Below are 60,948 nucleotides of genomic sequence, written 5' to 3'. Positions count from 1 at the left end.
TCTCTGGAGAAAAAGGTCAGGAACTAAGATTGAAAAAGTCTGAAGAAGGGACTTGAACCGAAACATTATCTATTAATTTTCTCCAGAGATGCTGCTGTTTTTTGTGACTATCCTCGGTTTAAAGCACTACCCTGATACTGATCCAACTGATTGCACGATTTTGCATGAATATTGCCCGAACACCCAAGAGCAGCTTCCCACCGTTGAAAACTGCTTGCAATGAGTATCAATGCACCCCTACCCACTTCACAAGAAGAGAAATGGTGTTTACAAACTCCCTCTTCTGGATCCCACTGTGAATGCAGCAGCTGGGAACTGCACAGAACACACTGAGAATACCTGAAGATTTAGAATAAGGTTGATAAAGCCTGTATCTGCTGTTTCTGCTTTGGCTACAGAGATATTGAGCATCAGTGAAAGCGGTGAAGGGACTGAAGGCGCATGGAACAGGGGGAAATGGATACGTTTATTTCAATATAGAAATGTAACAACTTATCATGACCGACACTCCTTTAGTATGGTTTGGGAAATTAGTAATTAATGAAAAGCTTTAACTCATCACAGCAAGAAACTCAAATTCTTTGGGAATAAAAGAAAATATCAATATAAGAGGCATTAAATAACAAGAAAATAACTTAGAGGTGGCACAGTGGCGTAGCGGTAAAGTTGCTGCCATACAGCCCCAAAGATGGGGTTTGTTCCTGACTATGGGTGCTGTCTGTATGGAGTTTGTAGATTCTTGACATGACCACATGGGTTTTCACCAGGTGCTTCAGTTTCCTCCCACACTCCAAAGATGTACTGGTTTGAAGGTTAATTGGCTTTGATTAAAATTGTAAATTGTCCCCAGTGTGTAGAATAGAGCTTGTGTAAGCGGATCTCTGGTCGGCACGGACCTGGTGGCTTGAGGGGCTTGTTTCCGCGCTGTTTGTCTAAACTAAAAATTACTAAATTTCCTGCTTATACAACAGATGTCTTGAGGATAACCTATCACCATGTGTGAATAATTAGTCTTATTAAATTGAATTTCCCTTCCTAACCCAATCAGTCAGTAACTGGCCAACTACAACTTACATGTCAAATCTGTAGCAAAGAATACATTGTAACCATATAACCATATAATATTTACAGCACGGAAACAGGGCATCACGGCCCTTCTAGTCCGTGCCGAACACTTACTCTCACCTAGTCCCATCTACCTGCACTCAGACCATAACCCTCCATTCCTTGCCCGTCCATTTACCTATCCCAATTTATTTTTAAATGATAAAATCGAACCTGCCTCCTCCACCACTTCCACTGGAAGCTCATTCCACACCCCTACCACTCTCCGAATAAAGAAGTTCCTCCTCATGTTACCCTTTTGTCCCTTAATTCTCAAGTCATGTCCTCTTGTTTGAATCTTCCCTACTCTCAGTGGGAAAAGCTTATCCACGTCAACTCTGTATATCCCTCTCATAATTTTAAAGACCTCTATCAAGTCCCCACTTAACCTTCTGAGCTCCAAAGAATAAAGACCTATCCCTGATTCAACCTTACTCTGTAACTTAGGTGCTGAAACCCAGGCAACATTCTAGTAACTCTCCTCTGCACTCTTTCTATTTTGTTGACATCCTTCCTATAATTTGGCGACCAACATTGTACACCATACTCCAGAATTGGCCTCACCAATGCCTTGTACAATTTTAACATTACATCCCAACTTCTATACTCAATGTTCTGATTTATAAAGGCCAGCACACCAAAAGCTTTCTTTACCATCACGGCTGGAAGCTCCGCAGACCACAGCTCCACGGTGTTAAAGTTGGCAGTCCCAGCACTCCGGAGCTCCAACACGGCGATCCCGGTAAGGCATCGCCCGCTCCGCGATGGAATCCAGTGCTGCGTCGCTGCTGAACCTGAAGTCCAGGCCGGTCTCCGGCAGGAAAGGCCGTACCAAACCAGATGGTAGGCCGCAAGGAGAGGGGCGAAGATGCGGCTCGGAGGAATGACGCATCCTCAACCAGGTAATGACTGAGAAAAACAGTTTCCCCCATCCCCTCCACCCCCCACCCATCCCCCACATAAAAAAAGACTAAAAGACCTCCAAAACAAAACTTTAGACAGACTAAAAATGTTAAAAAAGGATGAAAGGCCGAACAGCTGCTGGTGGGGCTGCCACACTCGACGGCGCCACCACCCAAAACCACCATTTTCTTGATCTCAATATTCGTGTCCCCTACACTGATTTCACTATCGGCCATGTCCTATTCCATGGTGAATACAGAATACCTTGCCAACATCGATTTACCAATGACATTTCATTGCCCCTTTCATTGCTCCTTGCCTGATTCTTTCCTGCTTGCTTTATATTCATCAAAAGCCCTGACTGATTTAATTGTCCTAAACCTTAGATATACTTCCTTTATCTTTTTGACCAAATGTACAACCTCTCTGGTCATCCAAGATTCCTTTACCTTGCCATCTTTATCCCACCTCCTCACTAAAACATGCCAGTCCAGAACTCTAATCAGCTGGACTTTTAAACTATTCCCATATGTTTGATGTGGACTTACGCAATAACAGCTGCTACCAATTTACTCTCCCTAGGTCCCTACCTCACAATCTCCCTAGACCAATAACGTTGCAAAACCCAAAGTGCTGGAGGAACTTGTTCAAGAAGGAACTGCAGATGCTGGAAGATCGAAGGTACACAAAATTGCTGGAGAAACTCAGCGGGTGCAGCAGCATCTATGGACGAAGGAAATAGGCGACGTTTCGGACCCAAAGTGCTGGAGGAACTTCATGGATTAGGCAGCATCGCAGAAAGGAATGGACAAACAATGTTTTGGCTCAGAACCTTTGTGCAGACTCCAATAATAATGTTACAATCTTCCTTTACTCCAATTTAGTGCTTTCCTCGTATCCAGACCTCTATCCTTATTCATACTGTAACTATCTTAAAACTCATGGAGTTTAGTTTAGTTTCGAGATACAGCATGGAAACAGGCCCTTTGGCCCACCAAGTCCATGCCGACCAACAATCGCCTATGCACTAGTTCTATGTTATCAGAGTTTTGCATCCTGCCTGCATACTAGGGGAAATTTACAGACACAAATTACAGTATAAACCTGTCTGTCTATGGAGTGTAGGTAAGAAAAAGGAACACCTAGACAAAACCCACACAGTCACAAGGAGAATGTACAAACTCCTTACAGTAAACACCTGTAGTCAGGATCGAACCCATGCCTCTGCTGCTATAAGGCAGCAACCGTGGCGAGCTGTGATCACTTAATTCAACATGTTCTTCCACTGAAAGACCAGTCACGTGTAGGGCTGGTTTCCCAATATGAGGTCCAGTATAGTCTATAGTCACAGAAAAAAAAGTACACTTTGATTCCATTGTACAGTGAATAGTATCTCACACACTTTCGAAAGATTTATCAGCAATGCTACCCTCCTCAATATGCAGCCTGCCTTTGATTGCACTCACATTTCCAGAAGAGTTAAATGAAGAAAATGAAGATGAAAGGGTTTCATTTCAATTTACATTTCCTTGTGAAACAGAAGGAAGCCATTTTGGCCAATTGAGTTCTAGACAGGCTCTTTGATCAAACCTATTCCTCACTAATATTCTGTGTAATCCCATCTCCCTCACATTCGCATTAAATCTCCCTAGATTCTGCCACTCACCCACACACCTGGGGCAATTGCCATTGGCCAATTGACACAATATCTGTGTCTTTGGGATGTGGGAGAAAACCTGAGCACCCTGGGAAACCCCACATGATCCAGGGGGAACATAGAAATTCTATACAGATAGAAGCAGAGGTCAAGATTAGCGCAGGGGTCCAGATGTAGCAATTATGTTTCTTTACAATGTAAAAGGGGAACTTTGAACCCATCGACAATGCCGGCTCTAAGAGCAATCCCATCAATTCCATCCTTACCTCCACTTATTTCATGAAACCTATTGTCCTTCCAACTACTTCTCCCTAATTTCCTTACTCTAGAATTGTGAAGCAACAGTTCACCAGCTGTACCACCAAGCATCCCCTTCTGTTCCACTCCTACTATGAACAGAAAACAGTCAGAACTTGCAAAACATCCATAGGAAATCGGAAATATTAGTGTCAACCAAGAAAGCTGCCAGCACAATTTTGGCACGGAATACTACGGATCACATCTTGCCCTGCCATGCACTTGTTTTAATTATTATTGCACGAATGTCTTGTTTTTACACTGTATTTCTCTTTCCACTATCTTGTATAATTAATGTTTAATATATGTGCCCTAACGTACATGCGTTTGACAATAAACTTGACTTGACTTGACTCCAGATGGTTCTTTCTCCTGATGTATCATTCGGGTGACTCATGGCACCGTCTCAATGCTGCAAAAATTGATGCGGAACATGTAAGACAAAATCTGCTTGTCTTAAAGCCCTGTCCCACGGTGCAAGTTCATTTAAGTGCTCTCCCGAGTTTAAAAAAAATCAAACTTGTGGTAAGCACGGAAAATGAACGTAGCGGGTTTGAACGGGGAAAATGAACGGCGGGTACTCGGGAAGATTCGCAAATGGCAGGTAAGCACGGGAACCTTCGTGAAGATTTTTCAAAACGTTGAAAAATGTCCACAAGTGCCTCAAGTACCGATGAGTGGTCATTACCATAAATCTCTGAGTTCGAATCGGGGCAAATTTGGGAGAACTCTTGGAATGAACTTGCACCGTGGGACAGGGCTATTAGGAGGTTAAAGACTCAGGGACTAAAGTTAAGAAAAGAAGCACCCTCTTTGCCTTCAGTGCCCCCTCCACCCTATAAAATAAAATTAAAGGATTATAATTTATTAACATATTAATCATTAACAAAAAGTAACAGAATTATGAATCATGAATCTAACACTATATCACACACACAAACTGTTCCCCCGCAACGCTGATTACACTGCGAGAGGGATATACAAAGTCGGGTCGGGTCGGATTTACTGAAATGGCAGACGAAAAGGCTGACGTTCCGCTCCATTGCGTACTACACGTCAGCCCATTGGTTTAAGCAGGAGTGCATTATCTTGCTTGCTATAGGATCTTTGATCAAAATAGACGGTCAGCGAAGGAGATGGTCTGCGGCTGGCCTCGACTGCCTGTAAGTAAATAGCGACCCCACTCCACTGCACTCCGAGTGAAAAAGATCCATGCCGACCAAATTTTACTCGCGAAAAACTTTTCAAAATGCTGAAAATGTTTCCGCGAGCGAGCTGAGGCCACAAGTAGGCGGGAACCTCCCTCAAGCATGAATGAGAGTTCCAGCCACCTCATACGATCTCCTAGGACCTCCTGTCGACCATGCTGCGAGTTTGAGTCAAGGGCAAACTCATCTAACCTCGCAGCTTAGGTCGCGCAAGTGGGACAGCCCCTTAAAGGGCCTGTCCCACTATACGCGTTTATCCAAGAGCTCTCCCGAGTTTAAAAAAAAATCAAACTCATGGTAAGTACGTAGAATGTACATAGCGGGTACCTCGGAGCTCAGGACCTCTCTTACCGGCTCGTAACGCTAACGACAGGTACTCGGGAAACGCGGTAAACTCGTGACGATTTTTCAACGTTGAAAAATGTCCACGAGAGCCCCGAGTACCTACAAGCGGCTATTACCGTAATTCTCAGAGTTCGAATCGGGGGAAACTCGGGAGAACTCTTGAATTACCTCGTACAGTGGGACAGGCCCTTTAGGAACACATTTTCACCAAAGAGCTGTCGAAGTGGAGCAACTATCCTTACAGCAGTATTTTGAGTTCAATTAATCTCCTATAAAACTGGGATCAAATGATTTTCAGCCATTGATGGCATCAAACATTACAGAACCACATCAAGTTGATGGAGTTAAGATAGAGATCATCCATGATTTAATTGATAGAACAGGTTTTGAGTGAATGAGTCTCATCCTGTCAAACAGATTTGGGTTGGTGCCAAATGAAGATTTAGGAGCATTAACATCCTTTTATGCCAGTTGACAGTTGAAGCCTGGAAACCATGACAGAAAATGTGTTAAAGTTCAATGTGTTAAATGTGTTAAAGTTCAATAAATGATTAACCCACACATGTCTGACAATATGTGCGCTACTAACTCAGTGACATCATTTCAAGAGCAAACCTGCATTAAACAGACTACTGATATCTTTAGTCACAGACAGGGAAAGACCACCAAACAGCAACACCAAGTTAATGCTGACCATCAATCACTCATTTACACTCATCCTACATTAAACTCCCCATATCCTCATAAACTACCTCCAGATTCCATATTTGGGGTAATTTACAATGGTCTATTAATTTACCAACTTGCAAGTCTTTGGTATATAGGAGGAAACTGGAGCAAACGGAGGAAGCCTAAAGGGAAAAATGTGCAAACTCCTCACAGACAGCACTGAAGGTCAGGATCGAACCCGGGTCTCTGGTGCTGTGAGGCAGTAACTCTACTAGCTGTGCCACTACATCTCATTCCCTACGGTCCAACTCAGTGAGTTCAATCTTCAATTACATCCTTTTCCAGGCCCCCACTCCCTCATCTCTACCATGGATGTTCAGTCACTCTACACCTCCAACCACCATCAGGAAGGTCATAAAGCCTTCCGTTTCTTCCTTGACCGCAGAACCCGCCAATTTCTGCCTATGAGTACTCTCCTCTGCCTAGCAGAGCTGGTCTTTACCCTCAACAACTTCTCCTTCTTATCCAAAGCATAGCTATAGGCACTCGCATGGGCCCCAGCCATGCTTGCCTCTTTGTCGGGTAGGTCGAACAATCACTGTTCCAGGCGTACACTGGCCCTATCCCCGAACTACACCTCCGCTACATTGACGACTGCATCAGTGCTGCCTCCTGCACCCATGCAGAACTCACTGACTTCATCAACTTCAAAACTAATTTTTATCCTGCATTCAAATTCACTTGGACCATCTCCGACATCTCTCTACCATTTCTGCATCTCACTGTCCCCATCGCAGGAGACCGACTATTGACCGACATCTACTGCAAACCTACTGACTCCCATAGCTAAATACACTTCTTCCCACCCTGCTTCCTGTAAAGACTCTATCCCCTACTCCCAATTCCTCCATCTACGCCGCATCTGTGCCCAGGATGAGGTTTTACATACTAGATCATCTGAGATAGGAACATTTGAGTATAGGAGCAGGGAGGTTCTACTGCAGTTGTACATGGTCTTGGTGAGACTACACCTGGAGTATTGCATACAGTTTTGGTCTCCTAATCTGAGGAAAGACATTCTTGCCATAGAGGGAGTACAGAGAAGGTTCATCAGACTGATTCCTGGGATGTCGGGACTTTCATATGAAGAAAGACTGGATAGACTCGGCTTGTACTCGCTAGAATTTAGAAGATTGAAGGGGGATCTTATAGAAACTTACAAAATTCTTAAGCGGTTGGACAGGCTAGATGCAGGAAGATTGTTCCCGATGTTGGGGAAGTCCAGAACAAGGGGTCACAGTTTAAGGATAAGGGGGAAATCTTTTAGGACCGAGATGAGGAAAACATATTTTACACAGAGTGGTGAATCTCTGGAATTCTCTGCCACAGAAGGTAGTTGAGGCCAGTTCATTGGCTATATTTAAGATGGAGGTAGATGTGGCCCTTGTGGCTAAAGGGATCAGGGGGTATGGAGAGAAGGCAGGTACAGGATACTGAGTTGGATGATCAGCCATGATCATATTGAATGGCGGTGCAGGCTTGAAGGGCCGAATGGCCTACTCCTGCACCTATTTTCTATGTTTCTATGTTTCTAAGGGGAGAGAAAGGGAGAGAGGGGGAGAAAAGGGGGGAGAAGGAGTGGAGACACTTTTATGAAGCCAGACAACTTATAATACAGTTTAGCGGGCATTTTACATTACCGGTCGGTTTTCCTTGGTCCTGAAAACTACAATGAGCCAATTGAAATGCCCGGTCAGTGAAGGAGATTGCCTACGGCTGCCCTCGACTGCCTATAACTAAATAGCGACGCTACTTCACTGCACTACGAGTTCAAAAGAACCATGCCGACCAATTTTTACTTGACATGCCGAAAAATGGTTCTTGACCAAACTGAAGCCGTGAGTATGCAGGAACTTCCCTCAAGCATGAAGGAGAGTTCCAGTGACCTCATAGGACCTCATAGGACCACGTGTCGACCATGCTGCGAGTTTGAGTGGAGGGCAAACTCTTCTAACCTCACAGATTAGGTCACCGCAGTGGGACAGCCCCTTTAGATGTCAGGGTGATAGGGACGTGGCTGCCACACTAAAAAACTGCTGGTGTTTCCTGATTTTGAGTCAAATTGTGCTGTAGAGAGAATTGGTTAAGTGGTGGAGATGAGGAGGTCCTTAGATGGCGAGGATCCATGTGAAGTTTAACAGCTATGTAGAACTGCAAAAGGTCAATGATCTTTCACCAATACACCATCACCTTCACTGTTGACTTAGGCCTTCACAGGTCGTCCTACTCCAGAGAATTGAACATAAAAGCCTTAGGGAGGTCTAAATGGGGGTCCAGTGGAGCGCTGAGCAGGTGTTAACATAAACTGAGCCCTGTGGGAATATTTTGAAGCAGACAGGAGGCGTGGTCCCTGGCATGCTCATCTACTCTCTCAACAATCCCCAAAGTCAGATTATCCCATTTCTGTCTGAACTCACTGTGCACAAATGCCATATTTCCTTCATTGCAGCAATGACCAAATGCCAAGAAGGTTTTGTTGAATGGAAAGTGGTCCGGATCATCTTGATAAATATGTGAAAGGTGTTATAAAAGTATTTTTCTTTGCTACAATACATATTCAATACATGTCAATCCCATCTGTCATTCGCTGGCTGATATCTATCTGTCAGATCCTAGTCCCAACAATCAGCCATTCCCATCGGATGCCCACCATTTATTTACCACTTAATCTGGGGATTAGAGTCACACAGCACAGAAACAGTTCTTTTGTTTTCACCGACCAAGATGCCCATCAAAACTAGTTTGATTTGCTTGTGTTTGACCCACATCCTTTTCCCATCCATGCACCTGTCCAAACGTCTTTTGAATGGTGTGACAGTACCTGCCTCAAGCATTTCCTCTGGCAGCTAATTCCATAAATATACCCACCATTCTCTGTGTGAAGAAGTTGCCCTTCAGGTTCCTATTAAATGTATTTCTTCTCCCCTTAAACCTATGCCATCCTGATCTTGATTCCTCAATCCTAAAAAAAAATCTCTGTATTCACCCTATCATGATTTTGTACATCTATATAATATGATCACCCTTCAGTCTCCTACACTCCAGGGATTATAGTCTTAGCCAGCCCAACCTCGTGCTATAACTCAGTCCCTCAAGTCCTAGCAACATCCTCGTAAATCTTGTCTTCCACCTCTACAGATTAATGTAGGATTAGTATAAATGGGTGCTAGATTGGCTTGAATTCAGTTGGCCAAAGTACTTGCTTTCAACTGTGTGACCATAAACTCTTGGATATTCCGAGGTCACGACCATATATCACAGCTGTCACCTACCCCTTGGCTATGAAACCATGACAGGAGCATTAAGCGGTCCCTTGCAGGTCAAGATGGCCCATAGTTGGGAAGCCACAAGAAAATGAACACGGCAGTCACATCTCAACCACCAAGTATCGTCTTGGCTAATCATCTTATATCCCACTCCTCTCTGGTGCCACAATTTCTTCTGATTTTGCCTGCTTTTGTTCCCCTCACTTTCCTCCTGCCTCATCAGAACATGATTCTTTCCTAGAGCTGCACCTGTGTCATGTGCCATAGGTACATGTAAATAGGTGCATGTAAATAGGCACAGGTGCATGTAAATAGGTAAATTCCTTCAACTTGAGACAAAATTGAAAGGCTTTCAAGAGGGTGCAAAAAAAAACTGAAGAACAAATTCTCAAAATAAACTGATTTATAATAATGTTTTTTTTTTTAAATAGAGTTGACCTAGAAAATATCAGTAAGAAGGTGGGAGATGCTGAGGTTTGGATGAGAATAGTAGGAGCTCAGATACTGCTACCCATTTTAGAGGGCATGGAGGTCTGACTTCAGCAAGGATATGGGGAGAACTTGTGTGTCAGTTTCATACACTGAGTATCATGTCCAAATTATGTTGCAGAGGACACAGATGTAGATTTTGGTGGAGTAGTTTACAGGCAAAGAACGATGGACAATGAAATGGGTATCACAAAATCACATGCAAAACTTAAAGGAACATATGGAAAATTCACAAACTTGCAATACAAGTTATACCGAATGCCACTTACGAGTGTGTAACACAGGGAGATGGTGGCATTTGAAGTTTATGGAGGAAGAGAGTTCTGCCAGGGGAATATTAGAATTATTGTGTCCATGTGAGACAAAGGCAAAGCTGAAGTCTTTAGCAATAATGGAACCAAAGTGGTGCTAAGACACATATTACAAACTATGTGTCTTTTTAATGGAAGGAATAGGAATTAGAAACTCAATTCACAGTTAAATATAGATGGTTTAACCAAGCACCTCTTCATTTTCACTTCCCCTCTGCGGAAACCTCCCATGTTATCTATCTTATACCAAGGTTACAGGCCTGTTTAGCCAAATAGAAATAGCAGGAAGAGTTGAGGAAGAATTGGTGTTCATAGGAAAGCCAGGAAATAGATTTAGACTTTCTGGTGTTTAACTGAAGGAAACATTTAACAGGAAAGGGATGTGTGTGGTGAGAGATTAAAGCAAGTGGTTGCAGATTGCACTTCCTATTGAACATAACACTTGGAGCAGCCGGGAAGGTTAGCGTTCAATAAAAACATAAAATTGCACAACAAACACTTTGCTTCACAAAGGCAACATGTTAAAGAGAGCAGAAAAAATGTGTAGGACGGAACTGCAGATGCTGGTTTAAACTGAAGATAGACACAAAAAGCTGGAGTAACTCAGCGGGACAGGCAGCATCGAGACCCGAAACATCACCCATTCCTTCTCTACAGATATGCTGCCTGTCCCGCTGAGTGACTCCAACTTTGTGTGTGTACCTTCGGTTAAAGAGAGTCCTCTTCAGCCATGGGCTGAGCTTCCATCTTCATTTATAGTTCTCAATTGTACTTCAGCCCATCTTTTGTAAGGAGATTACTATTTATATAAATGCATAATTATAACATCATCAAAATAGAAATAGAGAATTTATTCTGCCAATGGTTGGAAACCTCCTGGGATAGAGTCACATGGTAAAGGATGCATCCCTCTTCCCTTCACACTGTCACATGCGGCACCTGGTCACAATGTATCACTGACACTGAGATTCGAACCAACTTTGTGGGCTGATCACATTAAGACAGATCCAATGTCTTGTCATTTGCACAAGTATAGCGAGGTACAGGTACACTTAAAATGTTTTGCTTGCAGCAACCTCAGACGACACAAAAATACATAAATTATACATGAATCACGCATAACTCTGCAGGACAGTAAAATGAAAAAGACTGCAAAATAAAAACAGGACATTAATGCAAAACACAACTAGAAATTAAATCTGCGGAGTGCAATCCAAATGAGGCTAAAAAAAACAATAAATGATAGCACTGAAAGACCTAACTCATAATTCACCAGCCAGATTAAATAAATATGAAAATTGAAAACTGTTTTAAAAATATCTTGCTAATAAATATATTTTGGAGCGTAATGCTTTTCTATATATTATTGACAGTTATAATCCATACTGCCACACTGTGGTCATAGAAGGATTGACAAGTTTTCAGTGCCAATGGGAGAATCCAACTCAAGAGAATATTGAACAGACATTGACAGGGTGATTGGAGCTGACCTCCTGCCAGGCTCACATGCTCTTTGTCAGTGGAAGTCCCAGAGCCTGGAGGTGGTGGAGGTTTAAGCCAGTGGCAGCATCTTACTCTCAGATATCACCAGTACAACAAGAACCACTGCATAGTCCACAGTCTGGAAAATGCATTTACTTAGTTTATGCCATATCATATACCAAGCCCAAGTCATTTATTTTCAACGGAGTCAAAGGATAGCCAGCGAGCAGTTAAGAGGAACTTCAATTAGCTTAAATGAATCAAATTGTTCTTAGAATAACTCCAACGTTAAAAAAAAATGGAGTAGCTTTGGTTAGCTGTTAATGGCAAGACCCTGAAAAGCATTGCTCCCTGAAAGTGGCAACACAAGTCGACAGTGTGGCAAATATTGTGTATGGTATGCCTGCTTTCATCTGTCAGAGAATTGCAGCTTTATACGATTTTGTTAAGCTGCATTTGTTTTGCGTGCAGTTCAGTTCACCCCATTGCAGTAAAAAAGTGGAGAGTTTGGAGACGTTTACCAGAATTTTGGCTGGATTTGAGGGTTTTAGCTGAAAGGAGAGGTTGGACATGCATGGATCGCTTTTCTGAAATGTCGGAGGCTGAGGGGAGACCTGAGAGTAGTATGTAAAATTATGAGAAGCATAGACAGGCTAGAAAATGAGAACCTTTTTTTCCCAGGGTGGAAATGTCAGGGTGGAAATGCCAAAGATGAGGTGAGGGGAGCAAAGTTTAGAGAAGATGTGCGGAGAAGGTTTTTTACAACCAAAAAGAGTGGTGGGTGCCCAGAACATGCTGCTAGGAGTGGGGGGGGGGGGGGGGGGGGGGGGGGACTTTAGATAGGCAGAGGCCTTTGGATAGACACATGGAGGTGCATTTCATTTCATCTGCATGACCTGCTGAGTGTTTGAGTTGAGTTGACTTTAGTTGCATTTAGCTTAATGACATGTGCACTGAGGTACACTGAAAACTTTCCAGCATTCTCTAGGATTGGTCATATTGCCTTATCACAAAGACAAATGAAAATTCAAATCACGTATGCTTGACATTAATTAACAGTGAGAAGCTTTCTCGGTCAATGAGTAAACAATCTTCAATAAATTAATAAATAATGAGAGAAGAGCTGGTGGTGGTTCTGGCAAATACATGATGATGCTGTAATTAATGTAGGATTTCAGGATCTAAACCAATGCTCCATTGTTAACGGATATTAAACAATCCTAGTCAAGAGAATAGATAATCTATGGCGAATATAAAATATTCACAGCCTCACATGCATGTGTATGGTCAGGATAGATCCACCCTGGGGTGACTAGAAATAAATGAATGGAGAAAGGTTTAGTGAAGATGTCTGGGCTGAGTTTTTTTTACAGGGTTTACAGGTTGATGGGTGCCTGGAACACACTGTCAAGGGTTCGGGTTGAGGCAGATATGATAGTGGCAGAAAGAGGATTTTGGAAAGGCACTTGGATATGAAGGGAATGGCGGGACATTAACTATGTGTCGGCAGATCAGAGTTGCTCTTGGCATCATGTTTGCATTTTGGGCCGAAGGGCCTGTTCTGTGCCGTACTGTTCTATGTTTTATGATAAATAAGAGCATAAAGCCACAGATTCAAAGAGTTATACAGTATAGAACTGACCCCTTGGCCCAAACTGCCCATGCTTTCTAAGTCATTTGTACATATTGGACAAATTAATTTGCCTGCATTTGACCCATATCCTCCTCAACACTTCCTACCCATATATCTGTCCAAATGTTGTTGAAAGTCATAATTATATTTGGTTCTATAGATTCCTCTGGCATATCCTTCCAGATATGAGTCTCCACTGCTCCAAACCAAAAACTACTAGCAAATCTCTTCTGCACCTTTTCCAAATTAATGACATCTTTCCTATAACTGGGCGGCCAAAACTACACATAGTTCTGATTAAAAAAAAGGAGCAGCTCCTGAGACCCAAGTTCAATCCTAACCTGTCTACATGGACATTGTACATTCTCCCTGCAACTGTGTTTCCTCTAGACGTCCCCCAGTTTCCTCCCACATCCCAAATACACGCTGGCAGGTTAATTGGCCACTACAAATTCTTCCTCATTGTAAGTGGCAAAAGAATCCAAGAGTTAATGAGTTTGTGAGAAAGAACAATAGTTGCCCAAGGAGAGGGGCAATGGAATTGCTCGACTCAGAGTCTGCAAAAGACTTGATAGGCAATATTACCTCTTACTGTTTCATTATAAGTAACCAGGAATCCAAAGTAATGAGTTGGTCACTTAGATTAGAGATCAGAACTTCCTTCACCAAGAGAACTGTCATGAATCAGTGGCTGAGCATATTCGAGGAGGCCAAAAGATCTTTATATATTAAATGATATATATATATACTCTATCTATATATATATCTCATCTTATCTTGGTTACTTAGTGCAGAAACTAGACTTCCTGGAGATCACGATAGCCCAACATGAATCAGGATCTCAGCACAAGCACAACAGAATAAATATACAGTACATCTGTAAAACATACAAATTATGTGGTGAAAACAATTTACATTGTAAACGCACAGTCAATGTTATCTTTAATGGATTTAGTTTCTTTAATTCTGTTTGTATATCCAATATTGACTGTCTAAAATGTCAGAGCAACATTTAATATTTTATTCAATTGCATTTTCTAAACAAGATGGAACAACCAACATCAAGACCTTTATGAAAACTACTTGCAAGATTTATGTCAGTCAGCAAATAGAATCAGGAATTCCATCAACTCCACTGACTACAAACAGTGCTCTAGGAGCTGGGACCTAAAAATAATAAATAACAACAGATAAATAATAACGTAAAATCAGAGGTAGTGCTGACTAGGGTCAAGTCCGTAAACATTGTAACCGACTCCTCAGCTTTAGTCCAGTAGTAGTTGGCTTGTCTAGCTCAGTCCTTCACCTAACTTAATTAATCCGGTAAGCAAAGCAACTGAGCAAAACACAAAGTGCTGGGGTAACTCAGCGCGCCAAGAAAGCATTGCTGGAAGACGTGGGTAGGTGACTCTTTTGGTCGAAACACTTCTTCGGACTGAAATTGTATTTTTATTTTTTTCAGTATTCATTTTAAATGGTTTAATTAATAAATACGAAATTCAAGTAACCGTAAAAAGAATACTTTTTGAACTTTTGATCCCAGAGCTAAGATACAGATCAAAGATAATCTAACTAGATAATAGAAAATGCTTTAGCATCTGAATGTCCTATTCGGGGAAGTATCATTTGGAAAATGGCAGATGTGTCGATCAAAGTTGGACTTTGGGAGCCCTTTGGATGCAAAATATCATGAGGTGATGAGGACTCCAAGGTAGTCAGAAGGTTACAAACCTAACCAGTTGTAGAAAATATCAGGGGGTGTTTTTAAGTAAAGGCAGATACTATTTTTTGCAGAAACTTGTGAATTGGATGCAAGGACATGAATCATTTTGATGATTTGTGAGGTGAAGAACCATCTCTTGGATAGTTTTTCTATCTCCCTTCAGGTGTCCCATGGCATCTTATTATGTATAACATTGTCAATGCACATTAGAAGTTGAACTGAGTGCCCAGGCGTTTTCATTGTGGGAATGTTCAGACAAGAAAATACTTGCTCGTGTTAAGTTCAATGTTGCAAAGTTTGTTTGTTGATTACAAGTCAGGTTACTTCACTGACATAGGAACCAAGAAATGCACGAGACCTGATCAAGGTGACTTTGCTTTAGAGTCCTTCAATCACTTCATAGAGTTTTACTGTTTGCTTGTCATGGTATTGGGTCCTATTATACCACAGATGGCCCCATCTTCTTGTATCCTCTGATTGTACAAGGCTGTTGTCTCACTTGCTACCACTGGAGAAAGAAGGGAGCAGAAAATTCAAAAGGAAATTTGGAAGAAACTTCTTAACACAAAGAATGGCGAGATTGTGAAGTCGCTGCCCCAGGGAATGGTTACAGTGAATGGTATCCATGTGTTCAAGGTAAGGTTAGGTAAGTACAAGAGGGAGAAGAAACCAGAGCACAGCACCGCTACATGTAGACAAAAGAAAATTGGAGGAGGCTTGAGCCAAACATTAATACCAAGCTGGATTGGTTGGGGAAATACCATAAACCCAATGCAATCTAACAGAGCTACATTAGGTGAGGGAGACACTGATTGAGCTTGTATTTCCTTCAGTCTGAGGTGATCTAATGCACGTGTGCAAGATGATTGAAGGAATAATAAGTAGAAATTATTACACTAGTTGAGGAACATGGAACAATACATAATGTTAACCTTAAAATAGCCCAATTGCATTGGGGTGATGACAGAAGTGCTTCTTGACAGATAGGCTGTGGAATTGTAGAATGGTTCCCACTCTCCCTGCCCCACCACCGTTTGCTACCCTTTGTTACCCAACAATGAAGAAATCATTCAGGCAAAGCATGGTAAGCTTCAAAATGGACTGATTTGTTACATAAAGTTATTAAGACAGACATACTGTAGATGGAGAAGGTGGGTGTATGGAGATAAGATACAGATCAAACATGATCTAATTAGGTAACATAAGGCTTCAAGCATCTGAATGCCCTGTCCCTGGGAGCATCATTTAAAAAACTGTAGACTCTTTAGATGAGGTAATAACAAGCCATAGAAGCCCAACTATTGCACAAAGGTGGCTCATTGGGCTAAATTTAATTGGATAAGATTCAGATAGTATGTGTGTAGGGTGTTTACTTGCATATCAGGGTACCTATGAAGAGCGAACCACTTCCTGAGATACAAAGTACATAAGGCCCAGCGAATAGCCCCACATATCAAATCTATTTCTTACAGCGTGATTCTTCCAAGTCTCAGTGTTCCCAATATCCCCCAAATGATTTTGATGTCAAGATGTTGTGCGGAAGAATTTCTATCACTTTTTTTACTCTGAAACAAAATCAGTGCACCCCATCCAACATGTAAGTCCAGTAATGACGGACTTACGTAAGCATAAACATCAGGCTCAAGTTGAACGGTGGATGGAGAGAGTCAAGAGAAGATTATTGTGTGCTGTTTTGGTGCCCTAATTTGAAGAAGGACTTTCTTGCTATTGAGGGAATGCAGCGTATGTTTACAAGGTTAATTCCCAGGATGGCGGGACTGTCATATGCTGAGAGAATGGAATGGCTGGGCTTGTATACTTTGGAATTTAGAAGGATGAGAGGGCACCTTATTGAAACATATAAGATTATTAAGGGTTTGGACTTGCTAGAAGCAGGAAACATGTCCCTGAGTCCAGAACCAGGGGCCACAGTTTAAGAATAAGAGGTAATCCATTTAGAACAGAGATGAGAAAAAATATTTTCACACAGAGAGTTGTGAGTCTGTGGAATTCTCTGCCTCAGAGGGCAGTGGAGGCCTGTCCTCTAGATACTTTCAAGAAAGAGCTCGATAGGGCTCTTAAAGATAGTGGAGTCAGGGGATATGAGGAGAAGGCAGGAATGGGGTACTGATTGGGGATGATCAGCAATTATCACATTGAATGGTGGTGCTTGCTCGAAGGGCCAAATGGCCTACTCCTACCCCTATTGTCTATTTTCTGTCAGTGTATCATACCCTGTGGAGATATTTCAATCCGATTAAGGGTCTCGACCCAAAACGTCAACTATTCCTTTTCTCTAGGGAGGCTGCCTGACCCACTCAGTTACTCCAAAACTTTGTATCTATCTTTGGAGATATTTGTATGTCAGGAGTAGAAATCCTTAGCAGCTCGAGATCCAATTTAGCCAGTTGTGCATAGTGATGTCCTGTTGATCATCTTATAAAAGGCCCTGCAAGGCATCTGCAGTGTAATTTCCTCATGGTTTAATCAGTCTGTCCAAAATTCATTTGAGATCGGTATCCTTTCTGATATCTAATCGGCATTGACCTTTGGGATTGACAAACTTCTCCATATGCAACATAGTTCATTGGCCTGCCCTCTTTACTGTTTACCCTTTCCCGTGCAGTCAGTGATTCATGTGCACTGAGCAAAGTCTCCGACTGATGCCAGACCTCGACAGTATCACAACTTTCCTGGCTGTAGTCTTCTTTCAGGACGTCCCCTCGAAGGTTTTCAAAATTCTGCAGGGAGAAGATACAAAAGCATCAACATTATAACGTCCTTTATCTCTTCATAACCTGAATCATTGATCACAGTTCCTTCTACTCCAATGCAATCTCTCCCTGCTGAAACACTGAGCTCCAGCAGTTGCCAAGTCTGTTCGTCTCTGAATTTCTGATCTCATTCCAAATCACGAGCCACCGAGAGGACATGTCTCCATCACTTCTGTTTAATGATTTGTACCCAAGGGTGTGGAGAGGTGGTGAGGTTGAGGTTTTTGGCATTATACTCCTTTACATTAGAATACTTTACAAGGTTGGAGCCCAAGTTACAGCGTTGCTGAAAGGCTAATGTAGGGGGAGATGTTCAGATGTTCATGTATCCATGGCTCTGAACTTGCATCGTCGACTTAAATTAACTGAAAACTGAAATTTGAAGTCCAAGACGGCCACACCACTTCTGTCTGCACTTGGTTTTGCTTGACAGGTGGCTAAATTGAAGGATTGGTCCAGATTATAAAGCACTGGTTAAAAATGACTGCATGTGCAGTTCAGGGCGCTGTGCTAGAGAAATAATGTGATTGCATTGGAGAGAATGCAGAGGAGATTCACCAGGATGTATCAAGATTTCAACATTACAGTTACAACGAGAGACTGGATTGGCAGGGCTTGTTTCCCTAGAGTGGAGGAGGCTGAAGGGGGAACCTGGTAGAGATATCCATCTTTAAGTGGAGGATAGACAGGATAGATTGTCAGAACCCTTGTTCTTTGGGTTGAGTATCTAAAACTAGAGGATAAAGATATAAGGTCAGTGAGAGGTAGAAGGTTTAGAGGGGAACAGAAGGGGATACCTTTCACACAGAGTTGCTGGAATCTGGAATGCACTGCCTGAAGAGGTGGTGGAGGCAGGTACTCTCATAATGTTTAAGAAGCATCAGAAAATGCAATTGAATGGCCAATGCACAAACAAAATGCTGGTAAAGAGCATTAGTATCGTTCAGTACAATGGCTGGCATAGATAAGGTGGGCTGAAAGGCCCATTTATGCATTGCATGAGCCTATGACTTTTCAATCAGGTGTCCCAAGGTCCCCGCCATCAATAGATGTCTGTCTCCATACACTCCGATTTCTCCACGTGGTACAAATAAACAGATGAGAGCACAGGATGCAGCAACATTTATAGGAGCCAGGCTGAAGATGTGCTCTAAAACTTGCTGTGCCTCCCATGAAGCACTTCCTGCACAGTTACAAGACTAAAATCTACACCACCGTTTGGAGCATAGTCTGGGGTATTCTCTGTTCACACAAACAAGGTCATATCCATCCAGCTAATCTCCACTCAATCAGTCCACCATCAGTCTTCAGCAAGATGATTGAAGGTGTTGTTGACTGTTCTATTGCATCTCAAATTCAAAAATAAATTACTCATTAATATCTAGTTCTGGGTTTTGCTGGGATCTTGGCTCGAGGTATCAGAGACTAAAGAGATATATTCTAGAACTGTCTTGAAATCAAGACACTGTTTGATGAGGTCAATGAACCCTGGTAAAACTGGTCAAGGCCATCAAGGAGATACCATTGCATGGAGATATCATAGCATGGAGATGTACCATTCTCAAAAGAATGCAGGTCTGCTAGCTGAAAGTCAATCATTCAAACCCCAGACACTACGGCAGAAGTTGGTCAGGGAAATATCCTTGTCACAATCTTTTAGCAATTAAAAAAAATTCCATCATAACAGAAGGGGAGATGTTTAATAATAATAATAATAATAATAATAATAATAATAATAATAATAATAATAATAATAATAATAATAATAATAATAATAATCTTATTTATATAGCACATTTTTAGTCAACTTGCATTGACCCCAAAGTGCTTCACATAATTACATTACATTTACACACAGGCAAAGGTGGGTGAAGTGTCTTGCCCAAGGACACAACGACAGTATGCACTCCAAGCGGGATTCAAACCAGCTACCTTCCGGTCGCCAGCCGAACACTTAGCCCATTGTGCCATCTGTCGTCAACATGTTTGTTGATGATTGCTCAAGTCTCAATCCCATTTGCAAGATATCAGAAAATGAAGCCACTTGTGTCTGCGTGCAAGAAGACCCAGGGATTAATCGTTGGAATGTGAATTTGTAGTACAAAAGTCAATGTCCTTGTCAAAAGTCAATGTCAAAAGAATCTGGCCGAAGATATACTCAAAGTGCTGGAGTAACTCAGCGGGTCAGGCAGCATCTCTGGAGAAAAAGGATGGGTGACATTTCAGGTCAGGACCCTTCTTCAGATCTAAATGACTTGACCTGAAACATCACACATCCTTTTTCTCTGCAGGTGCTCCCTGACTTGCTGTGCCTATATTTGGTATTATTTGTACCTATATTTGGTATTCGCCAGCATCTGCAGTTTTATTCTACACAAAATAATCTGGTCATCTATCCTGAGAGTTCAATGGCATCTTCCTCATAGTTCTCCAATATCAACACCCTGGCGGTCACCAGTGGTCCAATGATGGACCAGCTGCATAAATATTTTGGTTACTTAATGTGATGGAAACCTCTCCAGTTACAATTCCAATAACTCTAAAGACATTTTGCAAAGTGATCGGTTGATTAGCATGTCAACACACAGTGGTTTCAATGTATACCATCTACAAAATATTAAATGAGTTAACTTCAACTGAACCATCACAACCCATGGCATCTAGCACCAAGTAGGACAATGATAAGTGACACCCAGGAACCCCATTACTTGCAGGATCCCTTGCATGTAATGCTGACTTGGAAATATGTTATCGTTCCTTTATCATCACTAGATATGAACACCCGAACAGCATCTGCATCAGCGCTGTGGGAGCACCTACACCAGAGGTGCAGTGGACGGACATGTTACCTCACCATCGCCATCTCAAATTCAGTTAGGTCAGCCGATGAACATAGCTGCAGCAGTATTACACACATTCTCAAAAAGATTGCAAATATATGATGGTATTTACTAACAGGATGCGGACTCTGGGAGCTCTCATGCGTGTATGCACATGGGTGCTGGTATATCAGGTACTTACTGAAACATAAGGGGCTGAAATTTTGGGAAACCATACAGGCCGAGTCCTACAACAGAATCTCCCTATGCAAAACAGTGAGGCGGCTAGAAAACACACTCCAAGAAGTAACGCTGTGGCGATTATCACCGAGTTGCCTTTGGACGTGGTATCTGCAGATATAAAGATAATATCAGAATTACAACCCTCAGGGAAGGGTTTCAATAGATATGGAGCAAAGCCTGAAAACACAATTGAAATTCAGATCAGTGTGATAAGTTGTAATGTCTAATAATCGTGTTGACATGTGCTCTTACCAATTATTCATTTGATCAATGCCAAGCTGCCTAATCCTGTGCGATGTTGGATTTTAGGTTTAGCTTTAGGGTTAGTACTACTGTGCAACTAATAGATTCGCTGTATCACAGAGCCAGCAGTCCTGACCTCTCCTGCTGTTTGAGTGGATATTTGCACATTCTCCTTGTGACCGCATGAGTTCCCAGTGTCTCCAGTGTCCTACTTTATCCCAAAAGTGTGGAGGTTTGTGGGTTAATTGGCCAGTGTAAATTGCTCCTAATGTGTGCATGAGTGATAGAATCTGGGGGGAGTGATGAGAACAAAGAGGGTCCCAGTGTGGGGGCACTGCCGAGAGAACAAAGTAAGATGACTGTGGACTATATAGAATACTTTTGTAACTTTGTCTGCACCCTGTACGTGGCAACACTTTGCATACTTTGTGTATGGGATGCAAAACAAAGAATTTCACTGTGACATGTCACATAATAAAGTATCAATCTATAATGTGTGGAGAACAAAATGAGGTCAGTGTAGGATTAGTTTAAATTGGAATGTGATGGTCAGTGTGGCTCTGCTGGGCTGATGAACCTGAATCTGTGCTTTATCTCTGTCTATGCCTCTATGTCTAATCTCATTGTCAAATAGGCCATTTGCATGCTACAAATAGCCAACCAGCCCTATGCAGAATGTACCATCAGATATTACCAGACCATATCCATTAGACAACCGTCTAAGATGATCTACAGAAAGTGTCATCTCAAGAAGGCAGCTACTATCCTCTAAGATTCACACCATCCTGGCCACACTCTCGTCTCACTGCAAGCGATTGAATTGATGTATTTATGGAAAGTAGAGACTATTCAGGACAAGGCATCGTGGTTCGGTATGGAGGAAATCCTGATTTCAGTTACCGTTTTTCTTTTTAATTACTTTGCAAAAATTTCTAAACACCTGTTTTCGCTTCTTCATTCTGGGATATAGTGAGTAGATTTAACCAATTTTAAAATAAGGCTGTAATGTAACAAAATGTGGAAGAACTGAAAGGGGCCTGAATACTTTCTGAATGCACTGTAGGAGCAGCTCTGGTCTATATACCATAGGAAGGATGTAATCACACTGGAGAGAATCAGGATGTTGCCAGGACTAGAGAATTTTAGTTAAGGAGACAGATTGGGTAGGCTCAGATTCTTTTCACTGGAGTCACGTGCATTGAAGATGGGTATATAAAATTATGAGAGCATAGATACACATTCACAATCATTTCTTGATGGAGTGGGTGTCAGAACAAGAACATAGGTTTAAGGTGAAAGGAGGGTGTTTGAGGGGAAAGTGTTTTATACATATAGAGTGGTTGATATCTGTAGCTTGCTGTCCAAGAAGTCAGAATCAATCAAGATGTTAAAAAAGGCATGTGAATGGGAAAGACAGGAAGAATACAGACCTAATGTGGGTAAATAGGATTTGTGTAGATAGGCAATCAGCATGGACGTGATAGGCAGAAGGGCCCATTATTTGTGCTGCACGACTCCATGACTCTCTAATCACCAAGAATCAAACTAACACTGCACTAAAAAAACTCTTTTTGAGAAGTCTGTGAAGATAAATTTGAGCTGTTGAGACTAATAATTATACAGACATTTTAAAGAAAGCTCAATAAACTCTTGGGGAAAAAGAAGTGGGAGATTTGGGCTGAGTTAGATGAAGGAGGATGGGGAGGGTGTGGATAGGGGTGTCAGTGCTGGCATGGACAAGTTGAATTGATTGCCTTCTGCATAATATCAAATAATATCTTGGTTCACCAAGACATCTTTGAAGAGAGTGCAGCCTCCACAGTTATCACTGCTATAGCAACTCTACTCACCATCACTGACCGTCTCACACATGATGTTACTGAAGGAGCTGAACTTGTTGTATTCTAAGATGTAGAGTTGTGCTTGAAAACAGTAAGTTACCTCCTTTTCCACAGAGAGGTAGTAAGGTACCTGAGTTTGGTCTAAGGAAACATTCATAACCTGCAATAAAAAATTTTTTTAAATGAAATAGGAGAACTAAAAGTCTTCTATATTTAATATAAAGTTAATGACTAATGGGCAGGAAGCTGGATAGAGGTACATAGATACATGGATTCATAGACAATAGGTGCAGGAGTAGGCCAATTGGCCCCTTGAGCGAGCACCGCCATTCAATGTGATCCATAATCAGCACCCTGTTGCTGCCTTCTCCCCATACCCCTTGATTCGGTTAGCCCCAAGAACTCTATCTAACTCTCTTTTGAAATCATCCAGTGAATCGGCCTCCACTGCCTTCTGAGGCAGAGAATTCCACAAATTCACAACTCTCTGTGTGAAAAAGTTTTTCCTCATCTCAGTTCTAAATGGCTTTCCCCTTATTCTTAAACTGTGGCTCCTGGTTCTGGACTCCCCCAACATCAGGAACATGTTTCCTGCATCTAGCGTGTCCAATCCCTTAATAATTCTACATGGTTCAATAAGATACCCTCTCATCCTTCTAAATTCCAGTGAACACAAACCCAGTCGCTCCATTCTTTCATCATATGACAGTCCCGCCATCCCGGGAATTAACCTCATGAACCTACGCTGCACCCCCTCAATAGCAAGATTGTTCTTCCTCAAATTGTGTGTAGCCCTGGAACCTATTTGCCTTTCTCTTAGTTCAACGATGATTTGTATCTCAACTCCATTTATTGACCTTAGACCCTTATGCCTTCTGGGAAAAGATAACTGACTTGAGACATTAATGCCCCTGTCCCAAGGAGACTTTGCGCCCCACTAAAGGTTTCCGTGCGGTTCCTGGAGATTGCACGTGGTTGCCGGAGGTTGCAGGTAGTGGAAGCAGGTAGGGAGACTGACAAAAACCTCCGGGAACCTCTGGGAACCGCACGGAAACCTTGGGTGGGGCGCAAAGTCTCTTGAGGTTTCCGTTCAGGTTTCCTAAGTGGGACAGGGGCATAACTATCTCACTATCCACAGGAGCTTCCTAACCTGCTGTACATTTCCAAATGTATCTGTTTTTACTCCATATTCCTCGTTAATGCCAAAAGCCTGAGCCATGAATGACAGCAATGGGTTAAACAAAGATTGGTGCTGAGGGGATCAATGGAGATCAACGGGAATGGCTGAGTACAGGAGAACAAGGAGTGGGGCCAGGAGGAGTAGAGGTAGGGCCAGAAGAGCAGGGCACCTGACCATGAAGGACATGAGACGTGTAGTGGCAACACATAACTAAACAGCCATCTTCCTTTATATCATGGCTGGTCTTCAAAATGAAAGGTGCAGATTCAAGTCTAACTGAAGGCACATGTTGAGTGATCTCCTTTCTAAAAAAACTTAACCTGATGTTGAGTGACAATTGTAACAAATGTACATACCTGCTGCTCCACTCCTTCCTTCCAGTAATAAATATTAGCATTGATGTTCTTCTTTATTTCACTGACATTCAGTGTAACCCGACCACCCGTCACTCCAGCAGTCAATGTCGGTGCTGTCAGATTGGCTTTAAACAAAGTCAATTTGTTAATCAACTTCTGTTCCTTTGGGAAGAACCCTAACAAACTGACAATTCTAAATGTGCTTTTTCATTCCAATCCTTATCCCCACAAATATCATACCAATTAGTATTTTCCAAGTTCATGACCCAAATGGTTCCATAGGCAGTGATTAATTAGGGGGCGCAGTGCCATAGTACAGATCCAGAGACAGTGAAACACGATGATGAGGAGCAGTTCCACAGACACTGGCTTATTCTGAGATAAAGAGCTGTGGTGATTCCACAGCCATGACTCTAGGACCGATAACTTAGTTAGGAAGGCTCTCCTGTAAAATGGGCAAACGTCAGCCTGGTATAGTTGCAATCATAGAATAAAATCCTGGAGAATCTTCCATCACACTCCCTGGGTATATCGTCAGGGCCGTCTTAACAGCACTATAGGCCCCTGGGAAAAGCAGTGCACTGGGGCACCTATACTTCCAGTTTCTTTATGCCGAATCAAATATGCCATCATGCACTTGCGATGTTCTTTTCCGTTTTTATGTTCTACACTAACATTCGACAATACATAGAGTAGCATGGGGCCCCTATGCTCGTGGGGCCCCGGGCAACAGCCCAGCGTGCCCATGCGTTAAGATTGCCCTATATGTCGTAAGCCACCAGCAGGACAGACCCACCAGAGGTGATGGCACGGTGGTGTACAATTGGCAGAGAACAGCTCTGGATATCCTCGTCATTGACTCCATGAAGTATTGGGGCATTAGGTGAAACATGGGCAAGGAAACATCCTCATGATTACAACCTAGTGTCCTCTCTCAGCTGAAGAATCAGTGCATCTCCATGCTGAATAACATTTGCAAGAAGCACTGAAAGTAGGAAGAACACAGAATATAGTCGGGGGGGGGGGCTACAATGTATATTGCGAGTGGCTTGGTAAAGAGGCATTTAGGCAGACATTCCAATAAGCAAAGCATATGGTTCTATTGCAGACAAGTGGGATCACAATAAATGGGCAAAATGGGGTGCATGGACATGGTGGGCGGAAGGGTCCTTTTCTGTGCTGTGCAATGCCATGTCTCAATGGCTCTAACATCAGAACCTAGGGACACTAGTTCTAATTTTGCAGAGCACACTCATCATCTTGCATATATACAGCTCCAAGGTTGGCCACAATGATATCAATAAATTAGAGAAATGTTGAAGGAGGGAGATATGATAAAGATTTTCTGTCGCCTGTCCAGGAGTGGGAGTGAATCTCCGCACCAATCTTTTCAGAAGGAGAACAACGTTGACATTTCAGACAGACTTGGACATTTATGTGTAGGAAGGAACTGCAGATGCTGGTTTAAACTGAAGATAGACACAAAAAGCTGGAGTAACTCAGTGGGTCAGGCAGTATCTCTGGAGAGGAATGGGTGACGTTTCAGGTCAAGACCCTTCGGCAGACTAGTTAGGGATAAGGGAAATGAGAGATATTGGTGATGATGTAGAGAGTTAAAGAACAATGAATGAAAGATACGCAAAAAAGTAACGAAGGAAACAGGCCATTGTTGGCTGTCAGTTAAGTGAAAACAAGGTTAGTGTGACTTGGGGAAGGATAGAGAGAGAGGCAATGCCAGGGCCGCCTGAAGTTAGAGAAATCAATATTCATACCACTGGGCTGTAAGTCGCACAAGCAAAATATGAGATGTTTAATGACACAATGAGCCGCTTAACTTCAGTGGAGAAACAGAAGTTTCAATTAATCTTAGAGGAGATGGGGTCATCCATTGCCATCATGAATGTATCCAAAAATAAGTTTATAATCTTCATGCACCCATCAACCAAACTTACCCTATCCAAAACCCAGGAAAGTTTAGATATAAAGAGCAGAACCATCATCTGCCAGTGCAGTATTTTGTAACATTTCTTTTAAATAGCCAAGAAATTTCTGTCACATTAGTCGGAAAATGGTATCCATGTGTTGGTCCACGTTATAATCTACTGGACAGCAGAGGCATAGAGTGTGCCTGCTCTGTAATGATGAAATAATAATGCAAACTGGCGCTCAGTCTGCATTAATAGCACACTGACTCAACACATAAGTGAGCTGTCTTGCAAAATATACAATTACTCTGTAAGCATATGTAGCAAAGACATTTCAGAGAATTAATGGAGGCAACAGAGTGGGCATTCCTTGACCTCTTGGTGGTTGTGGTTTCTAGTCTATTTCCAGATCCAAGCTTGATTCCAAGTGTAATATTTTAGCGGATGAATTATGACAATCGGTAGGTTGGAAAATAATTTATTCACAATCCTCATTCACCGATAACACTGGTCACAAAACACAACCGACCATAACAGTGGTCGTGGAACGACTGGCGATCAGAGCCCAGAAACCGCTCGAAAACCCGACTCCTCCCAGAGTCACGTGCTCGTGGCTTCCGACCGCAGGGTTTGATACCGATGAGCACCAGTAGGTACTGCTACCGTATTGAAAAAGATCTTCACTATCAGCTCTGCTGTCTTGTGGGTGAAACATTAACGTGTCCTTGCATAAGTAGATATGTATGGGCCTGTTCCACTTTGGCGATTTTTCAGGCGACTGCCGCCGACTGTCAAGTCCCACCTACGGCACGTGAATTCTCGCTACTCTCCAAGGCGGCTTCATTCTAGTCGTCGCTAATTTTTCAACATGTTGAAAACTCCTCAAGACCATGAAGGCGACCTCCCGGCAACCACCCGCAAACATGTGGTGACTGCATAGTCTCCTGCAGTTGTCTAAAAAGTCGCCTAAGTGGGACAAGCCCATAATGGTCCTTGGTGCTACAGAAAGAAGGGCAAAGCAGCTTGATACACATTCTTCCCAGTGACTAATGTCACAGGGAACCAATATCACTTCATACCATGTGCAAACCTTGTATTTCTGCCTTAACCCACACAACCATAGCGACAGATATTGCATGAAATAATACTCACTTTACTATAGAAACTCTGGCCCATATATCACTAACTCCAAATAGGCATTGTACTTACTCTCTTTCCGATTGAAGAGTTTACTGAGATTTTGCCACTCGGAAGTGACATTTCCAAGTTCTGTCCGAACCTTCAGATCATAGCCAACATCTGACGATATATCTGCCGTGACGTCACACCATGTTTCCCTGATGCTGGAGCACTCTGTGATTGCCACCCAGGTCTTCCTGTGATTTCGTTCAAACTCTCTGAAGAAAGAGGAGGGCGAAGGCTGTGAATTGCAATGAGTCATCTCCAACATGCTCTCCTCCCCCCCCACCCCCACCCCCACTTCCTTCATACTACAACATGCCTCTGGAGGTGAGATCAGTTTGCAAGAGAGTTGCTGTATTGACCGCTCTGTCCACACGGAGGCAAGGAGTGCTGACAAGGGAGGTTCAGTGAATGTCTGCTGAGCAGGCTGACAAAACGAGGTTCATTCTTCTCCTGATCCGCCTGCCCTTGCACAGGGAATGATCCTCGGTGTCAATCCTCACCCTCAGAGATGGGCGAAATGGCGGGCTCCTCATGTTCCTACATTCCTCTTCATCTAGATGGTGGCTCATCACAAAGCCACAGTAATTGGGGAAGGGAGTTCAATATAGGGAATTGGAGAGATTTCACCAGCACAACCAATGCGCCAAATGGTTCCGTGTCTGGCTGTAAACAATGTGTTATAGTGCACGAGAGAGAGAGAGAGAGAGAGAGATCTGCACACAGTCAGGAGGGTATGAATTGAGGTCAGAGATCCTCTGTGGTGAGAAATACAAATTTGAGATGGTGAGATGGCTTCCACTCAGTATAACCAGCCACAGGTGAGCCAACATCATTATTCCTGTGGTAGAGACAAGATCCTGGAGTTACTCTGTGGGTCAAGGCAGCTTCTCTGGAGAAGATGGATAGGTGGCATTTCAGGTCAGGACCTTTCTTCAGACTCTATTTCAGTCTGCAGAAGGGTCCCAATCCAAAACTGCATCTATCCATGTTCTCTGGAGATGTTGCCCGACCCGCTGAGTAACTCCAGCATTTTGCCACTCTTTGCAGTTCCTTTTTAGTTCATTGTGCATGTCATTGGTGACAATCCCACTCTGTATAATCGTCCCATCTCGAGGTGAAATGGGCAGCACCATGCCCGTTGTTGTTGACAACCCTGCTCTGTAACTCATCCTCTTTCTGGAACTGAGTTAGGCTACTGCTCCTATTTATACTCTGCAGCTCAAATTTGCTGGACTCTGAGAATGAATGGCTGCCACAAAATTGCAAGGCGCATTGCAGCCAAGAAAGCATGAAAGGCCAGATTGTCAGTACTGATGGTGATGGCTTGAGGAATATTATCGCCCATGACACAGAAACCACGTCATGCTCACCTTCTCCCAAACAACCTTGGAATCCTGTCCAATAGAGAGAGAAGACAACGCCTCATTTTGAAGCTTTGTTTTCAAGGCAACTGCTCCAGAACATGGAACAGTACATCACAGGAACAGGCCTTTCAGCCGACCACATCTGTATTGACATGTTGCCAATCTAACCAATCCCTTCTGCCTGCCAAGAGTCCGCATTCCTCCATCCCCTGTCTGTTCGTGCATTTGTCTAAATATTGCTATCAAATCTGCTTTCAACATCTTCCTTGGCAGCATGTTCCAGCCATCTCAAACTAAAAAACCTACCTTGCAAATTTCTAATTGCAAAATCCCCCCCCCCCCCCCCCCCCCCCCTCTCTCTCTTCTCTCTCTCTCTCAAGTTAAAGCTATGCCTTCTTGTATTTGATGCCCTGGTAAAAGAAACTTTGACTATTTACCTTAACTGCTACCCTGAGTGTGGCACAGTTGCTCGGTAGAGTTGTTGCCTTGCAGCACCAGGGACCTGGGTTCGATCCTGACTATGGGTGCTTTTTTTATGGAGTTTGTACGTTCTCCCTGTGATGGTGGAGTTTTTTCTGGGTGCTCCGGCTTCCTCCCACAGTCCAAAGATGTACAAGTTTTTTAGGTTAATCGGATTCTGTTTAATTGTAAATTGCTCCTAGTATGTGTGATAGTGCTAGTGACGGGGTGATTGCTGGTCAGCACAGACTACGTGGACCGAACGGCCTGTTTCCACACTCTAAAGTCTAAAGTTGAGTACAGTTATAACTTTCTGTCAGATCACCACTCAGTCCCTGATACTGTAAAGAAAATACAAATTTATTCAGCCTCACTTTTTGCTAATATTCTCCAGTCCTGGCAACACCCTGATCAATCTCTACACTCTCCTATAGTGCAGTGACCAGAACTAGAACACAATACTTCAAATACAGCTAAACCAAAGTCTGATGAAGTTGCAACATGACTTCCTGACACTTATACTCAATGACCCAACCAATGAAGGCAAGCATGCTAAAGATCTTCTTTACCACTCTATCTACTTGCATTGCAATTTTTCAAGGAGCTTTGCACCTGGACCCCCATTCTGTGACAACATTTATATCACCAACAATTTGTCCTGGACCAACCGTGTTGAAGCTGCGGGCAAGAAAGCACACCCGGTGAATCCCTCTTCTCCCTTCTCGCAACCTCGAGTGCCATCTGTACGGGGTTTGTATGTTCTCTCTGAGACTGTGTGTGTTTCCAGACATATCCCAAAGCTGTATGTTTAGTTGGTCACTGTAAATTGCCCCCCTGTGTTCACGTTTACAAGTTATAGGAATGGAATTAGACCATTTGGCCCATCGAGTCTACTCCATCATCCAATCATGGCTGATATCTTCCTCTTCATCCAATTTTCCTGACTTCTCCCCGTAACCCTTAACATCCATTCTAATCAAGAATTTGTCTATCTCTGTCTTAAAAATATCCATGACTTGGCCTCCACAGCCTTCTGTGGCAATGAGTTCCACAGATTAACTACCCTCTGACTAAAGAAGTTCTTCCTCACCTCCTTTCTAAAAGAGCGCCCTTTAATTCTGAGGCTATGACCTCTAGTCTTAGACTCATCCACCAGCGGAAACATCATTTCCACATCCACTATCTATGCCTTTCATTATTCTGTAAGTTTCAATGAGGTCCCCCCTCAATCTTATAAACTCCAGTGAATAGAGGCCCAGAGCTGTCAATCTCTCATCATATGCTAACCCACTCATTCTTGGAATCATTCTTGTAAACCTCTTCTGGACCCTTTCCAGAACCAGCACATTCTTCCTCAGATATGGGGCCAAAATTTGCTCAGTACTCCAAATGTGGCCGGACCAGCGCCTTACAGCGCCTCAGCATAACATCTCTGCTTTTGTAGTCCAGGCCTCTTGATATTAATGCGAACATTGAATTTGCCTTCCTTACAGTTGATGAGCTTTGGAACCTAGAGGAAATTGATGAGGATGTGGAAAGTATATTGATGAGTTATTGTAGTGTACATTAGTCAGCATGGACTTGGTTTATCAAGGAATCTGTGTCCGTACTGTATGACTAGATTATTTCCATCTCATTCTTTAGCTTTGAGATGGTTATGGTGAAATGAGTTTTTCAACCATACAGCACCCTCTGTGCACTGGAACTATTTGTGTTGAATCTATTGGACGGGATGATCTTCAAACTCAGAGATATGCACTGATATGCACTGTGCAACTTCCCCCCTCTCCTGAATTTCACCATGCACCTTTGGTAGTTGAGTGTGGATCAATTTTTAGATTGTTAAGGTAGAAGGTCCCGACCTCCTCTTTTTTCCTAATGTTCCACAGGGAAACAGAGTGGGATTATTCATTCTAAATTGGCAACTGCTTTTATTGAGCCAGGAGAAGAGCAGAGCAGAACAGGAATCAACAGAGGCTAGCACAGCATCACCTGCTCCAGAAGAGGGCACCCTAAGCACGTCGTACTGAACAAAGGTACAAAAGCATTTTCTCATCGGACAACTGGCTGTTACTCATGTTCGTTCCTGCTGTGGCGCTCTTTTAGAAAGGAGGTGAGGAAGAACTTCTTTAGTCAGAGGGTAGTTAACCTGCCTCTTCTCTCCTGCTGTTATTACTTTGCAACTGTTTACGTTTGTGGTGTGCTTTTTCCTCACAGGGAAATAATTGTTTACTTTAAGTTTCATTATTGACAATTATTTTTAGATTCATCTTTCCCAAATCCTCCCTTCCTTCCAAGATGTTGAGCCTTACATCAGTAGTTGGGACATTCTTGGAAAATGGTTTACGGGTGAGAATTTATGTGCACTTGGAAATGCCGGGCCTGATTAGAAGAAGTAGGCAAGGCTTGTGCAGGGGAAATCCAGTCTCATAAATCACATTGAGTTTTCCAAGGAGGTACCAAAGAAAATTCATGAAGCCAAAATGGTAGATGGGGTATACATAGACTTTAGCATGGTTTCTGACAAGGTCCTGCTTGGTGGACCGCTCCAGAAGGTTAAAACAAATAGGATCACTGGTGTGTAGGCAAATTGGATCCAAAAACGGCTTTGTGATGGGAGGCGGAAGTTGGTGGTGGAGGGTTGTTTTTCAGACTAAATGTCTGCAGCCAGTGCTGTAACACAGGGAATCGTGCTGCAAACTTTGCTGTTTGTCAAATACATACATATAAATGACATGAATGAGCACGTAAGTGGGCTGATTAGTACGTTTACTCACAACATGAAAGTTAGTGGAGTTATAGAAGTGTAGACGGTTGTTTAAGGATACAGAGAGACATAGAACAGTTGGATAATTGGGCAGAACAGTGGCAGATGGAATTTAATCCAGGCATGTTTGAGGTACAATATTGGTAGGACGTACATAGTGAATGGTAAGGTCTTTAAGCATGTTGATATACATCGAGATTTTTGGAGCAAAAGTTCATTGTTCCATGAAAATAGTGATAAAAGTGGATAAGGTAGTTAAAAAGATATTTGGCATTCTTATCTTCATAGGTCGAGGTATTGAGTGTAAGAATTGGGACATCACGTTGCAGCTGTATAAAACATTGGTTAGACCACACTTTGAGTATTGTGTGCAGTTCTGGTCACTGCAGGACAGGAAGGATGTGGCAGCATTAGAAAGAGTTCAGAAGAGATTTGCCAGGAAGTTGCCCAGAAGAGGAGATTTTTAGTTATAGGGACAGATCAAAGAGGCTGTTTAATTGACCATTGTAAATTGCCCACAGTGTGTAGGTGAGTGGTAGGGTCTTGGGGAAGTTGATGAGAATGCAGGGAGAATAAAATGTGTTTAATGGAAGATGAGTGTAAATGGATGTTTGATACTGAAGGTCTTGTTTCCATTATGTCTGACTATGAATAAAAACATTCTGCACATATTTCCGGGTTGATTGTTGCTCATTGGGAAATTAGCCCAGACACTTTTGGCCACGATTCAGCTTGGCATATCTAAAATTTCCCAAAACCAGATGTGCATCTAATGATATTATAGCATGCACAGCAGCCCTTTCTGCATTTATTATGGGAAAGTGGTAGAGAAACAGCACACAATCTACATTTTTTTTAACTGACAGGAAAGCATGGTAAACTCAACAGCATTGAAAAGGAAAAAACATTTAAATGACACTGCCTGAGATATCAATGTTTTGTACAGAACCTCTGCAGGCTCATTTTACTGTGATCCACATTAATTGTTAACCCTCAGCGTCTGTATATTACTGACCTCAGCACAAGATATGGTGATGCTTGTCGGGCTGAATCCATGCAGTGGCTTGGAGGTCATGGGATTAGAGGGATAGATTGGGTTACATCATCACATTGGACTTATTCAACATACAGGAAGGAATGTACTGGGTCCTCCTCCCTCGAAATGCCCCCACTCTTTCTCCTCATTATCTCTCTTCTATTGTCAGTTTTTGCTGTAGTACAATGATTGCCTGCAAGGTATAGTTTAAGAGGTAATATTCTTCTCAGCAGTCACCAATGCAATGACAAATCTGTCGATCTCCATAGGCAGCTCCTGTTGAGAGCTGCACAGGTAAAGTTTGACGCATGATTCCCTGATTAATTTTTGGCATTTTCACCAATTTCCTATAACTTTTTGTTCATGCAGAGGAAATCTGGGATCATAATTTAAAAAGACATGCCAACAGAGGGCTAGGGATATTCTTATTATATTTATTGATGATATGTTGGGCCATCACTTGTCCATAGTAAATTAAAGGCCCATATTTCATGCCCATAGTTAATTGCTCTTGAGAAAGTGATAGTGAAAGCTTCTTAAATCACTTCAATCTCCTGGTGAGTGTGCTGTTGCTGGGAATAGTTAGGATGTTCCCTGAATTAAACCCAGCAACGATTAAGGAAGGTTGAGATACTTCCTCATCAGGAAAGTATGTGGCTAAGAGCAGAACCTGCCTCAGTAGTGCCTCCTTGCATCTCCAGTTGCTGTACCTCTGGCAGAAGCAGTTGTAGGTATGGAAGGTTCTGTCAGAATAAACTGAGTGAGTAACTCTAGTGAATTTTGTAGGTGGTAGATTTTTACGGCCACAGTGCACTGGTGAGAGAGGGAATTAATGTTTAGGTTGATAGATTAAATCAAACGTTGAAAGTGCTACTTTTCACATGGAGTGGTAAAACAAGGCCCAATCTAATCCCAGCCAGACATAGGAAACCCAGAGCTCTATTTTGTGCAGGGGAATTATTATTATTGTGAAAAGGTTTTACCTACCCTTGAAACTGCACTGAGTAGCTGACCTCTCCCAGCGGCACTCTCACAGAACTCCACCTCAGGATGTGCCTCATGTTGGTCGAATTCACAGATACATTCTCGGGCTTTGGCAATTCTTCAAGGCCTACAATTCAAGGAGGGAAATCATCAAATCCACTTGAAGCGCAAAAGTTACACCCAGAATTGTCTGTAATGTAATCCTGTTAGTCTGTGTCCAAGATGGCTGCCGTGAAGAGAGAGTGGCGCGCTTTGGCTGCCGCTGCTCTCTCTTCACATTGTGTTTTTGGTTTTCTGTTTTTGGACTGAATTCTGTTTTTAGTTTCTGTCTCTGTGATGTCTTTATTATTTATTTTACTCTGATTATATGTTTATATTCCTGTTAATCTATGTAAGGTGTCCTTGAGATGTCTCAAAGGTACCCAATAAATAAAATTATTATTATTATTATTATTATTAGAATATTATGGCCAATGAGCTATGTAACTGCTGATTCAGTAAAACTCTGATTATCCACCATCCGATTGTTCAGAAATCCTGATGGTCTGGGCTATCTAGCCCTCTCATTAGTCTGCCATATGAACCAGGGTCCAAAAGGGGGGGGGGGAGGGGGGGGGGGGAAGGGGGAGGGGGGGGGGGGGGGGGGGGGGGGGGGGGGGGGGATTGGGGGGTGCAGCCAGGTTTGGAGTTGGGGCCTGGAATTCCAAGAGTCAAGAATGTGCGTAGATTTGTAGCTGGAACCAGAGTCCGGAGTACTTGTATATTTCCCACTCCCATTAACTCATTAGGTTCACTGGAATATTTATTATATTACTACGTCACATTTTAGTTTAGTTTAGCTTAGAGATACAGCACAGAAAAAGGCCCTTTGGACCACTGAGTACGTGCCGACCAGCGATCTTCATACACTAGCACTGGCCTACACACTAGAGACCATTTAAAATCTTTGCAGATTAGCTAATTAACCTACAAACCTGCATTTCTATGGAGTGCAGGAGGCAACCAGAGCACCTGGGGAAATTCCACATGATCACAGGGAGAATGTACAAACTGTGAGCACCCATAGTCAGGATTAAACCCGGTTCTCTGGCGCTGTAAGACATTAACTTTACTGCTGCACCACCATGCAGCTCCCTTGTATGAAAAACAAAGTGTGTTTGGGTATTAACAGGATTAACATCCAATAGTCTGAAAATGCGACTAATCAAACACCACTAAAGTCCTGAGGCTGCCAAATCTGCAGAGTTTTACCATATCTATCTGTGGAATAAGAACAAGCAATTCCGTTAGGAATGTTGAAAGTTAAGTTACGGATGGACCAGGTATTGGAGATGATCTTCACACCTGTGGATGGAAACCAACTCTCTTCCTGACTTCACCGATTGCACTCATCTTGAAATCTCACCAACTCTGCTCGTTCCTAGCTCTGACCCTCACACCCACTTCTAGATCCTCCCCTCTGCCTTGGGGTTGCTGCAGATTGCAATATTGATGAGATGTCTTGGTGAAGGTGTGAAAGGATTTAATCAAGCATGTATAAAATAATCTGCTGGGTAGAAAAACAGACAATCTGAGGTAATTTTAATTTAAGAGCTGAATATCCAGATGATAAATCTTTTTTCACATGGAAGATGATTGGAACTTTCTCACCCAAATGTCTATAGACATTGGAAAAACTTGGGACTTAGAAGGTAGAGATAAATATTGATCTTTGTTAAGTTGTCAAGCTAAGGCAGTTTAATAGCTTGTATGTAAGGGGCAGTCAAGATCTGATGGAACAAGGACTATAAATATAAAAGACCATCAAGTCGTATTGTGCAGGACAGAAGGAGATCATTTGGGCTACCTAGTCTTTGCCAGAGCTCCATATTCCATCTACTCTCCATATCTCTCCCTGAACCCTTGACATTTTGCAGTGAATAACACAAGAAATCTTTTGCAGTGAATACAGTGAAAAGCTTTGTTTTGTGTGCCATCCAGGCAAATCATACCATGCATGAATGCAACCATACTATACATGAGTAAAACAGGTAGTGCAAAAGAGAAAATAAACAAACATGCATAATATAGTGTTACAGACACAGAGAAAGTGCTGATTAAAAAAACACAAGGGCTGTAAGTATTGGACAGTACTCCAATTATGAAAACATTGATTATGATTGCTGCCAGCCCCATTCAGACCTTGACTACTCACAGTAATAAAATATTTTTCTTAAATTAAGAGTGGTCATATAATCAGTTTCCATTGTCGTCCTCTGCATTTCTCGTCCTTTCCTCTAATGGGAATATTCTAGACCCTTTATGATTTCAAGTACCTGCGTGATATCATCTCTGCGGTAAGGAGAACAATCTCCCTGTAAACAAAGTCCATCTGTCCTTGTAACTGTCACGTAAACTTTTTTTGCAACTTCTCCAAACTCTTAATAACCATCCTTTAATGCAATTTCTACAAATGCATACAATACCCATTAGGGTTCAATATGGTCTTTCTGCTTTTGTGCTGAAGTAGAACTCCAAGAATCAATTTCCCAATTGGCCCTTATTGGCCCCATCCTGTATGCCTCTATCTATCTATTAGTTCCTATATATAACTGCAAACCTACTCTAATATTCTCTGATCTTCCAATACTCTGCCCTTTTCATGCGATCCACATGTTGGAAATCCAATTCTTCTGCTTCGTCTTGCTCTCTCTTTAGTCACGCAGAGACATTTTACATGTTACATTTCCCCCTACTGGGAATATCACAGGACCACATCTAACCTGTTTCCTCATTATAAATTAATTTATTTTGAATGGCAGCATTTCCAACCATTTACCTTTTAGGGCCTTTTACCTTAAAGGGCAATTTACCTATTTCAAACCACTGAAATCACCAGCCTTTGATTGAATATTTTTTATTTAACCCTTTCTTAAATACAGGTCATCTAGCCTTCATGATACATCCTAAAGAGTTTTGAGCCAATGGTCCAATGTGAACGAGGAATTTAAATATATTTGTTTCAGTTAAAGAAAAAAGCACTGGGGAAATTGATAGCAAGGTGTGAGGTCATGCATTTTGATAAGAAGAATCAAAAATTGGATTTTTATCTGAATGTAGAGACTACAAATGATGAAGTCCAGATGGAATTAAGTGTACTGGTGCCTAAATCAAAAAGGTAAATCAGGCAAATCAAACAAGCAGTTAAGAAGGCAAAATAATTTTGGTCAGTCAATAACTGGGAAGCACTGAAAAGATAGTAGGATCGGACAGGGTCAGCATGGATTTATGAAGTGAAAATTATGTTTGTTTAATCTGTTGAATTTCCTTGACGATGTGATTGAAAGAATAAATAAGGGGAACCAATGGAGCTGATGGTTGCATTCTTGGAAGGCTTTCAATAAGGTTCCACACAGAAGGTTGGTCAACAAGTTAGTGCAGAAGGAACTGGGGTTAATGTACAGGCCTGGATTAAGAATGAATTAATAGACAGAAGGAAAAGAGTGGGAATAAAGGAACCCTCCTCAGCTGCGTAAACTGTGACTACGGGGATATCACAGAAACCATGCTAGGGCCCAAGCTACTCACAATCTTTAGCAACAGTTTGGCTAAGTAGATCAAATCATCATTTTTCCAAGCATGCGGATGTTGCAAGTCGCCATGAGAATGTAATAGGGAATCAAGGCAATATGGACAAATTATGTGACGTGGCAACTATATGAAAAGTGGAACATAATGTAGAAAGCATTTCAGATCATCCACTTCACCACTCATAGTCATAACGTCATAAACAGAAAAGCAGTAAATGTTTTAAATGAATGGAAAATATTAATATTCAAAGGACTTAGGTGTCCTTGAAGACATGACTAAAAGCCAATATTTAGGTGTAGTATATAGGTGAACGTAAATGGTATGTTGGGCTCTTTTACAAGAGGAGTTTAGAACAATTATTAAGGTAGCTTATTGCAATTATCCAGGGCCATAGTCAGACTGCCCAGCTTACCTAAACCAATGATGTACTTGCCATAGGGAGAGTGTAGTAAAGATTCAATAGACTGGGGATGGCAAGTTTGTCTTACAAAGTGAAATTGTGTAGACAAGGATAGATTTAAAATGCTGAAGTAACTCAGCGGGTCAGGCAGCATCTCTGGAGAATAGAAATAGGCGACATTTTGTGGTCGAGACCCTTCTTCAGACTAAGAGCAATCAAGGTCTGGTGTAGACATGGTCTGGCTCCTCTCACACTTAGGAAATGTCATTTACAGGTCTCCATAGGATGGATGCAGGAAGGTTTCCACTGGCTGAAGAGTCGAAAACCAGGATTCACGATCTCAAATCAAAGTTAAAATTGCTGGTGGGACTCGGCAGATTGAGCTGCATCTACGTGGGAAAAGAGATAAAGAGGAGTTGATGTTTCAGGTTGAGGCCCTGATTCAGGACTAGCCCTTTGCCTTCACAGATGCTGCTCAACCTGGGTTCCTCCAGCAATTTTGTCTTTTCTTTCTGGATTCCAGCATCTGAGGTGCCCCTGGTCTGTTTACATCTCAGAATGAAACCTGGGCCCTTTAGGAATGAGATGAGGTGACATTTTATCATACAGAGCATAATGAATAAGTACTAAATCTTTGAAATTCTCTACTCTGGTGAGCTGTGGAAGTTCAGTCATTTAATTGAATCAAAACAGAGATCGATAGATTTCTGAGCATTAAATCATAGAAGGATCACACATGAAAATGACACAGAGGTGAGAAATGTTGATGATGACTAGAGCCAGGATTTTGCCATAAATGCCATGTGCCTTTTTTGACGATTTCAGAAAGATAATGCCTTTTCCACGATTGAGTGCCTAAATCAGCCTTTTTTTGCCATTTTAACAAAACTTACAAGAAAATTTACACCGGGGCAAAACCCGGCTGTAAGTGGGTGTTAAGTGGTGATTGGAAAGGGGTGCGTGTGTGGGAAAGGGTCCAGTCTTTGCAGACTGGAGTCATGCTTTAAGTAGGTGTGAAGTGGTGATTGGGGAGGTGTAGGTGGGGAAGGATCTTGCCTTTTCAAACTGGAGTCAGGCTTTGAGTAGGTGTGAAGTGTTGGTTGGGAAAGGGGTGTAGGGGTACCACACACCCCCTCCCCAAGTTTCTGTTTATCGAAACTGCAGTAGAACTCGTTCAGGTCGTTGGTCAGCTGGTGATTGGCCAAGGAGCGGGTTTGTTTCCTCTTGTAGCTTGTGATTACTTGCAAGCCCTTCCACACTAAAGAAGTCATTTGCTGAGAACTTGCTCCTCAACTTCTCAGAGTACCTTTCCTTGGCAGCTTGATTCCTCTTCTCCGCTTGTACTTGGCCTGCCTGTAGAGGTCTGCATCCCCACTCCTGTGGGATCTACCCCTGCAAACGTCAAAATGCCTAAAGTCAAGTCAACACCTTGTAAAAAACTGAATGATTTGGTCAGAGTGTAAGGGAGTGATATATTCTCTGCAGACAACTGTGTGCTGATTTGCAAAGCCTGTGAGAAAGCAGTGAATCATGAGAAGAAATATTTCGTCTCCCAGCATTTACAGACAGCTAAACACAAGTCGGGCGGCAGAGAAACTGAAGGTGGGAAATACGCAAGCTTGTCTCCTCATAACGTTTACTGCTGGCTCCAGTCGCAAATCTGAGTTTTCACGTGCCCTGTGCAAAGCATTCATTGATGCTGGAATTCCACTGTGGAAATTGGAAAACAAATCTCTCAGAGGTTTTTTAGAGAAATACACAGAGGAACATATACAGAGCGAGTCATCATTATGGAAAAATTATGCTGATAGCAACTTCAACATTGTTGTGCAGAAAATTAGAGAGTTGCATGAAACAAAATATGGATCTCAATAGACGAGACAAACGATGCTGTGGGGAGATATGTTGCCAATGTGGTCATTGGTACACTGGAGGCAGGTCAACCATCAAAGGAGTATTTGTTGACATTGGAGAAGTCAAACAGCTCAACTATTGCTCAGTTGTTTACATCTTCACTTGCTATACTTTGTACTTAAAGTTCCTGGCGATGTAGGTAAAGACATACAAGGAAAATGTAAGAGGGGGATTTTAGCTAACAAAGATCTTGACGAAGTACAAAACATAGCTAAAGTTCTCAAAGGTAATTGTAATGTATAAGATATCATCATGAATGTAGAGTTTATAGCTTGTTTCAGGTATGCACCAGTGACCTTAACTGGGGTAGAAATAAGTTTTTCACAACTGAAGCACATTCTGTCTGACAGACAGCATAGTTTAACACCAGATAATTTGAAAAAAATGCTACTGTTATGTGCAACCAGGCAATAATGTAGTATACCTTTATAATTATCATTTTAAACCATATTTTGGTGGTGGAAATACATGCCTTTTTGTCAATAAATGCCTTTTTTGTGCCTTTTTTGTAATTTTATTTTGCCGTTTTGCCTGCCTATTTCAGAGATTTTTAGCGTCTAAACATCCTGGCTCTAATGATGACAAACTGTCTCTGCTCCTAAAGTTGATATTTTTTATCTCTTCATTTAGATCCTTTGTAAATGTATCTTCAATTATAGATGATATTGGCCTTTAGAGTGGCATGCAATTTCTTAGATGTTTCTTGTAATTCCTCGTCTTGTATGAGCCTGCTGAATGTTTCACTGGGCTTTCTTGATTGGATGGGAAAGCAGCATCTAAATACTTAACTCCCTCTCACTGGAGAGATAGTCCTGCAGGAGTTACTGGGACGCAAAATGATCAGATGATTGTGTTCTGTTTCATTTCCCTCCCTAGCCTAGAGCATTGAAACCCGTTTCCGCGTAATTCTCAAAAACCCCAACTGTGAGTTGCCTTGTGACTTCAGACTAACAATTCTTTCTAGAACCATCCAAGCCTGCGGAGCTCGTATCCACGTCAGTGTTTGGGTCTATAAACATCAACAAGAGAACTAATTATTACTTAATTAAAGAAAAATGCATCTATTGTGATATTGTGGTTGTGACTCATGCTACTGTTTGCAGTTCTGTAGCAGATTATTTTGAGTCATTTCACATTAAATGCATTAGTTCTTCCACACCAGGTTTAAGGAGGGAGGAGGTTAGCATGCCAAAAATTATAACAAGCTTAATTTCCCAGGATACTATTAGACAAGGGCAGACTCATTCCAAATTGGGCTATCAAGGACTGTTGGCAGAGACAGGAAAATAATATCTTAAAAAGATTAACTAGACTCATGAGGAAGAGGTAAGAATGTGAAGATGGTGGAGGATCGTGACTGAGGGAAGATCAAAAGGTTTTGGAGAAAGCTAGAAAATAATCAAGATGGCGTCTGAAGGCGATTAAGCATGGCTATTAGTATTTCTAACACTGACACAAATAGCGGGGAAGGGATTTCAAGTCCCACTAAGAGTACGTACCATAAGCTAGACGTGTAGCTCAATGGGAAGGCACTGAGTATATAGAAGGCAGAGCACAGACTTGTATTGGATTTTTCATTGTTGAGCAGAATGATTGTGGGCAAGTCTTGCTACCAAGGCTGAGCTACATTCCAGGTTGCACGTCAAAAAATATCTCAGCACTGATATAGCAAGTATATGGGACCTGCCAACACACAAATTATATATGTGTTCAAGAAGGAACTGCAGATGCTGGAAGATTGAAGGTACACAAAAATGCTGCAGAAACTCAGCAGGTGCAGCAGCATCTATGGAGCGAAGTAAATAGGCGACGTTTCGGGCCGAAATTATATTATATACACAAATTATATACTTTTATTTCAATTCACATTTGGGGCCTAGGTGTTGTCAGCAAGGCCAACATTTATAGTACATCTCTAATTGTCCTTAAGAAGGCCCAAGTGAACCACAGTCTTGAACTGCTGCAGTCATTCAGATCAAGATACTCCCTCTGTGCAAGTGGGTAGGTGCTTCAGGATTTTGACTAAGTAAGAATGCTGATAGATTTCCAAATCAGGAACGTGTGAGACTTGAAGAGGAACATGCAGATGATGGTATTCCCTTGTGGCTGCTCACCTTGTCTATCTTGATGGTAAAAGTAATGGGAAGCATCCTACTGACTTCATTCCTGTTGAATTGGAAGCTGTGATACTTATTGGCCCATGCTGACCATTTGTTATTACATGTTGTTCGGCACGGACTTGTAGGGCCGAGATGGCCTGTTTCCGTGCTGTAATTGTTATATGGTTATATGGTTATGTTCTGTGTCTTGTTGCTCTCCTTGTAAATTCTTCTTGTGCATATTCCAATATCATTACTATCACTGGTATTAAGCAACACAGGTTTCAGTCCTTGGTCCCATTCAATTTATATTTTTATGCACAATGTTACCTCTGTCTGATCAGTGTCTTCACCTTTTACTCTGTAGGGTTTTGCATAAGTGATTTTTTATTGCTGCCATCCCCTTCCCAAATCCCTTGGAATGGAATACTTTATGGAATGGAATAGAATACTTTATTGTCACATGTGACTAGGCACAGTGAACTTCTTTGCTTGGACCCCCAATGTATACAAATAGCAGCCACGGATGGAGCTGACAAAGTAACAAAGCACGCCGGCTCCTCCTCCCCCTGTCGCCCCCTCCCTATGAGCATATGCAGGTTCAGACTACCTACGAATTTTGCTACCACATCAATTATTTTCCAAATGCAGTAATATGAATTTTAAGGTTTGCTGGAGAAATTATTGTTGTATTATCTGCAAAACATGAAGCAAAGTAATTATTCCATCCATTTGGCATTTCTATCTCAATGGTTTTGACTTCTCTTTCTTGTCCTTCACTAGTCATATTCCTACTGCAATTGTCCTTGTTACTTTAAAATATCTTTATAATTTCCTGTTGCTTTTAACTTTTATTCTTTGAATTCCTTTTGTTATTCATTCCTTGAGAATCTATGTAAATATTGTTCACATTGGATTTGATCTTCCCTTTTATAGAGATTGCACTGTAATTAGCTTGCTTCTTTCAGCAAAATGCAATTCTCTTAAACTCTATTGATTAACCTCATAGATTTCCCACTGCTTTTTCGCTCTTAAGATTACCAAGGCTTTCTCCATTTAATTCCAGTCTTGTTTCTTTGATATTTGCTCATTTGCAATCAATTACCTTCCTCTTTACTTTAATTAGTCACTCTTAATCCTAATCTTGAGCATTACAATATTGTGAACAGTAATTCCAAGATCACCTACTCTTGGCCCATCTGTTCTGCCTATTGCAAGATTGAGCTTACGCAGAGAAAATATAATTGAACTGGAAATAGTGCAAAAAAAGATTTACAAGGATGTTACCAGGTCTGGGTGGTTTCAAGCATAAGGATAAAATGGAGACGCTGGGTCTTTTTTTCCATGGACCTTATACAAGTATATAAAAGGAGCAAATAAGTCCTTTTGCAGTTGTATAGGGCCCTAGTGAGACCACACTTGGAGTATTGTGTGCAGTTTTGGTCCCCTAATTTGAGGAAGGACTGAGAGAATGGAGTGGCTGGGCTTGTATGCTCTGGAATTTAGAAGGATGAGAGGTTATCTTATTGAAACAGATAAGATTATTAAGGGTTTGGACATGCTGGAGGCAGGAAACATGTTCCCGTTGTTGGGGGAGTCCAGAGCTAGGGGCCACAATTTAAGAATAAGGTGTAAAGCATTTAGAACGGAGATGAGGAAATATTTTTTCACACAGAGAGTTGGGAATTCCTGTTAGGAATTCTCTGCCGGTGGAGGCCGGTTCTCTGGATAATTTCAAGAGAGAGCTTGAGAGATCTTTAAGAGCCCCTTAAAGACAGCGGAGTCAGGGGATATGGGGAGAAGGATATGGGGAGAAGGCAGGAACCGGATACTGATTGTGGATGATCAGCCATGATCACATTGAACAGCGGTGCTGGCTTGAGGGTGGGATGACCTACTCCTGCACCTATTGTCTATTGTCTAGTGTCTAAAATTATGAGAGGCGTAGATAAGGTGATCAGCAGTCAGATGGCACAGGTATTAGACGAGAGAGGAAAGATTTAAAAGGGACTCAAGTGACAAACTTTCGCAAAGAGGGTGGTGCCTATCATTTGGACAGATATAGGGTGAGGAAAGATTTGGAGGCATATGGGCCAGAAGCAGACGGGTCGCTTTGGCTCGGTTAGGCAACTTGTTCGGCATGGATACATAGGACTGAAGGATCTGTTTCTGTGCTGCAGAACTTTATGACTATATGCCTCTTTAAAAAAAATCTGACAATAAATAGAAAAAGCTTAATTTTATTTTGTTCTTCTCCTGCCAATTTATTTAACAGTCGTTGGAATCTCCTGTGATTGTTGTTTTGTTTCTGATCACTTCACAGGCATGCCGACATATTTCTTCTCCTAATTGATTATGTATTGCACTTTAAATCAAATTTACAAGGATTCTGCATCTATGATATTGTTAATTACATCCATTTTTTGTTGCTTGTTAATTTGGAACTCATGAATTTCCACAACCTTCCATCTAAAAATAGCTATTTTTACTGTAAATTATGACGCATAAATAATACCAGCGTATAAACCATTCTCTCCTTTAGAGAATTACAACTATTTTGATGAAACCCTTGTGTTTGTGATATATGTTATCTCTAACTCTTGGCCAATAATGAAAATGAAATTGATTTCAGTTTCAACTACACTATTAATTATGAACTTTTTGTTGAGTTTTACAACTTGGTTATTTCAAGTTAAATTAAAAAAATAGCAAATATGAAATATTCTACCAAGATTAATTTTATTAAATCATTCAGCATTTTTATGTATTGTCAGTCCTGTTCCCGATGAGGATGCACTTCACTTCACTGCTGCAGTCTCTCCACAAATTATTGCTCTGGGTCTTTTTATTTTCAATGAAAAAATATTGTGCTCTTTTTGTAATTTATAGTTCCTTTCACGTTGTTTTTAGTGGTTTTTCGAATTTAATACTGTATGGATTTATTCAGTCTATGGTCATTTGTGTTGTCCACATTTCTTCCTTTAGATTGTTTTTTTCTTCTTTTCTTGATTATTTATATATATTTTTAACTTGCAGCATTCTCTTCTTCCATGACATTAGATTGAAGTTTTCTATTCAGCCACAATTATCTTTCACGTTCGAACCTTGTTTCCAATACAGTTCTTCTGCGGCTCATCCCCGTTCTGCCTCTGTATCGGTGTCTGTTTAGTCCTGCCTCTGTATCGGTGTCCGTTCCACTAGGTGCACCACTCATTCCTTTGTCAGTCCGTTAGCCATAAGCCATTATAGAAACATAGAACCATAGAAATTAGGTGCAGGAGTAGGCCATTCGGCCCTTCGAGCCTGCACCGCCATTCAATATGATCATGGCTGATCATCCAACTCAGTATCCCGTACCTGCCTTCTCTCCATACCTTCTGATCCCATTAGCCACAAGGGCCACATCTAACTGCCTCTTAAATATAGCCAATGAACTGGCCTCGACTACCCTCTGTGGCAGAGAGTTCCAGAGATTCACCACTCTCTGTGTGAAAAAAGTTCTTCTCATCTCAGTTTTAAAGGATTTCCCCCTTATCCTTAAGCTGTGACCCCTTGTCCTGGACTTCCCCAACATCGGGAACAATCTTCCTGCATCTAGCCTGTCCAACCCCTTAAGAATTCTTGTTACTATTTCCATGTCAGAGGTAAAGAGTAGTGAACTCACTTTGGAAGATAATTCATAAAACTCTCATCATTCACAGCAGGAATGCTGCAGTGTCATCGGCATCATCTTTCACTTCGAACATTAAACTATTTCAGGTGGATATAATTTGTCCCACATTGCTGTTTTGAAGATGATAGGATCTTCAGTAAATAGCAAGTAGTTTAGTCCTCAATCATTATCATTAAATCAGTTTATCTGTTCATTATCATGTTGTGTGTGGGAGCGTCTTGTGCACATATTAGTGCCATGTTTCTTTCAAGAATTACACCAACAACGCAGCCAGATATGATCTCCGGAAGTCCATCAGGAAAGCCAAGAGAGTCTACAGGGACAAAGTGGAATCTAATTACTACAGCTCTGACCCCAGAAGCATGTGGAGTGGATTACGTTGCATCACGGATTACAACGGGAAAAACAGGAGCACTGTCCAGCCTACCTCTTCGATTCCGAATGAGCTTAACACCTTCTATGCCCAGTTCGATGCCGGAAACACAGCACCCTCCACGAGTCCACAGGTGTGCAGGGAGACTACCTCATCAACCCTACAAACGGCAGACGTGAGGCGGTCCAACAAAAAGGTCATGGCGTGCGCTGATCAACTGGCAGAGGTGTTCACCAACATTTTCAACCTCTCCCTGGGTCAGTCTGTGGTTCCCACCCCCTTCAAAGCATCCATTATTGTTCCTGTTCGAAATAAACCATTAATCTCCTGTTTAAATGACTACCGTCCTGTTGCACTGATATCAGTCATTATGAGGCGCTTCGAGCGACTGGTCAAAACTAACATCGACTCCTCTCTCCCTGAAATCTTGGACCCTCTTCAGTTTGCATATAGGCCAAACAGGGCCACGGACAATGCCATCACCATGGCAACTCACACTGCGCTCACCCACCTGGACAAAGGGAATACATATGTGAGAATGCTCTTCATTGACTACAGCTCGGCATTCAACACTATCATTCCATCAAAACTCGTCCCCAAGCTCCTTGATCTTGGACTGGAGACCTCCATCTGCGGCTGGATATTCAACTTCCTGATGGGCAGGCCCCAGGTGGAGAGCATTGGCAGCCACACCTCTTCCTCACTGATCCTCAACACAGGCGCACCACAGTGCTGTGTGCTCAGTCCTCTCCTGTACTCCATGTTCACGCATGACTGTACTGCTAAGCACAGCTCCAACATCATTTTAAAGTTTGCTGACGACACGACCATCCTGGGCCTCATCACAGAAAATAATGAGACGGCCCATAGAGAGGAGGTAAAGGCACTAAACAGCTGGTGCCAGGAAAATAACCTCTCTCTCAATGTCAGCAAAACTAAAGAGATGATCATGGACTACAGGAGACAGCAGGGGAGTGGTCACCTCCCCATCCACATCGGTGATGCTGAGGTTGAAAGGGTCAGCAGCTTCAAGTTCCTCGGTGTGCACATCACTGAGGATCTCTCTTGGACACTGCACATGGACACAATAACTAAAAAAGCCCGCCAGCGGCTTTTTCCTGAGAAGACTGAGGAAGTTTGGCATGAACGGCAGCATCCTCACAAACCTTTACAATTGCACCATCGAGAGTCTGTTGACGGGCTGCATCACAGTCTGGTTCGGGAACTGGTCTGCCCCCAACTGCAAATCACTACAGAACACAGCGCATCATTGGCAACTGTCACCCGGCCATTCAGGACATTTTCCACAGGTGGTGCCTGCGGAAGGCATCATCAAGGACCACAGCCACTCAGCACGCAGACTGTTCTCCTTGTTACCGTCAGGCAGACGGTACAGGAGCATGGCTACACGCACCACCAGACTTAAAAACAGTTTTTATCATCATGCCATCAGGCTTCTGAACTCATAAACACATCTTTTTTGTTGATTATTTTATTTATTATTATCTTTTACCTCCCAATGTCACTTTTATCTTATCTTTTTTAATCTTAATTTTATTCTTGTAACATCATTGCTGAAGTGACCCGTTGTCTTGTCAAACACATTTCATTGTACCGTCGACCCTGTGTTAACCTACATTTGACAAATAAAACGGAACTGAACTGAACAACATGTCATACTCTGTATCGTGAGTTTCTGAGTTCTCTGAGTTTCTGAGTTCTCTGAGTTTCTCCAGCTTTTTTGTGTAACCAACATGTCATACTCTGTATTGTGCTATGGGATGATCATAAATGTAAGCCTTCCTTGCTTTCTGTGACAAATTGAATGTGCTTGACCCGCAAGGATCTTCTTTTTAATTTAGCTCCTAACTCTTCACACACCCACATTATACAGTGCCTTCAGAAAGTATTCAGACCCAAAACATACACAATTCTGGATCTTACTTTCAAAGGATTTTATCATCTCTCTGATTAAAGCTTCACATGCACAGATCTCCTTAAATCCATCTGTTGTATTAGTCTCATTAACTAATGGGTTAGTGATGTCCATATTCTACACTTTGTGTGCAGAGATTATTTCTGCATTAGTGACCATCTTACATTTAATGCTGTTGTTCTAAGTTTTCACAACATTTCCAGAGTGGCCATACCGACAGTAAATTCTTCCCTAATCCTTCCTTTGGTGGTAGTCAGGCACAGAGCACAACTGGATCCTTTCATTTATTCATTTAGTTCATTTCATTCATTTGATCTGAAGAAGGGTCTCGACCTGAAACATCACCCATTCCTTCTCTCCAGAGATGCTGCCTGACCCGCTGAGTGACTCCATCATTTTGTGTCTACCTTCCCATCATTTATTTCCAGTTGTAGAGAGGAAAGGCAGGAGGTGGGATTAACACAATTCTGCCATTCCCTTCTCCCAGTGGATAGACATTGACAGAGCTGGAGATCTTACAATCTCCTCATGGAAACACAAAGCAAATTACTACCACATGGCTCCTTGGCAAAAAGTCTAAGATTGAGCCTCATAAAGAACAACATGCAAAGCACAAATGCTCCATTTAATCTTATAAATTATTTTAAAATTAGCTTCGATATGCTCATGGTTCATTTAAGGATGAGATTTTATTTGAAACAACATGAAATATGCATTCCAGAACAATCTGAAATGGTAGGTTTTACTTATTTCAGAGGATTGTGAAATAACTAGTTCCACTTCTGGAGGTAACTATCACATGAAAACCCTGAGACGTCCTTTCAATGTCACAATGTTACAAAATTGAGCCAAAATCTAGTTACTGGAAGGAGGTCGAAAGAAATTTCAGGCAATTTATTTAGGTAAAGATAGATTATCAAATGATGAAAAGGTAGTTGGATAGATATTTGCTGGCAGAAGATCACATGAAAGTTATGTAAATAAATTAATATTAATAGATGAATAGTAATATGACTCTAGGTGTAAACAGATAGATGATAAGTATGAAATTGTGTTTATGATAGATTGATGGATGATGGCTGTTGAATGGATAATAGACTGACAGATAAAATGACTGATATATTTATGATAGATGTACACATACAACGCAAATTATTTTTGGCCTGATTTTAACTATTGCCATCTTTCACATTGTTTTGTCAGGGATGAGAAGTTAAAATCTATACCTCAGTCCCAGATGGATAACAACTAAATAAGTGCGGTTCAACCCATTTCCCTGACAGATTACTATCCTTGCCTTGGCACTACATCTACTCCAACCTCACCAATCTCCTCCACCAGCATTTCCTAAAATGTCATTAATCTGGCTCTGAGTTGCTGTGCATTCCTTCTTCCCACCACTGCACATTGGCAGAAGGGCTTTTCATTTACCCATGCCATACTCACATTAGCCAATGGCACTGAACATATGATCTGCTCGTTGTTTGTGAGAACTTGCTACGTAGTCATTGGTCACCACATTTCCTACACTACAACAGGGACGCCAATCACTTCAAGGGGTTTTAGGGTAACCAGAGGAAGTGTCAGAATTGCATAATGCAAGTTCATTATTTTTTAAACATCTCTCATTTTGGAATCTTTTAAACTCCTTTTCAAAAGCTGTTTCATTCAATTGGGCTGTTGATTATTCTGCACATCTCTTTCCGCTGTCAACGCTCATACTTTTGTCCACCTCTCTGACCCACCGTGCATATTCTTTGATTGTTGATAAAAAGTTGTGGTGTTGTAAGAATGTTAACATGCTTACATGTGAACATTCTTGCAATTACAAGACAATGCAATGGCGTGTCAGAGTAATCTTCAATACACTTCTCGTTTTGTTCGATGTCAGATAAATGAGTCAGTGCATTTTGCCATTAGTCACGAGTCAAGAGTGTTTTATTGTCATATGTCCCGGACGGAACGATGATATTCTTACTTGCTGCAGCACAATAGAATATGTAAACATTGTGCATATTGTGTGATGTGGCCTGATGCTTCACCTACAGGTGGTGTGAATCTACCGTTAAGGCAGGGATCGGCAACCTACGGTCCACGGGCCAGATCCAGCCCATAACCAGAAATCATCTGGCCTGCAGGCATATTTTTTTAGTGACTAGAATGTTGTTCTTGCCTTCAGTGGGACCTTGCCCAGAGTTGTCCCAGTGCTTGGCCAAGGCAGCTCTCCGGGATGATTTTGACTGGTTTTACATTGTGAAGTTCGCTGTGCCTGAGTTATTGATCAGAGTGAACACCTGCTCCTGTGGACTCGTCTCACTGTGGAGTCTGTCACAGAGGGTTTCCACCACCAGTTGGTCAATAATTGGATCGATCTCGTGAACCAGTTGCCACGGATCTACCGGCATGTGTTCTTTCTGAACTGAACTCACTGTGAAATGAATCCATTAACTGAGCCACACTGCTGCCGGATTCTAGGTTGCCTTCCCCCTGGAACACTCCTCGTCACCATCAATGCCGAGTTCCCAGGGCCCTGGTTAAACGCGACCGGTCACGGTTAAGTCTGTGAAACCGGCCCCGCCAGAGATTGTGGGCAGGATTAACAAAAGAAAGGACCATTCCGCCTATTCTAGCGGGTGGCTGTTCATACGGAGTGTGAGGGAGAGAGTGGAGGAGTGTGGGGGGAGATTTAATTTCCAGCGGCATGTAGATGATGGAGCCACAAGGGTTGGGACTGCAACAGCAGTAGCGAGAGTGAGAATCTGTTTCAACAGTTTGTTTATTTTCAGCTGAATTTAAAAAATAAAACACAAAGCAACCTGAATGATCACTGCACTTACTGCCGATGTCCTACATACTGCCATTGATAAAGTTACATTACTATACCAAAAGGAGTGAGCGAATCCAAATATATCACAGAAAACTATAAAAGTTAATTTGCCGAAGTTCTTACCAGGCACACCAATCACTGCAATGAGCAGTTCCTGTTACACCAGAACTGTTATACCAGTGTCTCAAACTGACTGCTATGTTCAGTAGACATAATATGGGTTAAAGCAATATTATGTCTACTGAACATTGCAGTTAGTTTGAGACACTGGTATAACAGTTATATGCTCCGAAGCATAAAGCAATAAAACACACAAACATAAAGCAATAAAACAAAAAAAATCATCGTAGTTTTGTACAAATGAACCATAAATACACCGAGTTAATAGTTTTGAAAGCAGTATTTTCTTACCTCGAAGCAGCAAAACTGGAAAATACAGATGAAACGCAGGTCTGTATACATGCAGCAGCTCATCTGGTGAGAATGTTTATCGCGAATGACCTATGACCTGGCCATGCGCAGTTGAAATACCGAACTCGCTCATTGATGAAGTCTCGTATGTGTACAATATACTGGGCCTCAACTGGTATGTTTATTTTAAAGCCCATTAAATATCAGAAGGAATAAATCAAAAAGAAATGAGAGAGTACTGGTGCAGGGTAGTGAGTGGGATAACGGAAATCAAAGCAAGACGGACAGAGGCAGGAAATATAAGCAAAGATGTACAACAGACAATGAACCTGGAGTAATTAAAGAGTGTAAAAAGTCAAAGTGTAAGGTTTTTTGGCTGAATGCATGCAGCATTTGTAATAAAGTAGATGAGTCGACAGCACAATTGAACGGTGCCAGAAAAACAATATTACTCTCAACGCCAACATGACCAAGCAGCTGATTGTTGAGCTTAGAAGGGGAAAGCCAGAGATCCACTATTATTGTGGCTGTTAATTTATTGATTTTTTTTGTTTATTATATATTATTTATGTATTGTGTTTACAGGCCTGTTATGCTGCTGCAAGTAAGAATTTCATTGTCCCATCGTTGGTACAAATGGCATTTAAACAGTCTTGACTCTCTTGACAAATAACAACAGGTGTGCTTGATCTAATACCTGTTACAGAGATGTGGCTGCAGGATGATCAAGTTTGGGAATTTGGCATTTCAAGTTATAGAATGTTCAGGCAAATAAGGCCAAAGGGGTCAGGAAGTATTGTTAATCAAGGAAGGTATTAGCATGGGAGTCAGTAGTGATATAGGTGTAATGGATAGTGATGTGGAATCAGTGTGGGGGAAATAATGATAAGCTGGGGAAAGGAGACATGGCTGGCAGTGGTCTATAACCCCCCTCCCCCAACATTGTGCTTTTTAATCTGACAAAGCATGAATGGGGAAATATCAAAGGCATGCATAAATAGAAATTAAGTGATTTTAATATATACATTGATTGGACTAATCACATTGGCAAGGGGAACATGTAAAAGGAATTATTGAAGTTCATCAAGGATTGTTTCTTCAAGCAGTAGGTATACAATCTACTCAAGTACAGCCTATATTAGAATAGGTCAACTGTAATGAGGAAGGATTAATAAAAGATGTTGTGGTAAGTATCCCCAGGGAAACAGTGACCACAATATAGTAACAATTCCGGATACAATCCGAGGTATAATCCCAAGGGTCTATAACCAATGTCTTCAAAAATCAGAGCTATACCAACGATATCAAGATTTTGTTGTCTGGAGTAGACTGAAAATCTTGGTTATGAATTAAGTCAGTGGATCAGCAGTGGCAGATAATTACAAAACTAGTCCTTAACACTCAGCAGAAACTTATTCCACGTAAAGGTTCCCGGGAGAAAGATGAAATGGACAGGCCATTTTACAAGAGCCAGCAACCAGAGAGTGGAAAGTTAAGGAGTGAGAAAATTGATTGTGAGAGAATGAGGGACGGGGTATTAATAATGTGAAACAAGAAATCAATGTTTTGCATCTGTCCCTGTTGCAGAAGACACTGTAAATATCCTAAAGATATCTAATGGGTAGTTTCAAATAGTGTGTAAAAAATTCTAACATTTGCAATCAGGAGGGACGAGTGATAAGAGTCAAGTCAAGTCAAGAGAGTTTATTGTCATGTGTCTCAGATAGGATAATTAAATTCTTGCTTGCTGCAGCACAACAGAATATTGTAGGCATAAATACAGAACAGATCAGTGTGTCCATGTACTGTAGAATATATATATACACACATAAATAAACAGATAAAGTGCAATAGGCTGTTACAGTTGAGAGTTTGTTTGAAGTTGTGTTTAATAGTCTGATGGTTGTGGGGAAGTAGCTGTTCCTGAACCTGGATGTTGCAGATTTCAAGCTCCTGCACCTTCTACCTGATGGCAGCAGAGAGATGAGTGTGTGGTCAGGATGGTGTGGATCCTTGATGATGTTGGCAGCCTTTTCGAGGTAGCGACCACGATAGATCCCCTTGATTGTAGGGAGGTCAGAGCTGATGATGGACTGGGCCGTGTTTTCTTTTTTGCAGCCTTTTCCACTGCTGGACACTCAAGTTGCCAAACCAAGCCACAATGCAACCGGTCAACATGCTCTCTACTGTGCACCTGTAGAAGTTCGAGAGAGTCCTCCTTGACATGTCGACTCTCCGTAATCTTCTCAGGGAGTAGAGGCACTGATGTGCTTTCTTTATAATTGCATCAGTGTTCTGGGGCCAGGAGAGATCTTTTGAAATATGCACGCCTAAGAATTTGAAGTTCTTGATTCTTTCCACCATCGACCCGTTGATATAAATAGGACTGTGAGTCACATCCTACCCCTTCCAAAGTCCACAATCAGTTCTTTGGTTTTGCTGGTGTTGAGAGCCAGGTTATTGTGCTGTCACCATTTGGTCAATCGGTCGATCTCTCTTCTATACTCTGACGTCCCCATTAGATATACGTTCCACAACAGTGGTGTCGACGGCGAACTTGATGATGGAGTTCACAGTATGTCTAGCTCAGCAGTCTTGAGTTCAGCAGCCTTGAGGTGCTTCCGTGCTGATTGTTATCGACGATGACACATTTCCACCAATACGGACAGACTGTGATCCGTGAATGAGCAAGTCAAGGATCCAATTGCAGAGGTTTGCGCAGAGACCCAGATCTGAGAGCTTGATAACCAGCTAGGAGGGGATGATGGTCTTAAATGCCGAGCTGTAGTCAATGAATACCAGTCTGACATATGAGTTTTTGTTGTCCAAGTGGTCCAGAGCGGAGTGGAGAGCCAGTGAGATTGCATCCACCGTTGATCTGTTGTGGCGGTAAGCGAACTGCAGTGGGTCCAGGTTTTTGTCGAGGTATGAGTTGATTTGCGCCATGATCAGCCTCTCAAAGCACTTCATCACCACAGACGTTGGTGCCACTGGTCGATAGTCATTGGGGCACATCACCTTATTCTTCTTGGGCACCAGTTTTATTGATGCCCTTTTAAAGCAGGTGGGTACCTCAGACCTCAGAAGTGAGAGGTTGAAAATGTCCATAAAAACTCCAGTCAGTCGGTCTGCACAGGATTTAAAACACACCCGGGTATACCATCAGGTCCAGGCGCTTTCCGAGGATTCACTCCTCTGAAGGATCTTCTGACGTCGGTCTCTGTGACTGTGGCCGAAATACCATCACGACGAATGGGGGCTCGGGAAGGCACATCAGTATTCTCCCTATCAAAGCGTGCATAAAACACATTGAGCTCGTCAGGGAGTGATGCTTCGCTGACATTTGAGTAGACTCCTGATTTCGCCTTGTAGGAGGTGTTTGCATTCAAGCCCCACCACAGTTGCCGAACTTCCATCATCCTCCAGCTTGGAGCAGGTCCATTTTGGCCTTTTTGATGGCCCTACCAAGGTCGTATCTGGACTTCTTGTAGACCCCTGGATCTCCAGAGTTGAATGCCTGGGATCTGGTCTTCAGAAGAATGTGGATCTCATGGTTCATCCAAGGCTACTGGTTAGGAAGTACTCTGAAGGTTTTTTTGTTGGGATGCAGTCCTCCACACATTTCTTTATGAAGTCTGTAGCGACTGTGGCATATTCCTTCAGGTCTGTTGCCGAGTTCCTGAACATTGCCCAGTCTACAGACTCCAAACAGTCCTGCAGTTGTTCCCCCCCCCCCCCCCCCCCCCCCCCCCCCCCCCCCCCCCTCTGTACAGACCTCACCTCTGGGGGTGCGCACTTCAATTGCTGCCTGTAGGCAGGAAGAAGCAGCACCGCAATATGGTCGGATTTACTGAAGTGAGGGTGAGGGATAGAGCGATAGGCATCGTTGATGGTTGTGTAGCAGTGGCCGAGGGTGTTTGCTCCTCTGGTGCTGCAGGGGACATGTTGGTGAAAGTTAGGGAGCGATTTCTTAAGGTTGGCTTTATTGAAATCCCCGGCTATGGTGGTAAATGTCTCGGGACAAAACATCTGGTGCTTGTTGACCAGGGCGTGCAGCTCCCCCTGTGCCAGATGGACATCTGCCCGCGGTCAGGATGATGGAGGTGAATTCCCTCGGTAGGTAGAAGGGACGGCACTTCATCAGAGGCATGAGATCACAGATGTCAAGATGCTTACACTTGTGGGAGAGTCTTGAATGAGGGACATAGTTATCAGATAAGGTGACGGCCATTTAATTCTGACGTGTGACACAACATCTTGCATAGAGTGGTGATTCTCTGGATTCTCTACTCTGGAGGGTTGTATAGGTGAGATTATATTTAAAGAGGAAACAGATGAATTATTAAAAGAGCAAATGAGCAACAATCCACCCTGATATATGCAGAGAGTAGTTTTTTATTGAGTCACACAGCATGGAAACACCCATTTATACTCATCCTACATTAAGCTCATTCTATTCTACCCACATTTCCATCTACTCCTCCCAGATTCTACCACTCAATTACACACTGGGGATAATTCAAGTCAAGAGTGTTTAAATGTCATACGCACTGGGAACAGAACAATTAAATTCTTACTTGCTGCAGCTTTACAGACACTATGCAATAAACAATAATACCATAAACTATTAGTTATACTGGATAACAGGACCATAATTGTGCAAGCTGAAATACTTTACGTAATCTATAAAAAAGTACATAGTAGTGCATTGCTAGGGTGGGTTCTGCGGTGAGGCTCAAGAGCCTTATAGTTAATGGGAAGAAGCTGCTCGTGAACCAGGATGGTGCGGGTCTTTGATGATATTAGCTGCCTTCGTGAGGCAGCGTTTCCTGTAGCTTACTTTGATGACAAGGAGGTTAATGCTCGTGAAAGCAACTGGAGTTGTTGCTAATGTTGAGAACAAGATTACTGTTCTGGCACAGTCATCAATTAACCTACCAACCAGCGTGTCTTTGAGAAATATGAGGTAACCAGGGTACCCAAATGAAACGCACGCAATCATAAGAATATGCAAACTCCACACACACTCGCTGACAGGATTGAAGCTGGATCTTTAAAGCTACGAAGCAGCAACTCTAATGGTTGAACCAACCTACCACCCAGATTTGTAAAGTTAATTCAATGTTTCTTGCTCCATAGACACTGGCTGATCTCTTGGGCGTTTCATACATTATAATTTACCGTAGGTTTTCCATTCACCACAGTAGCTCTGACCTGTATTTCAAAAATTTACCATGTTACCACATTTGTTCTTTCTCTCCAACAAGTAAAAACTAAAGAACCCTCGTAAATATGTCCAATTTTTAGGCAAGACAATACTGACAATATTGCATTAGCAGTGTAGTCCATTGTACAGCAACCTGTGGACTGACAAACTGCAGAGATATTAACACAGTGCTCTCATATAGCAGCGAGCACAGTGAGAGATAGTGGCACTGGAGTGTCAGTTGTGTAATAAATTGAAATTTTGGGAATATATCCCCTTTATAAAATCTTGGACCCAACAATTCCTACAGTGTATTCAGAACTAATGGTATGCTCTGCATACCTCCCATGTTAAAGAGGAAAGGTTCGATCAGCGTGGCTTACACCCACTACACACACAAATATTAGTATTTTATAACAGCAGCCAGTTTTATGCTTACAAAAGCATTGGAAAACTGCTGTTTGAAATTTGTTTCCAGTTGCAAGTCAATTAATTATGTTTTCCTGAACTTCCTTTAACTTTCAGGTTCACATGGAGGACAAAAGGAATTTGATTTGCTCTCACACAGATGCTAAACATAAATTCCAGGCAGCTCGGAGACCCTGGATATACAGTGACCCAGAGGATGGTCGATATACACCCAGAATGTAATTCAATCTCTTACCCACATTCACTTACCTCTCCCTGATGTTGAAACCAGAAAGACTGATGTGAACATGACGTGTCCCATAACATTTAAAAACCATTTCGATTCGTGCTCTTTCCTTTTGGCCTGCATTTTCTTCTTGTTCTCTCTCTCTCTCTCTCTCTCTCTCTCTCTGTCTCTCTCTCTGTCTGTCTGTCTGTCTCTCTCTCTCTCTCTCTCTCTCTCTCCCTCTCTCCCTCTCTCCTCTCTCTCTCTCTCTCTCCCTCTCGCACTCTCGCACTCTCACTCTAACTGGACGTTCTTTTGTTTCCAACACTCTGTGCTAGTGCTGTATCCTGCTCAGCTCTGACTCCTGGATTTTTGTTACTCAAGCCTTGGCAAGTCATTTTGCGTGCTATTCATAACTACAAACAGCCCTGATTACAGAAAAGAATTGTTCATGTAGGAGGATGTTATGCAGATGCCTCTAGGGTACAAATGGAATCCTCATTACAGCAAAAAACAGCATGATGTCATAATCAATTCACCAACAATTATCCTATCTGATTGGCAAATGCTGCAAATTACAATTTGGTGCTGCGTATTACAACAACAAAAAATCTCAAACTTCTTAAGGATGCATAAATATGTTTTGCAGGAAATAAAGTATAATTTGAGCTTAAGTTACAGTTGCAAAGTAGGGAAAACTCATCCTTAATGTTGAACAAAACTTGGAAAAGGCACTGAGATTGCAACAGTCTGGATGTGAACTTTACTGTTCAACCTCAAGAGGGTGTGGTTTATGAGAACCACTGCTCACTGTGGAGTATTTGTTAATAGTTATGTAAATATGAAATTCTTGTATCTAGCGACTGTTGTAAATAACACACCCAGGACATCAGTAACATGAAAGGCAAAAAGGTTACATACATTTACTGGAACAAAAAACCGTTGGAGGAACTCAGCGAGTCAGGCAGCATCCAAAATGAAGAGAAATGGACAGTCAGTGCTTCGGGTCAAGACCCTTCACCTGGACGGAAAGAGCATGTGAGGGCTGGAGAAAGCCAGTATGAAGTCAAGTCAAGTCAAATCAAATTTATTTGTCACATACTCATACAAGATGCCCAGTGAAATGAAAGTGGCAATGCCTGCGGATTGTGTCGGTCCGAGTCAGCATGGATATACGAACGGGAAATCATGCTTGACTAATCTTCTGGAATTTTTTGAAGTTGGACAAGGGAGAGCCAGTGGATGTAGTGTACCTGGACTTTCAGAAAGCATTCCACATAGGAGATTAGTGGGCAAAATTAGGGCACATGGTATTGGGGGTAGAATGCTGACATGGATAGAGAAGTGATTGGCAGACAGGAAACAAAGAGTAGGGATTAACGGGTCCCTTTCAGAATGGCAGGCAGTGACTAGTGGGGTACCGCAAGGTTCGGTGCTGGGACCACAGCTATTTACAATATACATCAATGATTTGGATGAAGGGATTCAAAGTAACATTAGCAAATTTGCAGATGACACAAAGCTAGGTGGCAGTGTGAACTGTGAGGAGGATGCTTTGAGAATGCAGGGTGACTTGGACAGGTTGGGGAAGTGGCCAGATGTATGGCAGATTAAGTTTAATGCGGATAAATGTGAGGTAATCCACTTTGGTAGCAAAAACAGGAAGGCAGATTACTATCTAAACGGCTTCAAGTTGGGAAAAGGGAAAGTTGGGAAAAGTACAACGGGATCTTGGGCATACAAGTAAGCATGCAGGTACAGCAGGCAGTGAAGAAAGAGAATGGCATGTTGGCCTTTATAACAAGAGGAATCGAATATAGGAGCAAAGAGGTCCTTCTGCAGTTGCACAGAACCCTAGTGAGACCACATCTGGAATATTGTGTGCAGTTTTGGCCGCCTAATTTGGTCCCCTAATTTCAAACACTTGGCCAACCTGGGTCTCACTGCACAACTGGTACTACGCCTGACCCTGACTCCAGTTGCATACCTTCTCTCATTCCTGACCCTGAGTCCAGCCTTACACCTGCCCCCCTATTCTACCCTGATCATAGCTGCTTACCTGCTTAGGTTCCCAGTGCTGAACACTCCCATTGTCCCAGCTTTGACTGAACACCTAGTACTATTCCAGACCTTGACTCTGGATGCACACCTGGCCTTGGTCCTAGCTCTTCTGCACTGACAATATATCTGGCCCACACTTAAAGCCCCATATCTGACCCTCTGGACTTAACCTATTACGTTCAAGTCCACAGGTGCTTATCTAATGCGGTAATCTTTTATGGGACACTTCACGGACCAAATTTTGTATAACAAAATATGCTACATCCATTGGCTTCCTTGTTATCTAACATGCTAGTCACTTTATCAAAAAAGCCATCAATTGGTTGAACACAATTTGTCATCCATACAATTATACTCACTCAGCTGTATAAGTATTTTGTTACCATTTTCCTAACAAACTGTCCTGAAGTCATTTTCACACAAAATATTTTCAGTATTTTCCTGTCTTCCTCTCCACTGGGACTTTTCTGAAATGCAAGGTCCAATAACTATATATTTAAGCAATATTATTCAATTAAATGTGATCTTGAGAGTACATAATATTTTCTGTGGTATTCATAACACAACAATGATAAAAATATCTTTGTTTTGATTGCACCTATCAACATGCATACATTACTATATTACAGTTAATATGTACCGAGGGCAAATTTTTGTTCCAATGCTCCCCATTCCCAATTACGTTTACATTGAAATGATTGAAATCCAAGTGAAGTTTAAATGGCATCAGAAAAATAAAACCTCCGGAATGGATGATATTCATTACGTGGTTGGTTGGAGTCAGTATCAGCACAATTACTATATTAAACTTTGAATCTTCAGATGTCCTGGTTCAAGCTAAAACTAAAGACAAATAATATCATCCTCACACATTCTGCTGCAAGTATCTCTGTCACTCCTTTAAAATATGCCCCTTCTTTGAACAAGCTCTTAAACATCACATCTGTCAATAGTCAGTAGTCAATAGTCAATTTAATTGTCATTTGGACCCCTTGAGGTCCAAACGAAATGCCGTTTCTGCAGCCATACATTACAAACAAATAGACCCCAGACACAACATAATTTACATTTTACATAAACATCCATCACATTGCTGTGATGGAAGGCCAAAAAAAACTTATCTCTCCACTGCACTCTCCCCCCCCCCCATGTCACAGTCAAAGTCAAAGCCCCCCCGGCTGGCGGTGGCGATTGTCCCGTGGCCATTAAAGCCACGCCGGGTGATGCGAGGTCGCACACCGGGTCTTGGTGTTAGAGCCCCCGGCGTGCGCTCGCAGAGTCCTGCGGCCATTCCAAGCTGCGCGGGGCGGTGATGTTAGGCCCCGCTCTAGGAGCTCTTCGACCCCGCCACTCGGGCGGGAGAAGTCGCCGTTGCAGGGGCCCAGAAAGGCGGTCTCCCTCCAGGGATCCGCGGGCTCCCGGTGCAGACGTCCGCAGACCCGCAGTAGCAGCCTCCTAATCTCCGGAGGTCGGGCCGCAGCAGCAGCAGCAGCAGCAGCAGCAGCAGCAGCGCTCCTCCAC

At 42.2% G+C, this 60,948-nt stretch overlaps 1 protein-coding gene across 1 annotated transcript; it reads right to left on the bottom strand.

Moving 5' to 3' along the window:
• Nucleotides 1-13,593: 13,593 nt before the first annotated feature.
• crfb16 (cytokine receptor family member B16) lies at nucleotides 13,594-57,618 on the bottom strand. Its single transcript, XM_055646032.1, has 7 exons — nucleotides 57,411-57,618; nucleotides 34,327-34,450; nucleotides 27,738-27,925; nucleotides 24,604-24,728; nucleotides 23,077-23,227; nucleotides 20,943-21,091; nucleotides 13,594-17,888 (listed from the first exon to the last, which is right to left on the bottom strand). The coding sequence occupies exons 1-7, from the start codon at nucleotides 57,508-57,510 to the stop codon at nucleotides 17,631-17,633; spliced, it is 1,095 nt and encodes a 364-aa protein (XP_055502007.1). The 5' UTR covers nucleotides 57,511-57,618; the 3' UTR covers nucleotides 13,594-17,630.
• Nucleotides 57,619-60,948: the final 3,330 nt, after the last annotated feature.

This window comes from Leucoraja erinacea, chromosome 14 (assembly GCF_028641065.1).
Source record: "Leucoraja erinacea ecotype New England chromosome 14, Leri_hhj_1, whole genome shotgun sequence".
NCBI classification, from domain to species: domain Eukaryota; kingdom Metazoa; phylum Chordata; class Chondrichthyes; order Rajiformes; family Rajidae; genus Leucoraja; species Leucoraja erinaceus.
The sequence above is the reverse complement of the archived record's forward strand: the minus strand, read 5'-3'. Positions and strand labels throughout refer to the sequence as shown.

Coding starts and splice junctions, on each gene's coding strand:
- crfb16 (XM_055646032.1), bottom strand. CDS start 57,510: ATGCAGGCCAAAAGGAAAGAGCACGAATCGAAATGGTTTTTAAATGTT. Junction 23,228..24,603: donor AGGAAGGAGTGGAGCAGCAG/GTATGTACATTT, acceptor TTTTTATTGCAG/GTTATGAATGTTTCCTTAGA. Junction 21,092..23,076: donor GTGTGAGACGGTCAGTGATG/GTGAGTAGAGTT, acceptor TTATATCTGCAG/ATACCACGTCCAAAGGCAAC.